A 72,089-nucleotide genomic window follows, 5' to 3' on the forward strand; every position below is an offset into this window, starting at 1 on the left:
CATGTTCTGAATTCTGTCCCTGTACATTTCAAAAGTGCTGAACAAATAGTTATATTGACTACGTCCGTCGTCGCTTGCTCATTAATGTCTTAACCTGTCTAGGATGAGGGTGCCGCTAGCGGCACTCCCCCCCCCACCCCCACTGAAAAGGCAGAGCCGCGAAATTCAAAAAAAAATTTTTTTTTAAATATTTAACTTTCACACATTAAAGTCCAATACAGCTAATGAAAGACACAGATCTTGTGAATCCAGCCAACATGTCCGATTTTTAAAATGTTTTACAGGGAAGACACAATATGTAAATCTATTAGCTAAAAACACATTAGCATAATCCACCATCTTTTATTTGTCCACCAACACCAGTAGCTATCACCAATTCGGCTAAACTAAGATATTTATAGCCCCTAACCAAGAAAAAAACTCATCAGATGACAGTCTGATAACATATTTATGGTATGGGATAGGTTTTGTTAGAAAAATGTGCATATTTCAGGTAGATGGCATAGGTTACAATTGCACCCACCGTCACAAATGGACTAGAATAACTACATAGAGCAACGTGTTTACCTACTTACTAATCATCAAACATTTCGTAAAAATACACAGCATACACTAATCGAAAGACACAGATCCTGTGAATACAGACAATATTTCAGATTTTCTAAGTGTCTTACAGCGAAAACACAATAAATCGTTATATTAGCATAGCACATAGCACATAGCAGCCCAGCATTGATTCTAGCCAAAGTGAGCGATAACGTCAACATCGCCAAAATATATTAATTTTTTCACTAACCTTCTCAGAATTCTTCAGATGACACTCCTGTAACATATTACACAATCCATATAGAGTTTGATCGAAAATGTGCATATTTAGCCACCAAAATCATGGTTAGACAATGTGAAATGTAGCCCAGCTGGTGAGAAAATGTCCGTGCGCCATATTAGACAGTGATCTACTCTTATACATAAATACTCATAAACGTGACTAAAAAATATAGGGTGGACAGGGATTGATAGACAATTTAATTCTTAATACAATCGCGGAATTACATTTTTAAAATTATCCTTACTTTTCAATACAGTTTGCGCCAAGCGAAGCTACGTCAAAAAACATGGCGTCCTAAGCCACTAACATTTTTCGACAGAAACACGATTTATCATAATAAAAATGTCCTACTTTGAGCTGTTCTTCCATCAGTATCTTGGGCAAAGGATCCTTTCTTGGGTCTAATCGTCTTTTGGTGGAAAGCTGTCCTCTTGCCATGTGGAAATGCCAACTGCGTTCGGGATGAACTGGAAACGTGCCCAGCGATTCACAGCGTTTCAGAAATAAATGTCCCAAAATCGCACTAAACGGATATAAATTCCTATAAAACGCTTTAAATTAACTACCTTATGATGTTTTTAACTCCTATAACGAGTAGAAACATGACCAGAGTAATATTACTCCCTCAACTAATGCTTGGAACAGGTGCGGGTCGGTGTTCTCCACGCGCATAACGCAGCAAGAAAAGAGTTCCTAGCTACAGGGTTTTTTAATTTGTAGTGCCTGTGAACGCGCAATCGACCCCATTCAAATCGTCATCACGTAAAGGCATCCAGGGGAAGACGTAAGCAGTGTCCGTATACTCATAGCAATAACTGTGGCCTTTTAAACTGACTCCAGATCAGGGGCCAACATTTCTGAAATCTGACTCCATGTCAGGGAAATTGCTGTAGAATGGGTTCTGTTCCACTTAGAGACAAAATTTCAACTCCTATAGAAACTATAGACTGTTTTCTATCCAATAATAATAATAATATGCATATTGTACGATCAAGAATTTTGTGGGAAGCCGTTTCAAAAATTACACGATTAGCATAAATAGTGACAACAGCGCCCCCAGCCTCAACAGGTTAATCGAAATTACGGATTGCCTCTTATCCACTTGTCGTCCCTTTATGCCATAGTTTGTCAGCCATATCAGCTATGTTTTTTATAAGGCAGTAAATGAGGCTGAATGAACTGTTTCGCTGCCAGACAAGGCTCCGCTGATAGCCAGGTGTAGCACTGGTAAGGTGTTGGGACTGCTGTTGGGTCTTTGCTGTTGGGACAGCTTTATGTAGGCCCTAACAGTTTGTGGGCACCGTTTGTCACCGTTATAGTGCAATTAATGTATTGTTTAGTGTTGTGCAGTGGCTTTGCTCGCATGCATCACACTTTTTTTTGCACCACCAAGATTTACATGCTAAAATCGCCACTGCTTGCCATAGACTTTCAAGTAGATTTAAGTCAAAACTGTAACTCGGCCACTCAGGAACATTCACTCTTCTTGGTAAGCAACTCCAGTGTAGATTTGGCTTCATGTTTTAGGTTATTGTCCTGCTGAAAGGTGAATTCATCTCCCAGTGTCTTGTGGAAATCAGACTGATTCCTCTAGGAGTTTGCCTGTGCTATCTTTTTTTTATCCTGAAAAATATTCCTCAGCCCTTTAAAAAAAAAAAATTTAAGGAGTGGATCAGCTTAATATTGCAGAAAGATTGTTGCTTCCATCAATGTAATTGTCTGCATCATTTCCAATCCCCCATATATATTTTGGTAAATATATCCATATACATACACGTATGCATACATTTACACATATATACATACACATACCTACATAGACATACATACTTTTTAAGAATATACCTTTATTATTCCCCGCAAACCCTATCACCCTTCCCCCAATTGGAGTAAACTAATAAACACTTAGGCTTCTACCTTCAGTTTATACATCTTATACACATTTTACAGACATAATCTATTTTACAATAGTTATATTTTGTTTGTTTTTAGTCCTTCCTCTATTTCTGATGTCCATCCAGTTTGATTTATATTTGTAACTGTGCTATTTCGCGAAGATTCTGAAACTATATACATTTTACAGACCCCGTATGTTTTACATTGGTTATCTTGTTATTAGTCCCACCCTTCAGCTCCATTCAACTCCTCCCATCTATCTCTCAACATCATCCATTTTGGATTTCTGTTTGCCATATATTTTTCAACTGTGCTGTGATGCTTCACAAAAGTACTGAACCTTTCTATTCTCATAGCTTCTACAGATTGTAAATAAAAAATAAACATTTTTGCTAAAATAATAATTATATTATTGATTGATTGACTATGGCTTTTTAAATCACACAGTATTGCTATCTGCAGCGTTAGTTCTAGGCAGATGTTGCAATTCTTCAGCCATTCCTGGACCTGTGACCAAAAACGAGCTACATATGGACAATACCAAAAGAAATGATCTAATGACTCTGCCTCCTCACAGCAAAATCTGCAGACCTGGGAAGATTGTATCCTCCATATATACAACATTCTATTGGTTGCAAGAATTTTGAATAGCAATTTAAATTGAAAAATGGGAAGTTTTGAATCCGGCGTTGTTTTGCGTATCAATTCATAAACCATGTACCATGGAATGGGTACATCGAAAATCTCTTCCCAACTATTTTGCAATTTATATGGCACAGCTGTCAGTTTTTTGGTCCTTAAATGAAATTGGTATATGTTTTTATTTATCACACTTTTCTTTAACCATTTATGTTTTTTAATACAGGGCCGACATACAAGTTCCTTACTTTTTTCCCCCTTCTACTTGCCTCTTCCATTTTTGTGGTAATGCTGCAATTAATTGGTTGTAATTTTGGGTAGAGCAGACATTTCCATATGTCTGTGTTAGCTGCATGTGTGACATAACTCCACCAGTCCTATTTATCATATCATTCACTAAAATGATAACTTGTTTTCTTTTTTTTCCGAAAAATATGTTTTTTTTTAATCAATTAGTATATTTGAGTACAATATTTGTTGTATTATTTGTTCTGTCTTTTCAGGTGGATTAAACTGAAATTGCAACCAACTTTCTAAGCCTTGTTTTAAAAAATAACGATATTTTGGAGATGATTTCCTTTTCAAAACCGAAAGTGAGCAGGTGTAAAGATAAAATAAAGGGGAAAAGGCCATTCTTGAACATAGGATGAGACATTCCTACCAATTTACTAGAGAACCAGTTTGGATTTAAGTATAACTTTTGTATGACTGATGCCTTTAGTGAGAGGTCTAATGCTTTAATATTTAATCATTTCTGCCCTCCAAATTCATATTCGTTATATAAATAGGCCCTTTTAATTTTGTCTGGCTTGCCATTCCAAATAAAATTGAATATTTTTTGTTCACATAATTTAAAAAGCAGGTCACTAGGTGTAGGCAAAACCATAAGCAAATAGGTAAACTGTGATATGACTAAAGAGTTAATCAGGGAGATTTTTCCACAAATAGACAGGTATTTTCCCTTCCATGGTAGCAAGATCTTATCTATTTTTGCTAACTTTCTATAAAAATGTATTTCTTTCTTTTGAGATTTGTATACCGAGTATGTCCACATCTCCGTCAGACCATTAAATTGGTAAACTACACGGTAATGTAAAATTAGCACTTTTTTGTGATCCAATACGTAATATAGTACACTATCATAATTTGGTTTTAGTCCAGAGAGGATAGCAAAAGTATCTAGATCCTCTATGAGGCCGTGGAGAGATTCTAATTGTGGTTTTAAAAGAAAACATGAATCATCAGCGTACAATGACACGTTTTTAAGCCACGGATTCAGTGCTCCCCCATAGCCTAAAAATCAGTTTTTAAGCCACGGATTTCTAATCCCTTAATATTATTGTTTGATCTAATTTTAACAGCTAACATTCCGATGGCAATAATAAATAGATTTGCCAATAGTGGACAACCTTGTTTTACTCCTCTAGATAGTTTAACACTTTCTAAGATATAGCCATTATTTACTATTTTACAGCTAGGATTACAATACATAACTTTAACCCATTTTATAAGAGAGTCCCCAAAATTGAAATATTCTTGGCATTTATACATAAACTCCAGTCGTACTTTCTCAAAAGCCTTTTCAAAATCAGCTATGAAAACCAGGACTGGTGTCCCTGATATTTCATAGTTTTCTATTCTTTCCAGTACTTGTCTTATATTATCTCCAATGTAAGGATGAACAATATCTGACAATGCTTTTTAAATTCTATGCGCCAAGCATTTTGCTAGGATTTTTGCATCACAACACTGAAGTGTAAGAGGTCTCCAATTTTTTATGGACTGGATCTTTATATATACACCACTTGGGTCCTGTTTCAGTAATAATGATATCAGACCTGCTTGTTGCGTGTCTGATAATCTACCATTTAAATAGGAGTGGTTAAAACATGCTAATAATGGTCCTCTGAGTACATCAAACAAAGTATACTGTATACTTTTGTATACTTCCACTGGTATGCCATCCAGCCCTGGAGTTTTCCCAGCCTTATTAAAGGCCCCAATTGCATCAAGAAGGTCCTCCTCTGTAATTTGACCTTCACATGAGTCTTTCTGTACAGCTGTTTATTTTACATTATTATTAGTAAATAAATCCATACAATTAGTTTCAGTTAGTGGAGATGGAGGAGACTGAAATGAAAACATATTCTTAAAGTACTTTACTTCCTCTTTCAAAATTTATTTCGGCGAATCATGCGTGACTCCATCATTAGAAACAAGTTTCAATATTTATTTTTTGTAGCATTTCTATATTGAAGATTGAAAAAGAATTTGGTGCATTTCCCCCCATATTCCATTCAGTTTGCTTTATTTTTTTTATAATATATTACACTGGATCTTTCTTGAATTAAGTTCCTCCATTTCTTTTTGTTTTTCCTCAAACTTATTCTGTGCCTCTATTGTACAGTTTTTATTGCTATCTAACTGTACTGTTAGTTCTTCAATTTCCTTTGTTAATATGGACTCCTGATCTAAATTGCTTTTGTTTTATAGATGAGTACTGAATTGCATGGTCTCTAAAGGCACATTTAAAAGTGTCCCGTACAATAAGGGGATCTGTTATAAATTCTTCTGTCCTAGTTCTAAACAATTTATCATCTAGTAGGCTTTGATTACATTTCCAAAATCCTCACCCACGTAGAAATTCTGTAAGAGTAATATATATGCCAATTATGTGATGATCCGACCACATTCTGTCCCCTATCAACACTTTTTAAACTTTTGGTTCCAGAGAGAATGGCATAAGAAAGTAGTCAAGACGACTAGCTTGATTAAGCCTCCGCCATGTACGTATATTTCACTAGGTCAAAGTATTTAAATCTCCATATATCCACTAATTCCAATATATCCATGACATTCATGATTTCCTTAAGTGCCTGAGGGTGATAGTTTGTAGTGCGATTTCCTTTCCAGTCCATAGAGGTATTTAAGACCATATTAAAATCTCCCACCATAATAATACAGTCTAGTGTTGCTTGTAGATTTGATAAATTCTTATATTTTCAAAGAAAATCCTCAGTCCTTAATGATTACAAGCATACTCATAACATGAAGCAGCCACCTTGACAATATGGAGAGTGGTACTCAGTAATGTGTTGTATTGAATTTTCCCCAAACATAACACTTTGTATTAAGGACAAAAAGTGAATTGCTTTGACACCTTTTTTTTGCAGTATTACTTTAGTCCCTTGTTGCAAACAGGATGAATGTTTTGGAATATTTGTATTCTGATCAGACTTCCTTATTTTCACTCTTTCAATTAGGTTAGTATTGTGGAGTAACTACAATGTTGTTGATCCATCCTCAGTTTGTTGAAATCCCTAAGTGGTTTTTATCTTCTCCAGCATCTGAGTTAGGAAGGACGCCTGTATCTTTGTAGTGACTGGGTGTATTGATACAGTACACCATCCAAAGTGTAATAAATAACTTACCATGCTCAAAGGGATATTCAATGTCTGCTTTTTTGTTTTTACAAATCTACCAATAGGTGCCCTTCTTTGCGAGGCATTAGAATAACTTCCTGGTCTTTATGGTTATATCTGTGTTTGTAATTCACTGTTCGACGGAGGGACCTTACAGATAATTGTATGTGTGGGGTACAGAGATGAGGTAGTCATTCAAAAATCATGTTAAACACTATTATTGCAAACAGAATGAGTCTATGCAACTTATTGTGACTTGTGACTTGCACATTTTTACTCCTGAACTTATTTAGGCTTGCCGTAACAAAGGGGTTGAAAACTTCAGCTTTAAAAAAAAAAGTATTTGTAAGAATTGAACATTATGGGGTATTGTGTGTAGGCCAGTGACTATTTTTCCCTCAATTTAATCAATTTTAAATTCAGGCTGTAACACAATTTTGGGGGAAAAGTCAAGGGGTGTGAATACTTTCTGAAGGCACTGTACCTTGTAAAGTACACAAATATTTTTGAAGACACCATCTGCTTTCAATTTCTTAAGCTGTATTTACACATTCTGATCTTTTGCCCAATTAATGGCAAAAGAGCTAATCTGATTGGCTAAAAGACCAATTAGTGGAAGAATAATAAAGTTAATTAATTATCAACCGTTGAGCTATTGATTTTTAAGTTAATTTCTATTCAGTAATTATTGATTAACGATCATGAAGAAACCTTACAAATACCTAGAACCATTGCTGTTTTCTTAATCAGTAGTTTCACTTGAGAGATGATATCTATTAAGGATACGCCCCTTTTTTTCAATTTCACCTGAAATGACATACCCAAATCTAACTGCCTGTACATCAGGCCCTAAAGCAAGGGTATACATATTCTTGGTACCATTTGAAAGGAAACACATTGAACTTTGTGGAAATGTGAAAGGAATGTAGGAGAATAAAACAGAATATATCTGGTAAAAGATAATACAAAGTTCAAAACAACCGTTCTTTTGTATTTTTTTTGTACCATCTTTGAAATGCAAGCGAAAGGCCATACTGTATTATTCCAGCCCAGGTGCAATTTAGATTGATTTTGTCCACTAGATGGCAGCAGTGTAATTGCAATGTTTTAGACTGATCCAATGAACCATTGCGTTTTTTTTTTTTTATGAATCAAGACTTCCCAAATGTGCCTAATGTGACTTTTGTTAAGGTGGTTGTATTCCGTGTAGTCAACAGATCGCACACACCATGCAGATGCCCTGTCCTGGCACCTTTTAACCACCCGTCTTCAACCACCTCTTGGGCTGGTACAGGTGTGTTTGGGATTGGCATCGAAGCATGTCAATATTTCCCTTTGCCCAATAGTTTCAAATTGGCTTCAACCTCGGTAGACTGAGGGAGCTAGCTCAACTTAGCTCCCCCATGGTTTAGCTAGCTAATCTTGTAGTAAATGTGATATACGGTTGCAGAACCAATGGCATCGTGTTGTTAAAATTGTAAAGGGATGGAGTGTAATCTAATTATACCTGAATACCTATGCATATTCTAGTCTAAAGCAAGTTAACAAAGGATCTTTTAAAGGAGCAATCCACTTCCCAGGAATGAAAGCGTATCTTTGACTGCTGGTCTTATCACATGTGTTTATACGTGCGTGGCGTGAGCATATGTTGTATGTGTACGTGCGCACCTGTGTGTGTGAAGTGGTAAAGTGTGTGACGAACACAGATGGTCTGTGACGCACTCAGGCAAAACACACGGTACCAATCAAAAGTTTGGACACTCATTCCAGGGTTTTCCTTAATTTTTACTATATTCTACATTGTGGAATAATAGTGATGGCATCAAAACTATGAAATAACACATATGGAATCATGTAGTAACCAAAAAAGTGTTAAACAAATCAAATATATTTTATATTTGAGATTCTTCAAATTAGCCACCATTTGCATTGATGACAGCTTTGTACACTCTTGGCATTCTCTCAACCAGCTTCATGAGGTAATCACCTGGAATGCATTTCAATTCCCAGTTGTGCCTTGTTAAAAGTTAATTTGTGGAGTTTCTTTCCTTCTTAATGTGTTAATGTGCCAATCAGTTGTGTTGTGACAAGGTAGGGGTGGTATTGAGAAGATAGCCCTATTTTGTAAAAGTCCATATTATGGCAAGAACAGCTCAAATAAGCAAAGAAAAACGAAAGTCCATCATTACTTTAAGACACGAAGGTCAGTCAAATTTCAAGTGCATTCGCAAAAACCATCAAGCGCTATGATGAAACATCTCAACATCAACTGTTCAGAGGAGACTGCGTGAATCAGGCCTTCATGGTCAAATTGCTGCAAAGAAACCACTACTAAAGGACACCAATAATAAGTAGAGACTTGCTTGCGCCAAGAAAGACGATCAATATACATTAGACCGGTAGAAATCTGTCCTTTAGTCTGATGAGTCCAAATTTGAGATTTTGGTTCCAACCGCCGTGTCTTTGTGAGACGCAGAGTAGGTGAACGTATGATCTCCGCATGTGTGGTTCCCACCGTGTAGCATGGAGGAGGAGGTGCCATGGTTTGGGGGTGCTTTGCTGGTGACACTGTCAGTGATTTATTTAGAATTCAAGGCACACTTAACCAGCATGGCTACCAAAGCATTCTGCAGCAATACGCCATCTCATCTGGTTTGCACTTAATGGGACTGTCATTTCTTTTGCAAGAGGACAATGACCCAAAACCCACCTCCAGGCTGTGTAAGGGCTATTTGACCAAGGAGAGTGATGGACTGCTGCAACAGATGACCTGGCCTCCACAATCACCTGACCTCAACCCCATTGAGATGGTTTGGGATGAGTTGGACGCCAGAGCACTCCTTCAAGACTGCTGGAAAAGCATTCCTCATGAAGCTGGTTGATAGAATGCCAAGAGTGTGCAAAGCTGTCATCAAGGCAAAGGGTGGCTGCATTGAAGAATCTAAAATATATTTTGTTTAACACTTTTTTGGTAACTACATGATTCCAAATGTGTTATTTCATAGTTTTGATGTCTTCACTGTTATTCTACAATGTAGAAAAAATCTTGAATGAGTAGGTGTGTCCAAACTTTTGACTGGTACTGTAGCTCTCTGAGTGCAACTACGTGGCTACACACACGCACGCACGCTCGCACGCACGCACGCACGCACGCACGCACGCACGCACGCACACACACACACACACACACACACACACACACATACACACACACACACACACTCTCATATCAAGGGAGCTCTGTGTGTTTTGATATATACCTTGAGATGCTTCAGTGGTTTTGGGGCCCATCAATAATGGAACTATTTTGGTAGCGAGGGATTCCCTCGCGACTACTGACAGTTATTTGATTAACATGAATTATATAAATGTTAAATCTATAGCCCTCTTCCTCATCATCATTGTCTTTCTCTTTAGATACACCTGATCTACAGTTCAGATCATTGTTAGTCTGGTGGGTTGTTTCAATGCTGCTGGAATAGATGGAGCTGTTCTACTGTGGATACTCTACAATGGAGGAATCTCGAATATCCTAACTTCTCCTTCGCTATAGCCAGGCTCATACTATCTAGCATGTTCTTATTACCTGTTGTGAACACCCCCCCCCCCCCCCCCCCCCACCCCCCGCGTCACACCACCTCGGCACTTCCTTCGCTGAATTATTAAGGAGGCCAGTGCCAAAAGTGAATCCCACCCCTCATTTCTCTCCTCACCAGGTTTAATGAAACAGCTTATTTTTGTCTTTCCTTTTCTCCACCTCCCACCCCCCAGCAACAAGCCAAAAGCACAGATGATCTGCCTCATCATTGAAGGTGGACTGTGTATGTGTGCGTGTCGGTGTGTTTGTTTGTGTCAACAACACCCGACCTTAATTGGTCTTTATGTACTTCCTGTCTTTCCCTCAAAATATGTCCTGAATTCATCCGCTGAAGTAATTCATTATTGAGTCTGAGCAAACAGTCACTGATCAAGTATTTTCTCTCGCCAACACAGATGAACAGAATGGACAGAACACTCACCCCACACATCTGGCCTGTGTTTGCTGTGTAGCGAAAGAAGGAGAGAAATCTATCTATTCATCTGTCAAGTCCGTGTTAGTCATCGCTTGTTGGAGAGAGTGTCTTTGATTTGGAAAATCAATACATATATTGTGGAGGCTTCTCTCTGTGGGCACTCTGTGCGTTGAAAAGGAACTCAGTATCCGACAAGTAAATGCCTCTTAGTCATCATGCCACTCCTATTTCCTAACTACATTGTTCAATAGTTTTCAATGCAGGGTTTTCGCTTAAGCAGACCTTGTAAGGTAAAAGGATAACGCTTGATTGAAGTTTCTTTTAAAACCATTTTATTCTGTCTGAGCACCCTTCTCAGCTATTCAATGTCGATACCAAGTCTTTTTTTATCATCCTTGCAATGCAAGGTGAGTACATCAAAAAGTGAAAAGCTGTATGGTTCATGCTCACCTCTTGACTATGAAAGGCCTCTCTCTCTATATATATATATATACACTGCTCAAAAAAATAAAGAGAACACAACAACACAATGTAACTCCAAGTCAATCACACTTCTGTGAAATCAAACTGTCCACTTAGGAAGCAACATTGATTGACAATAAATTTCACATGCTGTTGTGCAAATGGAATAGACAAAAGGTGGAAATTATAGGCAATTAGCAAGACACCCCCAATAATGGAATGGTTCTGCAGGTGGTGACCACAGACCACTTCTCAGTTCCTGTGCTTCCTGGCTGATGTTTTGGTCACTGTTGAATGCTGGCGGTGCTTTCACTCTAGTGTTAGAATGAGACAGAGTCTACAACCCACACAAGTGGCTCAGGTAGTGCAGTTCATCCAGGATGGCACATCAATGCGAGCTGTGGCAAAAAGGTTTGCTGTGTCTGTCAACGTAGTGTCCAGAGCATGGAGGCGCTACCAGGAGACAGGCCAGTACATCAGGAGACGTGGAGGAGGCCGTAGGCGGGCAACAACCCAGCAGCAGGACCGCTACCTCCGCCTTTGTGCAAGGAGGTGCACTGCCAGAGCCCTGCAAAATGACCTCCAGCAGGCCACAAATGTGCATGTGTCAGCATATGGTCTCACAAGGGGTCTGAGGATCTCATCTCGGTACCTAATGGCAGTCAGGCTACCTCTGGCGAGCACATGGAGGGCTGTGCGGCCCCACAAAGAAATGCCACCCCACACCATGACTGACTCACCGCCAAACCGGTCATGCTGGAGGATGTTGCAGGCAGCAGAACGTTCTCCACGGCATCTCCAGACTCTGTCACGTCTGTCACATGTGCTCATGTGCTCAGTGTGAACCTGCTTTCATCTGTGAAGAGCACAGGTCGCCAGTGGTGAATTTGCCAATCTTGGTGTTCTCTGGCAAATGTCAAACGTCCTGCATGGTGTTGGGCTGTAAGCACAACCCCCACCTGTGGACGTCAGGCCCTCATACCCCCCACATGGAGTCTGTTTCTGACCGTTTGAGCAGACACATGCACATTTGTGGCGTGCTGGAGGTCATTTTGCAGGGCTCTGGCAGTGCACCTCCTTGCACAAAGGCGGAGGTAGCGGTCCTGCTGCTGGGTTGTTGCCCTCCTACGGCCTCCTCCACGTCTCCTGATGTACTGGCCTGTCTCCTGGTAGCGCCTCCATGCTCTGGACACTACACTGACAGACACAGGAAACCTTTTTGCCACAGCTCGCATTGATGTGCTATCCTGGATGAACTGCACTACCTGAGCCACTTGTGTAGGTTGTAGACTCCGTCTCATGCTACCACTAGAGTGAAAGCACCGCCAGCATTCAAAAGTGACCAAAACATCAGCCAGGAAGCACAGGAACTGAGAAGTGGTCTGTGGTCACCACCTGCAGAACCATTCCTTTATTGGGGGTGTCTTGCTAATTGCCTATAATTTCCACCTTTTGTCTATTCCATTTGCACAACAGCATGTGAAATGTATTGTCAATCAGTGTTGCTTCCTAAGTGGACAGTTTGATTTCACAGAAGTGTGATTGACTTGGAGTTACATTGTGTTGTTTAAGTGTTCCCTTTATTTTTTTGAGCAGTGTATATATATATATATATATGCCCATCTTTGCCAATGAGCTGAAACTACAGTATGCCAGCATATGGAATGTGTAGAATGGAGTCAGGGGAGCATTTGGTCCAAAATATATGAGGCTTTATCTGTCTAAGGGGGGAGTTGAGATGCTGCATAGGGACAGCTAGGGCTAGAGGTGGGACCATGTCAGGTGAGAAAGAGGGAGGAATGAAAGGGGGAGGAAGATGAAGATATATCATTCAGGATAGAAGGTAAGAGAGGATAAAGAGGATATAGTATTTCTGGAGGTGAAAGCAAACGGATGGACTGTGGACAGAATTTGGACGTTAGAACTCAAGGGTAACATGCTGACTACACAAGACACGCGAGTGCGTGCACCATCGTCCACATGTTTATTTTGTCTATCCCACCAGACGCGATCATGACACACAGGTTAAAAAGACAAAATCAGCTGAGATAGAGTGAGTGTGAGCAGAGAGGGAAAGAGAGTGTGAGCAGAGAAAGAGAGGAGAGAAAGGAGAGAGAGGAGAGAGAGATATTAGAGGCGGCGGGGAGGAGGAGGATAGAGAGAGAGGTAATGAAAGAGAGAGTGGGGAGCCACACTTGGCTTGAGGATTCCATGGGAACGAGGAGAGACTTTGAGATGGTGAGTTAAGGGACAGAACAGAAGGGCTTGTGGTAATTCATATTCATGTATACTAGCCAGCTGGTCACTGAGAGGAGAAACATGCAAATGGAGAAGCAGCATGTCCTTCACGAAGACTCCAAGACTGATTTGAGCTCTACTCTGTCTCCAACCAAAGACTGTAGGAGATCTTAACCATCTATCTACTACCTTTCTGTTTTGTTGGCGACTTGACGGGTTGGACAAGCCATCCCACATCCAGCTGGTAGAACATTTATGCAAGTTGATGAAAGGGGATTTGACACCATTTGAAAAGACCGAAGCGCACCAAATATAGGAGAGAGTTGACTACTGGAAACTGCCCATTGGCGTAGGCACTATGAATCTTTCCAGGTGCTTGCGCGTGTTGGGCGCACTTTTCTTCGTGCATCCTTCTCAAGGTAAAGTCTTGTGAAATTCGACCTTCTTAAATTGACGTTGTCTCTGTGAGTTTCAGTTTATAGGCTGATCATTGACATGCTTGTTGGACTTGACTTTACAGTTTCCTATAGATTGTAAATGGTTTAGATTATGTAATGATAAAACATGAATTGTATGTTACAGATGTGCATATTTGCAATGCGATCCATAACAAATGTAATATCAAATATTCTCCAATATATACACCCCCACACAATATCAGTTGTTTATCACAATGATTTGCAATGACACATTTTCATGATAGATCATGTTGATTTGAAGCCTGCTTTTGCGAGACGGATTCCCTGTTGTGCTTGTTGTTTGGATTGAGTTGTTGTGAGGGAGTTTTAATATGGTGTGCATCACAGTAGGTTGGTGGCACCTTAATTGGGGAGGATGGGCTTGTGGTAACGGCTGGTTTCCATGTGTTTGATACCATTCCATTAGCTCCGTTCCAGACATTATTATGAGCCGTCCTCCCCTCAGCAGCCTCCTGTGCTGTGCATACACTATTGACTAATGAAAACATATTCATCATAAGGAGGACAGATTTAGGTACACTTAATATTCATACAAGCCAAAGGAAACCACTTACCTTATATGTCACATGAACAGCACAAATGTATTTTACAGGAGAGACCCATACCAGTCTTTACCAGTCACATTCAGATATACATAAGCTTTTCATCTAGTTGTGTCAGTTAAAAGAAGTAATTGTTTTACAGTAAACAGATTTCATTCACAATTACACAGTGAGGATGATGGTAATCGTTTAAGAGAAATTATAAACTGGGTGGTTCAAGCCGTGAATGCTGATTGGCTGACAGCCGTGGTATATCAGACCGTATACCACAGGTTTGACAAAACATTTATTTTTACTGCTCTAATTATGTTGGTAACCAGTTTATAATAGCAATAAGGCACCTCAGGGGTGGGGGGGGGGGGGGGTGATCCCATTGCAAAGGACAGTCTATCAAGAGCCAAAATAAGACTGATATAGACACCTACCCTCAGTGTTGAAAATAAACTTGTATCTATTGAGAAGCCATGCAGGATGCATATCTCTTGTTTTGTCTGCGACAAAGCTTGTAAGTCAAAATCCAACGATAGGGTCAAACATACCTGTCCCTCCCAGCAGTTATTGGAATGAAAGGTTTCCCTGGATCGTGTCAAGGTTGTCCAGCGTCTGGACATGTCAAACAGATCCAGGTGTAAAACAGAGAAAAGAAAAAGGAAGTATATCTATTTAATACGTTATTGATCCTGAGCCTTTAAAAATAGAAGAGGATGCCAGATTTCAGGCAACTGAAGGACGGCCCATCAACTTTGATTGAGTGGAGATGAGGACCTGAGTGTAAGGGCAGCATACTAAGATGCACGGTGTCACCGACTCACCATTGTTAATGTTCATACTTAGATATCTTTGCAGAAGTCTGTTTGACTTGGCAATTAACATCATATAGGGCTGTGTATGTACAGTACTCAATACATGTGCAATGGCAGAGAAATAATGAATAAAGAAAAGACTGGGCTTAAACATCCCCCAGACTTTGCTTTCACTCCTCTCCTAATTGTTCTCAGACATCGTTAGGTCATCCTCCCTGCTATGTGAGCCGATTCTAAAAAGGAGGGATGTAATTGAGTTCACTCATCTGAGCCGAATGGGAGGGAGAGAGAGGGGGAGGGACAGAGAAAGAGAGAGTTAGGGGAAAGAGAGGGGGGCAAGAGAGAGAGGAAGAGATGGTGAGAGAGAGAGCGACTGAGACGAGGGAGAGAGAGCGGGGAAGAAAGAAAAGAGAGAAAGAGAGGGGAAGAAAGAAGAGAGAGAGAGAAAGCGAGGGATGAGAGGCGTTTCGTCTGATCGCGCCATCAGCATGTATAAGCGTGAGAGAAACAACGTACTCCAACTGCCTTCAGCCTTCATTCCTTTTTTTTGATCCTCTTCTGCTTCCTTCTCTCTCTCGATCTGATACTGTCTTATGTTACCATATGCCAACTGTCAAGCCCTGGCCATAGAGAGGGTTTTTAGTCTCTATTTTGGTTAGGCCAGGGTGTGATTAGGGTGGGTATTCTATGTGTTATATTTCTATGTTTTGGCCGGGTATGGTTCTCAATCAGGGACAGCTGTATATCGTTGTCTCTGATTGGGAATCATACTTAGGCAGCCTTTTTTCCTTTTGGGATTGTGAGTAGTTATCTTTGTTAGTGGCACTATGCCCTGTCAGCTTCACGGTTATGTCTTTGTTTCTTGTTTTGTTGGCGACATTTACTAAAATAAAATAAAATGAACGCTCACCACGCTGCACCTTGGTCTCCTTCCGACGACGGCCGTGACACCAACACTCAGCAGAGGTCTCCCTTCTTCAGATTACACCTCCTATCCAAATGCAAAGACCCGTTTTTATGATGGCTGTCTGCTTGAGAGAAACTCATTATAAGATATGAGCTTTTGGTGGGGGGAGGGGTGTTGCATATGTGTGACCTCTCAATTTCTGCGTCTAATAGATCTCTCTTTTTAGATGACACACAGGATTGTACTCTGTGTTTAAATGTAGGGGAGTTAAAGGTCCAATGCAAAAGTATGTGTAAAGGTTAAAAGAATCCAAGAATCTAAAAAGGATAATAGACATGGGAATGGGCTCTCCAGAAGGAGTTTAATGATGGGTATGAGCTCTCCAGAAGGAGTTAACTCCTTCTGGAGAGCTCATTCCCATCATTAACTCCTTCTGGAGAGCTCATTCCCATCATTAACTCCTTCTGGAGAGCTCATTCCCATCATTAACTCCTTCTGGAGAGCTCATTCCCATCATTAACTCCTTCTGGAGAGCTCATTCCCATCATTAACTCCTTCTGGAGAGCTCATTCCCATCATTAACTCCTTCTGGAGAGCTCATTCCCATCATTAACTCCTTCTGGAGAGCTCATTCCCATCATTAACTCCTTCTGGAGAGCTCATACCATCATTAACTCCTTCTGGAGAGCTCATTCCCATCATTAACTCATTCTGGAGAGCTCATTCCCATCATTAACTCTTTCTGGAGAGCTCATTCCCATCATTAATGATGGTAATGTCAAATCAAAGTAGCAAAATAGTTGGTAGGTACTAGCCAAGCATCAGGAGTGAGATACTAGACGATTGTTGTCTGACTTGTATGAAAAGACAACAATTTACTTCCTGATTGCACATGGGTATATGTTTTCATTACATAATATTAATACCCTGAAACAAAAAATACCATTAGAAAAGTGACGACAGTAGGTTATTGAGTTAATGATAAATGAATATCACAGAGGGTATTTCACAGAGGGTCAGCCTAAACATTGACTTGTCCACTGTATGTAGCCCAAGTAAGCAGTGGCCTAGGATCTATTTTCAAACACTTTCATTTGATACTGTACCAAAATGCAGTAGCTTGTTGTTCTCCGAAGCTGTGTGTGGAGCTGGACACCCTGACTATTGTCTTTCTTCCTCCCCCCAGTGTGTCCTCTTGGTGGACCCCGGGTCCATGCTTTCCATGCTGCCCATGCCGCTGAGGAGAGGCTTCTCAAGAACCTGTTTGCCCACTACAACAAGCTGTCCCGGCCTGTGGCCAACACCTCCGACGTGGTGCTGGTCCACTTTGGCCTCTCCATCGCCCAGCTCATCGACGTGGTTAGCAAACTCAAACAGCTCCTATAGTTATTCACATAATTTTGTTGTGATTGACAGATGCACTGGGGTGAAATCTTTAACTTAAACTTCAGTCAAATTTACACGTGTCAAAAGGAAACTAGTGATTTCGGTAGAAGTTAGGATTCACTGTGTCAAACATGACTTGATCTGTTTTTAGTCTTATTGATAGGCTGAAACATGGTTGAAGACTGGTTGTGAAACCATATGAGTCTATAGCCATGTCTCAAGGGCAAGACCTATGCCAGGACCCTTCATTTCAAGATTTGTTAAAGCGCTTGGACCCCCCCCCCTTTGAGACTCCAGAGACTTTAATAAACCTATACTGCGAGTTGGATTTTAAAAGGCAAATACAATCATTGGTCTTCACAGCCTTTAACTCATTAATTAAAAGCTTTAGATTAAACTTGTGTACCATGTTTCCTAAGGGGATGGTCCTCACAATGTTGACACACAATTAAAAGGCTTACTCTCTCCACTTGCCTGCTTTGCAGCCTCTAAACGAGTCATTTCTGGCTAGAATTACCGGCCAAAGATTACCCAAGGGCATCCTCATAGTCCTGTCTCAGTCCTCTCAGGCAGCAGAGTGGTGTATGGGGACTGTGAATTGGGAAAAAGATACCTGTGAGAAGAAGTGACAGCTCAGCTCTGGAGACCATGTGTGGGACTTGTGAGCAGAGAACACAGGCAGATTTTTTTTCTCCGAAAGGAATGTTACATTGTGTTGTATTCACACATTTGTCTAATGTTTATTTTGTAGCCATATGCTTTCTTGGGACAAATATGACATAGGCGTGCGTTTAGGGACCAAAAAGCTGCTCATTAGAAATTCAACAAGCACTTGTGGGTAGCATATTGTTTGGGTTTTCAAAATGCTTTACAGGACTGTATTATCATACATTATTCACCACTATGCATACTTTAACCCAAATATTCATCTAGGAACATCTTGATAAGAATTTTGAAAGGAGGAAAAGGGGATACCTCGTCAGTTGCACAACTGAATGCATTCAACCGAAATGTGTCTTCCGCATTTAAAGGTTCAATATGCAGAAATCGCTCCACCATTTCCTGGTTGCAAAAATTCTAATAGTTTGCCTAATTTCAGTTTATCATTGTACCATCTAAACCACTGTGAAGTATATTTTTAATAACCCACAATAATGTATTTTCAGCTCATTTGAAGCCGATGTACAAAACCTAAAGTAAAAGACGCAAAAATTATTGTTCTACCGCTTCTTAGACATGCTTTCAATGAAAATAACAGATCTATAACGCAGATTTCAATATGAATTTGGTTGGGACGCCCACTAAATGACATATTTCAGTTTTAACACAAAGAGAGGTGCAGGGGGCTGCATTAATCAAGGTCCACATCATTGACTCCCAGGGAGCAGTTGTTGTGGGGACTAACTGCCTTGCTCAAGGGCAGAACAGCAGATTTTTCATACTTTTGGTTACTGTCCTAACGCTCTAACCGCTACGCTACCTCCCACACCAAAGTTGACATTAGTAGGTCATTTGAGGCAAAGCAGCGCAATCTCCCTGAATATTTGTGTGACCTTATGTTTCTATAGAGTAAGAATGTTTTTGGAAGAAAAAAATGATATAGATATATATATATATATACAAATACACACAGTGCCTTAGTAAAGTATTCAGACCTCTTGACCTTTCTACATTTTGTTAAGTTAGCCTTATTCTAAAATTGATTGAATAGTTTTTTTTCCTCATCAATGTACACACAATACCCCTAATATGACAAAGCAACAACAGGTTTTTAGACATTTTTGCCAATTTATAAAAAATAAATAAAAAATATCACATTTACATAAGTATTCTGACCTTTTACTCAGTACTTTCTTGAAGCACCTTTGGCAGCGATTACAGTATTGAGCCTTCATAGGTATGACGCTACAAGCTTGGCACACCTGTATTTGGGGAGTTTCTCCCATTCTTCTCTACAGTTCCTCTCAAGCTCTGTCAGGTTGGATGGGGAGCATTGCTGCACAGCTATTTTCAAGTCTCTCTAGAGATGTTCGATTGGATTCATGTCAGGGCTCCTACTGGGCCACTCAAGGACATTCAGAGACTTGTCCCGAAGACACTCCTGCGTTGTCTTGGCTGTGTGCTTAGGGTCGTTGTCCTGTTGGAAGGTGAACCTTCCACCCAGTCGGAGGTCCTGATCGCTCTGGAGCAGATTTTCATCAAGGATCTCTCAATACTTTGCTCCGTTCATCTTTGCCTTCGATCCTGACTAATCCTTACTGCTGAAAAACATCCCCACACATAATGCTGCCACCACCATGCTTCACCGTAGGGATGGTGCCAGGTTTCCTCCAGACGTGACGCTTGGCATTCAGGCCATAGAGTTCAATCTTGGTTTCATCAGACCAAAGAATCTTGTTGCTCATGGTCTGAGAGACTTTAGGTGCCTTTTGGCAAACTGCAAGCGGGCTGTTATGTGGCTTTTACTGAAGAGTGGCTTCTGTTTGGCCACTCTACCATAAAGGCCTGATTGGTGGAGTGCTGCAGAGAGAGTTGTCCTTCTGGAAGGTTCTCCCATCTCCACAGAGGAACTCTAGAGCTTTGTCAGAGTTACCATAGGGTTTTTGGTCACCTCCCTGACCAAGGCCCTTCTCCCCCGATTGCTCAGTTTGGCTGGGCGGCCAGCTCTTGGAAGAGTCTTGGTGGTTCCAAACTTCTTCCATTTAAGAATGATGGAGGCCACTGTGTTCTTGGGGACCTTTAATGCTGCAGACATTTTTTGGTACCCTTCCCCAGATCTGTGCCTCGACACAATCCTGTCTCGGAGCTCTACGCACAATTCCTTCATGGTTTGTTTTTTGCTCTGACATGCACTGTCAACTGTGGGACCTTATATAGACAGGTGGGTGCCTTTCCAAATCATGTCCAATCAATACAATTTTACCACAGGTGGACTCCAATCAAGTCGTAGAAACATCTCAAGGATGATCAATCGAAACAGGATGCACCTGAGCTCAATTTAGAGTCTAATAGCAAAGGGTCTGATTACTAATGTAAATGGAAGTTTTAGTTAATTGTTAATAAATGTGCAACTTTTCTAAAAACCTGTTTATGCTTTGTCATTTTGGGGTATTGTGTGTAGATTGCTGATGATTTTTTTTTACTTAATCCATTTTAGAATAAGGCTGTAATGTAACAACATTTGGAAAAGTCAAAGGGTCTGAATACCTTCCGAAGGCACAGTATATATATTTTTATTTTTAACGGTACACCCTTCAACTCCATCCTTTTTTTTGTGCAAACAGGACGAGAAGAACCAGATGATGACGACCAACGTCTGGGTGAAACAAGTACGTTCCAATCAAATGCAGAGCTCCATTGTACATGAACTGTACCATAGAATTAAATAGTACACAAATAGCATATAATTGATCTCTATGAACTATAATTAAAAAATAATTATAATTAGGTGGGTGCTTATCTAAGTGTGTATTATATGCATGTGTGAAATGAAAATGTATATTTTACATATTCCAACACACCCTCGGAGAGTGCGGTCACGGCAAGAGCAATTGGCATGATAGTATTGCACATTTACCTTTGACATATATTATTTGTAATGTAACGTGCCTGCATGAATAGAACATTTCATCTTTATTCCCCGCAGGAGTGGAATGATTATAAACTCCGCTGGAACCCAGAGGAGTACGAGAATGTCACCTCCATCCGCATCCCCTCGGAAATCATCTGGAGGCCTGATATTGTGCTTTATAACAAGTAAAGTACTTGTTTTTGGGCAATCCTTCATTTCAAACAAGTTGCCTAAGGTGTACCGAAACTAACAGTCTAATAGTTTGACAGCTGGGCAGCAACTCTTTTTGAAAGACATCAATATTGACTGATGCATATTCGGATTTTCGATTCCGAATTCCGACTCGAAATTCCAATTCTCCTTTTTCGCTTAGTCTGTCCCTCAGTTCCACTCTGGGGAATCCCCCTTGGGACCTGCATGAGTCAGCTTCCCCATCTCAAGGGTCATTCCAATAGTGAACATATGGGGTGGATTTAGTAGTTATGCCCTCAGCCCCTCGCTTTTGCCCCCTAAAGTGTTCTCCAGAGTAGACTGACCATTACCATTTGTCACCGTTATAGAGTGGAACTGAATGCGTGGACTGAACGAAAAAGGAAAACCAGAACCGGCTTATGTATATTGTCTTATATAGACCGCTGTGTTGATGAGTAACGATTGCGGTTTGGGGAAATCCCTTCGCAACAAATGGGATGAGTTTAAGAACAGCTGGAAATATGTTTAAGCATCGAGCCAAATCTTTCGTCCTATGTCATTTCTTAATTTGGCTAAAATAGATCGGAGAGAAGTCAGTCAAAATGGGCCTGGTCATAAACAAAACGGATTTGATTTATTACATTGCACAATGCAATACACTAGGAGGGGAATAGGGGACAAAATGTGATTGGATGTGCTTTGGGAGGTCAAAGACAACATGCATCCCTTTGACTGATACTCACTGGTGGACACATTTTACATCCTGTAAAAGGACAGTAAGCTGATAAGGATAGCTAGATTGAATTTCTTACCTGCAGCTGGGTTTTCATAACTGGGCTGGTGGCTAGGTAAACCATACAGACATTTGTGAATGATTGGGTATCCCAAAGAAACATCATCACCTTTCGCAGTTCATTGCATCCAGACTTTTAGTTTCATGAAATCAGCAAATTAACTTGTGGTCTAATGTGAAAATAGTCCAAGCAAACATGGAAGCATGAGTTCAAAGCTCAGTCAATTATTAGTAGTACACAAATTACATTTACTGTTGGCAGCAGGCAGGCAAAAGGCATTTGGGAATTTTGCAAACTCAGTACATGAGTACATGCATTTTGTAGTTAAATGGCAGTTGTTCCTCAAAAATTGTGTTTGCTGGTGTGTTCCTTATTGTACCTGAACATGCAGTCAGTGATAATATAGTGTTGTATTGTGTAAAATTGTTCATGAATATACACTGTGTTTTGATCTGTTAAATTCTTCACAAATGCTTAGTGCTAATATAAGTCTGGAAACCAATGCTGACTTAAGAAATGCACGCAAAGTAAAAAAAAAATGTAAATGGTCCATATAGTATTTGTAGACTAAATCCTTAAAGTAACTGCCATATTTCCAATGATGATATTGCATGAATAACACAATCAAGGGGTTGCTACTTCTCTAATGTATTTCCTCTGTAGCGCTGATGGTGACTTCGCGGTGACCCACCTGACCAAGGCCCACCTGTTCTACGACGGACGCATCAAATGGATGCCGCCGGCCATCTACAAATCCTCCTGCAGCATTGACGTCACCTTCTTCCCCTTCGACCAGCAGAACTGCAAGATGAAGTTTGGCTCGTGGACTTACGACCGTGCCAAGATCGACTTGATCAGCATAGCCAGTGATGTGGACCAGATGGACTACTGGGAGAGCGGCGAGTGGGTGATCATCAACGCTGTGGGCAAGTACAACACCAAGAAGTACGAGTGCTGCACCGAGATCTACCCCGACATCACCTATTACTTCATCATCCGCAGGCTGCCGCTCTTTTACACCATCAACCTGATTATACCATGTCTGTTGATCTCCTGTCTGACTGTCTTGGTCTTCTATCTGCCCTCCCAGTGTGGCGAGAAGATCACCCTGTGTATCTCTGTGTTGCTGTCTCTCACCGTCTTCCTCTTGCTCATTACCGAGATCATCCCGTCCACCTCGCTGGTCATCCCGCTCATCGGCGAGTACCTCCTCTTCACAATGATCTTCGTGACACTCTCAATCATCATCACCGTCTTTGTGCTCAACGTGCACCACCGCTCGCCGCGCACACACGGCATGTCGCACTGGGTGCGCCGGGTCTTCCTGGACCTGGTGCCTCGTGTGCTTTTCATGAAGCGGCCACCGGCCACCGCCAAGCAGAACTGCCGGAAGCTGATTGAGATGATGCACCGGACCAGCTCCTCGACAGCAGCCAGTCAGTCGCAGTCTTTCTGGGCCGGGGTGGAAACGGGGCTAGGACAGCTAGGACAGCTAGGACAGCTGGGACAGCTGGGACACACACTGCCTGCCACCCCCTCTGACAGCTCCAACATCCTAGCCCTTTCCCCTTCACCATCTCCCTCTCCTACCCAGGGCCTGCCCTTGGAGGAGCACCCCCTCAAGGCCCCCCAGCTCTTCTGCCGCTCCCCTTCCAGCCAGTACTCCATCCTCCTGGAGGAGCCTGGCAAACTCGGGAACACTGCCTCCCCTTTGTCCTGCTCAACCCACTCCTCCACTCCGTCATCCTCCCCCCCGTCTCTGCCGCTGGGTCCCCTGGGTCCAGTTCACTCTCTTCCCCGGGACGAGCCACAAATACTGTCCCCCAACGGGCGGAGCCACAGTGTAGAGCATGTGTTTGACCACCAGAGGGAGCCTAACTGGGAGCCCCCCCAAAGGGTCGGGCACCGCTGCCGCTCCCACAGCTTCCAGTACTGCTGCCTGCACGAGGAAGGGGGTGGGGTTGCTGGTGGTGGCAAGGGCCGAGAGGCTGTAGGTGAAGGAAGGCTAAAGAGACAGGTTCTGCTAGACCAACTAGCTAGAGCCTCCTCCACAGAGCCCACTGTTGATCTAGTGATCCGGGAAACCATGGTCCCAAGAATATCCCCGTCGATGAGAAGGGCCATAGAGGGTGTGCAGTACATCGCTGACCACCTCAGGGCAGAGGACGCCGACTTCTCAGTGAGTTTGTTGACATTACCTTTTCTGTCAGAGTTCCTTAATTTCCTTATGAACCATAAATGTTTTTTATAACATTCTCTCAATGTTGAAAGTAGCATTGTCTTCTACGAAGATCTTGTTGCAAGGTTGCCCTATGACTTGATATACTGCAGGGGTCTCCAACAGGTCGATCGCAAGCTACTAGCACTGTAGCTTGCAGCCCACATATGAGTAGCTCGCCAAACAATTCTGAAAATACATGCAATTGTCACGCTTTCCATTGCAAACTGTCATAAACAAATCTCACAAGTATCAGACACCACAAGCTCCCAGCTACTATCAAATCAACAAAACATTGACATTCTCCCACCCCTGGTTTGCCACTATTGGCTTAAAAAGCCAAACCTAACACAATATCATCCAGTACATTTTCAGCAATATTGTGGTGCGTGCGTTTGTATATCACTACGTGTGTAGCCAGTTGATTTGATAACCGTCTTGTGGGTTGAAGGAATACTTTCCACAAAACCGTCTCAATTAAATGTTAACTACAAAGTACACTTACCTGGCAGAAGTATTTCATGAGTAAGTGCATCATTTGTATCTATTATTTGTTATTTGCAAACTTTGCCTTGAAATGAGCAGCAGCTGTACAGAACCATTGCTAGACCGGCACATTCCTCACACGCTTGATCAGTCAATCAAATGTATTTATGAAGCCCTTCTTACATCAGCTGATATCACAAAATGCTGTAGAGAAACCCAGCCTAAAACCAGCAGGGTCAAATAATAATAATCACAGTGGTTGTCGAGGGTGCAACAGGTCAGCACCTCAGGAGTAAATGTCAGTTGGCTTTTCATAGCCGATCATTCAGAGTATCTTTACTGCTCCTGCTGTCTCTAGAGAGTTGAAAACAGCATGTCTGGGACAGGTAGCACGTCCGGTGAACAGGTCAGGGTTCCCTAGCCGCAGGCAGAACAGTTGAAACTGGAGCAGCAGCACGACCAGGTGGACTGGGGACAGCAAGTAGTCATCAGGCCAGGTAGTCCTGAGGCATGGTCCTAGGGCTCAGGTCCTCTGAGAGAGAAAGAGAGAAAAGAAAGAAAGAGAGAAAGAAAGAAAGAGAGAGAGAAAAAGAGAAAAAGAGAGAGAATTAGAGGGAGCATCCTTAAATTCACACAGGACACCGGATAAGAAAGGAGAAATACTCCAGATATAACAGACTGACACTAGCCCCCCGACACATAAACTACTGCAGTGTAAATACTGGAGGCTGAGACAGGAGGGGTCGGGAGACACTGTGGCAGGATATAACAGGCAGGATATAACCCCACCCACTTTGCCAAAGCACAGCCCCCACACCACAAGAGGGATATCTTCAACCACTAACTTATCATCCTGAGACAAGGCCGAGTACAGCCCACGAAGATCTCCTCCACGGCACAACCCAAGGGGGGCGCCAAATCCGGACAGGAATATCACGTCACGGACTCAACCCACTCCTAGGGACGGCATGAAAGAGCACCAGTAAGCCAGTGACTCAGCCCCTGTAATAGGGTTAGATGCACAATTTAAGGGAAATTACACTCAAAATATATATTTGTTAGTTTTCAAAAAAATGTGTCTTATGTGATTTAAGCATTGACAAGGACTCAGAACCTCCAATTTCGTTGTTTCTCTAGGAACAATTGTAATTTTGAGAGTAAAAATAATAATAAAATAATAATAAAATTAAAGCGTAATTTGGGAAAATATAAAACAGATTTTTTTGGGACCCCCCCTTAGAGTTGTTTATTAACCATTATTTTACCAGGTCTATTGACAGAAAACATAGTGCACTACTTTATCTTGTACACCAAAGACCCGGGGAAGAGTTGCAGGGGTTAGGAGAAGAATGTACCTATTTGCAAGCTAGCAAAACCAAATAGCTCGCAACACGTTTAATTTTTTTTAAGTAATGCTAGAAAAGGTTGGAGACCCCTGATATACTGTATATTGTAGTCATGATCCACATGAAAAGGCTTTAGGTAAAAGTAAGGTTTAGCTCTGGGGTATTCAGAAAAAAATTACATTTGAGACTTTTCTCACTACCTTGCCAAATCCATTCCTTCATATTTAATGGATGGCCGCTCCCCTAAATTTGGCAATTCAAGCCTTTCCAGGTGTCCTTGAGACAAAGTTCCTGTGTTTTCTTTTGAAGCACACCAGGGTTGTGGTATTGCGAGCAGAAAACCAATAGGCAGCAAATCACTTTGAAGTCCTTGGTAAAGATATATCGATAGATGAGAGTCATAGGCAAACAGGTGTGACACAGACAAGCTTTGATTAGCAATCGAGGATTGTTTCTACTGTGAAGAGAAGCTGCTGAATAGACAGGCCAGGGCAATTCCCAGGCAAAGATTGGTGATCTCTGCAAAATATAGTAGCACAATGTAGCTAAAGTATATGGCCAGGAGCTCTAGCCAGTGTATACTTCTCTTTGAAACAAATAAGGCTTAACAATGTTGTCCTGAATATTTCATAAGCAAGCTGGGAATGACTGACATTGAAGGGATAGCTTCCCCTTGTAATGAAAAAAATCATCCATTCGCGAGGAATCAATCAAGGGCAGAAATTGACAGCCTGTAAAATGTATGTGCGGTGTGATGTGGATATTCGAAATGACCATCTCATCTCTTTTCTTCTTCTCCATTAGGTAAAGGAGGACTGGAAGTATGTGGCCATGGTCATTGACAGGATATTTCTCTGGATGTTTGTACTAGTGTGTATACTGGGAACACTGGGACTATTCCTTCCTCCTTGGCTGGCTGGAATGATCTAGAAACCTAGATTCCAGACACAATTAAACCGTGTGGAAGTCCGATTCCGAGATTAAAGACAAGAGACACGGAGTTACAATGCAAAGTTACCTGTGAGTCTCTCTAGGCCAATATATTTCTAGGTTTTCTAATAGTGGTTGATTTGTATTTTATGCCTTTTTTGTTGCTTTTTAGATTGAACCTGTAAGCCACTGTCTTTATTTGTGGTTGCCATTTTGCACAGGTTATCATGAGGTTATTCACTGAGACATGGAGGGGGTGTGTCTTTCATTGATTCCACAGAGCATATGAATTCTTTATGAGGCCAAAAGGCTGACAGTGAAAACATCCTTCAAAATTCTATTTTGACATTGAGCTGCGTAGCCCAAGTTCTCACCAATGTATAACGAATTACTCTAAGGATGGGCTGGCCTACGCGCCCGTGCGCGCACGCGCACGCACACACACACACACACACACACACACACACACACACACACACACACACACACACACACACACACACACACACACACACACACACACACACACACACACACACACACACACACACACACACACACACACACACACACACACACCTCAGTGTCAGAGGTGACATGGAAGGTTTCTGATTCATTAGCTTGAAATGCTGAAACTTAAATTAATCTGTTTCAATTAAATGGAGGTAATGTAAAAAAAATAACAGGAATTTGTGGTTCATCAGGAAAAATCACATCCTATCACAGTTTGTTTATCTGATATTTAATTTTGCCTGATGACATAAATTATATATACAAAGTATGTGGACACCCTTTCAAATTAGTAGATTCAGCTATTTCAGCTATTCCAGTTGCTGACAGGTGTATACAATTGAGCACACAGCCATGCAATCTCCATTGAAAAACATTGGCAGTAGAATGGCCTTACTGAAGAGCTCAGTGACTTTCAACGTGGCATCATCATAGGATGCCACCTTTCCAACAAGTCAGTTCGTCAAATCTCTGCCCTGCTAGAACTGCCCCGGTCAACTGTAAGTGCTGTTATTATGAAGTGGAAACTGCTGAAGCACATAAATATCATCTGTCCTCGGTTGCAACACTCACTACCGAGTTCCAAACTGCCTCTGGAAGCAATGGGATCTTCATGAAATGGGTTTCCATGGCCGAGCAGCCTCACTCAAGCCTAAGATCACCATGCGCAATGCCAAGCGTTGGCTGGAGTGGTGTGTTGTGACTTTACTTTCATTAATCTGATGACTGTTATTTATCTAATCAACTAACTATGTTTAATTGTTACCCTACTAAATGAATCATGTAACAATTAACTCATTAGGAATTTGGGGCACCACGAGAGTGGTTGTTGAAAGAGTTACCATCTCCAAATTTAAACTTTACCTATCACATCCATAAAACAGTCAACGTATTAATCATAACCTAGTACCATATCATCATTCTGAACAGTCGTAACCTCCTGCATCTGCAAAAAAAACAGCCTTACTTATTATTCAGTACTGCACAAATTGGTTTAATTATTTATTTACTAGCTAACTAAATGATAACACAGGATAAACATACACACTTAATACATTAGGAAAAGCAGACTGACACAACATATGGCTGCATCTTACACAACAACATGGAGAGGGAGAGAAAGAGACACTTATCGTTGATACATTTTAGGAACTACTCTCACAGTAACCATATACTTTGCACACGAACCGCCGGCAGTTTGGAGTAAGAAATCATGAATGTATTTACTTTTATATGCCTTCGTATGCTGTGGATCTCTGTCGGAACCAGCCCTCCTTAGGACGGGTGTTGGGCCTTTCAGCGGCACACTTGTAAGGCTCTGATTGTCCAAAAGGGGTCTCATCTCCCCCGTCTTCTACTGTTGTTCACTCCGGAAGATGCTCCTTGGAAGATGGGCTAGCCAGCCGTGTCGACGGTTCCCATTGGTGATGATGAGTAGAATAAGGTGATTTGAGAAGAGTAGTAGAATAGGATGGTTTGAAGAGTAGTAGAATGGTCCCACTTAAATTTGCTTTTCTAGATACTTTCTTAGGACAGCTATTCAGCTGTACCAGTGATTGTCTGAGGGGAGTTTTCTTCTCCACCTTGTGTTGGTATTCAGGGTTCAAACCATTTTACATGTTCCATCAGGCTGACACGCTCTCTGACCTCACTCGGGGTGTGGATACTTACTGTGCAAAGATTATAGGAGACAAATTATCGCATGGCTCCTAAATTCACATTCCTATCTTAACAAAAATACGTTCAGCATTTTTCATAGTTCATATACAACGTAAAGGATGGAGACTTTGTACATGTAGTGTATATACTTTTAAAGATACAATATTTCCTTTATAACACTTAATGACATCACAAAATAACAAACCATGTGAAATTATTATTCTTTAGCTCGCCTCTAGACTCCCCACGTTAGGAATATTTTTCCAGTATTCGCTTTAGAACATGTTAGAGTTTCGGCGGGAAAAGTCTCTGGAGACAAAGGTGTTAATTTGGAGAGGGATGTTCTCTGGATCTCCTCTCCTTTAATTTACGACAGGGTGTGAGCTGTCAACCCCCAACCAGCTCCCTCGTCCCTTCTGTGGGTGAGAGAGGGTCTGGTTACTGTCATCCATTGCCAAGCTGATCTGATCTGACCCATTCGGATCTTCACAGGACAGTAATACTCGCCGCCATTGAACTCTGGATCAGTGGTAATGCGCTCTCTGGAGTGATGAATCACGCTTCACCATCTGGCAGTCCAATAGACGAATCTGTGTTTGGCAGATGCCAGAAGAACACTACCTGCCCGAATGTATAGTGCCCACTGTAAAGTTTGGTGGAGGAAGAATAATGGTCTGGGGCTCTTTTCCATGGTTTGGGCTCGGCTCCTTAGTTCCAGTGAAGGGAAATCTTAATGCTACAGCATACAATGAATGACATTCTAGACAATTCTGTGCTTACAACTTTTTGGGAACAATTTGGGGAAGGACCTTTCCTGTTTCAGCATGACAATGCCTCCATGCATGAAGCGAGGTCCATACAGAAATGGTTTGTCAAGATCGGTGTGGAAGAACTTGACTGGCCTGAACAAAGCCTTGACCTCAACCCACATCGAACACCTTTGGGATGAATTGGAATGCCAACTGCGAGCCAGGCTTAATAGCCCAACATCAGTGCCCAACTTCACAAATGCTGCTGTGGCTGAATGGAAGCAAGTTCCCGCAGCAATGTTCCAACATCTAGTGGAAAGCCTTCCCAGAAAAGTGGAGGCTTTTATAGCAGCAAAGGGGGGACCAACTCCATATTAATGCCCATGATTTTGGAATGAAATGTTTGACGAGCAGGTGTCCACATACACTACATTACCAAAAGTATGTTCACCATTCTAAGACAATTATAATAATCAGCAATAGGGACTCACAGATCATAATAAAGTTCACAAATGTATTTTACAACCTGATGAATCGATACAATCTTGATTACCTGTGTTTGGGTGATGAGTGAAATTGATTCTCAATTTATTTCAGGAGCACGAATTTAATTAACCATATTTGCAGTCTCAGCTGTTAGATATTGATTTTGATGATGGAACAAAGGTAATTTGTCAATGAAAGAGCACAAAGTCTATTTTTTTAAACATGGACGATAGTTTTATCGTTCAAATCTTGGTTAAATGTTGTTCACTGTATGATTTTGTATCTCTCTTGTAACACTGCTATTCAAATGTATCTCTGTTGAATAACTTCTGAGTTGTTACATTCGGATTTGAAACCACTATGGATTTGATTAACACATTACTGGTTACCAGTAGCCTTATCAAAGACTGTGGGTCCATAGTTTTCTGTCAAACAAAGAGCAACAGTGATAGAAGTACTATATGATGTTGAAACACACAAGTCAATGTAATACAATGTGCCAGTGCAGTGACTGCATCTGTTCATGTAATATAGATGGTGTGAAATTTAAGACATATGCAAAAGAGTTCATTTTGGAGTTCAAATGTTAATCCACAAAACAACAAATTGCATAACTGGAGAGCATTTAGATTTTTATTCATCCATGTGCTTGTTTGATGTTTCCATTGATGGCTGATATGTCACATTATATTGTCTTCCTTATCATTCCAGAATGTAATTTCTATTCAACCCTTAACCAACGGGATTTATTAGACTTCTATTTCAAAAGAATAAAGTATTTGTTTGAAAGTTCCCAATGTATGTTCATTTCAGTCCAAGCAGTCCATAGATAGTACCAGTCAAAAGTTTAAGAACACCTACTCATTCAAGGATTTTATCTTTATTTTACTATTTTCGAAATTGTGGAATAAAAGTGATGACATCAAAACAATGAAATAACACATGTGAAATCATGTAAACTCAGCAAAAAAAGAAACTGAACTGGCTAAAAGCGGAGCCTTGTCTGGCAGCGAAACAGTTCATTCAGACTCATTTACTGAATTTTTAAAAACATACTCAGCAAAAAAAGAAACGTCACGTTTTCAGGACCCTGTCTTTCAAAGATAATTCGTAAAAATGATGAAACTGGCTCTCATGAGGACCGCCACAGGAAAGGAAGACCCAGAGTTACCTCTGCTGCAGAGGATAAGTTCATTAGAGTTACCAGCCTCCGATTGCAGCCCAAATAAATGCTTTAAAGAGTTCAAGCAACAGACACATCTCAACATCAACTGTTCAGAGGAGAATCAGGCCTTCATGATCAAATTGCTGCAAAGAAACCACTACTAAAGGACACCAATAATAAGAAGAGACTTGCTTGGGCCAAGAAATACGAGCAATGAACATTAGACCAGTGGAAATCTGTCCTTTGGTCTGATGAGTCCAAATATGAGATTTTTTGTTCCAAACGCTGTGTCTTTGTGAGACGCAGAGTAGGTGAACGGATGATATCCACATGTGTGGTTCCCACTGTGAAGTATGGAGGAGGAGGTGTGATGGTGTGGGGGTGTTTGCTGGTGACACTGTCAGTGATTTATTTAGAATTCAAGGCACACTTAACCAGCATGACTACCACAGCATTCTGCAGCTAAACGTCATCCCATCTGGTTTGCGCTCAGTGGGACTAGCATTTGTTAGTCCACAGGACAATGACCCAACACACCTCCAGGCTGTGTAAGGGCTATTTGAACAAGGAGAGTGATGGAGTGCTGCATCAGATGACCTGGCCTCCACAATCACCACCGACCTCAACTCAATTGAGATGGTTTGGGATGAGTTGGACCGCAGAGTGAAGGAAAAGCAGCCAACAAGTTCTCAGCATATGTGGTAAATCCTTCAATACTGCTGGAAAAGCATTCCAGGTGAAGCTGGTTGAGAAAATGCAAAGAGTGTGCAAAGCTGTCATCAAGTCAAGGCAAAGGGTGGCTACTTTGAAGAATCTAAAATATGACATATATTTGGGTTCGTTTAACACTTTTTTGGTTACTACATGATTCCATGTGTTATTTCATAGTCTGGTTGTCTTCACTATTATTATACAACGTAGAAAATAGTAAAAATAAAGAAAAACTTTTGACTGGTACTGTAGATCAGTAAGAAAAAACTTGCAGAAACATATGAAAAACTTAATAGAAACTTTCAGAATCTTGACTTTTGGATAAACCGCTCTTCCATTCCTAACCTTTGAGTGGTATAAGCTCACTGATCAACTCTTAAATACTGAAATTAATCTTGAGACACAATAATGGCAAATAAGTTATATTTTCTTTTTCTTCGGTCTCAGCTCAATGCTATTTAGCCTCAATGAAAGTATCTAATGTTATACATGAAGGCTCAGACAGATGTCCTCAGTCCTGACCTCAAGTCCAATGATTGTATTTCCACTGCCTCAGCACAGGAACTAGCATTGATCTGTGTATAGAAAAACACAGACAGAAAAAAAATTGCCATTAGGCACGATATGGAAGCACAGCACTTTTAAAAAGGTTAAATACTTGCAGTGTTCACTGACTTGAGCAAATGCAAAATAAAAGTTCACTTGGATTGTATGAATTCGAAAGTATGCCCTTTGCGTTACACTCTAGAGTAAGTCGAGAACACCACATTGTCCGAATCTTTCAGGGTACTTGTGCTCAATGAAATAATCAAATCAAAACGGAAATTAAGAAAACAAAAACAACATTTTAGTTTCCCGTTGATACACAATAGTGGGTGGAAAATTTGATTTCTTGATGGAAAAATGATGGTCTGGATAAGACACAAGACTTTTGAGTAAGACTATGGTCTGCATTATTGCAATGGCAAACGGACATACTGTACAAACTCAAGTAGTTAATGACATATTGTAATATACTAATATCAATCTTCTCTTCGTTGGTTTACACCATTTGCAATATTTAAATAGTTGGAGACAAAAGGCCATGGAACTAAATTAACTTAATAATTATCACAAAATATCAGGTTATTCAATTCATCTTTGAGAAAAGGACCTTTAATTATCTTAGTGATTTTTTCCCCAGCTTGATTTTCAAACCCTTTGATAACAGATTAAAAATTGAGAATATCAGTATAGTTTGAGTTTAATGAGTCAAATCTGATTAGGCAAACAGATACTGCAAATAGACACTGGGTACAAGAGTGAAACCAGTGCAGCAGTCAACCTTCAAATATCTGAAAATAAATCCATCCATTGCGCTATGTGGCAGTCAATGATCTGCTTGGTTTCTTACAGCCCTGTTCCCATGCATCACCTTCAACCTATTACATCCAGTTAAATCAGGTGTCACCAGATTCATATATAGACAATCTCTATATGGGGCTATGGCCGGGAGGGATGAGGAAGACAGGGTGAGAATGAAGAGATATGGTATGAGAAAGGACAGATAGATGGAAGGAATGAGGAAAGACAGAAGGGATGAGGAAGCACATTTATAAGGAAGGGATGAGTAGGGACAGAAAGAAGGGCTAAGGAAGGACCAACAGAAGAAAGTGACGAGTAAGGACAGAAAGAAGGAAGTGATGAGCAAGGACAGCAAGAAGGAAGGGATGAGGAAGGACAGAAATGAGGAAGGAAAGAAGGAAGGATGCGTTTTCCCTGTCTTTCAACAGGTCCACCTAAAATGATAATGCACTGCAGTGGGATATGAAAGTCATTGGTTTCTGATACCCATTTTCCAATTGATTAGCCAATAAATCTTTGAAATGCATAATTCTTAAAGGTTAATGGAATTGGTGGAAAATCAATTCCGTAGGAAAGTATTTATCGGATCCCTAAAAAAAAATGCTGCAACAATTAATGGCCGAAATTGGCATTGGATATCATTGTGTATGAATCAGAAGTAACAGATACACAAGGGGACAAGGAAGATACGATATGTTCTAGAGTTAAGATGAGCACCGCAGCGAGTACGCAGAGGCTCAGTCATTCCAATTAGCCTGTAGCCTAGCTGTCCTGTTGGTAGTGGAAAGGTTATATGCAATCCCTATGTAAAACATCTGTCAAAGAACTACCCAATCAATTCTACAATCACATCTCCTTAATCACATAAGCCTAGCTGGGATGAGTGCTATTTAGCAGGGAAGACCTCTTAAAAGGCTAATCAGTCGAAATACAAGCGAACAACATTGGAAACCCAACAGCTAATGAATCTAGAGCATGAGGCCCAAGAAATGTATGTGAAACACATACACACTCACGCATGCTCGCACACACAACATACATACACACACACACAAACACATCCTCTCTCTGGGTCACTGATGGACAAGCTGAGTATCTTGATGTGTGTACAAAATACAATTCATGTACAGTATAAATAAAATGACACTTAGGCCCTAATGCACACAGTAGAAACAGAAAAGGGTTGGGTTACAGAGTAGGCTACGAGTGGCGCATCTCCGAAAGGCGCAACGCATTTATCCAAATAGTCTCTGGACAGGGTTGATTTTTACGATGTTTACATACATTGTCTTTATAGTATTGTAATCTTTTAATAATTTGACATCGCTGTCTTGTGATATTGAAGTTGTCTCCACCTCTATTTTAACGCCTCACTAGCATGTGTCTTTATGAGACCCCCTGAAAAATCTGTGGAAAAAAAAATATTTATAAAAAAATATATATGTATTTATTTATTTAACCTTTATTTAACTAGGCAAGTCAGTTAAGACCAAATTCTTATTTACAATGACTGCCTACCAAAAGGCAAAAGGCCTCCTGCGGGGACGGGGGTTGCGATAAAAAAATAATAATCATTAAATATATAAATATAGGACAAAACACACATCACGGCAAGAGAGACAACACAACACTACATAAAGAGAGACCTAAGACAACAACATAGCTAGGAAGCAACACATGACACCATAGCATGGTAGCAACACAAAATGACAACATGGAAGCAACACAACATGGTAGCAGCACAAAACATGGTACAAACATTATTGTGCACAGACAACAGCACAAAGGGCAAGAAGCTAGAGACAACAATACATCACACAAAGCAGCCACAACTGTCAGTAAGTGTCCATCATTGAGATTGAGATGAAACTGTCCAGTTTGAGTGTTTGATGCAGCTCGTTCCAGTCGCTAGCTGCAGCGAACTGAAAAGAGGAGTGACCCAGGGATGTGTGTGCTTTGGGGACCTTTAACAGAATGTGACTGGCAGAACGGGTGTTGTATGTGGAGGATGAGGGCTGCAGTAGATATCTCAGATAGGGGGGAGTGAGGCCTAAGAGGGTTTTATAAATAAGCATCGACCAGTGGGTCTTGCGACGGGTATACAGAGATGATATACCCATATATATATATATATATATATATATAATATCATTTCACAAAAGTGGTGCACTGGGACTTTAATAGTCCTGTATTAGTGGACCAATACAGCTGTCTGCAGCACAGCGGAGACTTGTCCAGCCCCCCACCCGTTTTTATTCTAAACATTAGCATCCATTTTTATTCATAGGTCACCTTCAAATAGAAAGTGTTCATAGGCGATAGCAAAAGCATCTGTACCAAAGCAGCCATGAGTACACTCCTTTCTCAAAAGCATGAAGTCACCTTATATTCTGAATCACGATTTCAACCTTTTAATAAAATAATTGAAAGACCAAGAGTGAGATTGCTAAAAATGTCCGTCTGGATCAGTAGATTCAATCACCACACCCCCATCACACGGCTGCTTCAGACAATGTCTGTGTATGGGGAGAAAGAACTCATTCTCCAATTTCATTATTTAATAAAAAGAGACAATAGCAGTAGCTTCAAAGAGGCTGAGTATGAGGAAGGCGGGAGGCGGGGTGAAGGGAAGGGCTTCACTTCAAACCTCCCAAAAGGTCTCTGAACTCCCAAGGTTTCAATCCCCAAGTGAGTAAAAATCACATTTGAGGTGGGCGAGAGCCCATTAAAGCTGGCAGCCACATCTGGTCAAAACGATTCCAATTTCTTCTGTCAAAATCTGTCAAAGTTTTTGTAAGACAAACAAATATGAAAACAAAGCCTTTCTTCAGCAAAAAAAAGAATTTCCAGTACACTTTAATTTTTGTTGTGCACAAGGTTAATGTTTACAAAGAATGAAAAATGTACAATAATTTCTGAAAACATTGGCAAAATCTTGGCAAAAACATTGGCAAAATCAGTCAAACGTTTGGACACACCTACTCATTCAAGGGTTTTTCTTTATTTTTACTATTTCATACATCAAAACTATGAAATAACACATATGGAAACATGTAGAAACCAACAAAAGTGTTAAACAAATCAAAATATATTCTATATTTTAGATTCTTCAGAGTAGCCACCCTGCATTGATGACAGCTTTGCACACTCTTGGCATACTCTCAACCAGCTTCACCTGGAATGCTTTTGCAAAAGTCTTGAAGGAGTGCCCACACATGCTGAGCACGTGTTGGCTGCTTTTCCTTCACTCTGGGGTCCAACTCATCCCAAACCATCTCAATTGGGTTGAGGTCGGGTGATTGTGGAGGCCAGGTTATCTGATGCAGCACTCCATCACGCTCTTTCGTGGTCAAATACCCCTTACACAGCCTGGAGGTGTGTTGGGTCATTGTCCTGTTGGGGGAAAAATGATAGTCCCACTAAGCGCAAACCAGATGGGATGGCGGATCACTGTAGAATGCTGTGATAGCCATGCTGGTTAAGTGCGCCTTGAATTCTAAATAAATCACTGACAGTGTCACCAGCAAAGCACCGCCACACCATCACACCTCCTCCATACTTCACAGTGGGAACCACACATGTGGATATCATCCGTTCACCTACTCTGCGTCTCACAAAGACACCGCGGATGGAACCAAAATCTCACATTTGGACTCATCAGACCAAAGGACAGATTTCCACCGGTCTAATGTATAATGATCGTCTTTCTTGGCCCAAGCAAGTCTCTTCTTATTATTGGTGTCCTTTAGTAGCGGTTTCTTTGCAGCAATTCAACCACGAAAGCCTGATTCACACAGTCTCCTAAGAAACAGTTGATGTTGAGATGTGTCTGTTGCTTGAACTCTGTTAAGCATTTATTTGGGCTGCAATCTGAGGCTGGTAACTCTAATGAACTTATCCTCTGCAGCAGAGGTAACTCTGGGTCTTAATTTCCTGTGGCAGTACTCATGAGAGTTTCATCATAGCGCTTGATGGTTTTTGCTACTGCACTTTTTTTTTTACCGTTATTTTACCAGGTAAGTTGACTGAGAACATGTTCTCATTTGCAGCAACGACCTGGGGAATAGTTACAGGGGAGAGGAGGGGGATGAATGAGCCAATTGTAAACTGGGGATTATTAGGTGACCTTGATGGTTTTGAGGGCCAGATTGGGAATTTAGCCAGGACACCGGGGTTAACACCCCTACTCTTACGATAAGTGCCATGGGATCTTTAATGACCTCAGAGAGTCAGGACACCCGTTTAACGTCCCATCCGAAAGACGGCACCCTACACAGGGCAGTGTCCCCAATCACTGCCCTGGGGCATTGGGATATTTTTTTAGACCAGAGGAAAGAGTGCCTCCTACTGGCCCTCCAACACCACTTCCAGCAACATCTGGTCTCCCATCCAGGGACTGACCAGGACCAACCCTGCTTAGCTTCAGAAGCAAGCCAGCAGTGGTATGCAGGGTGGTATGCTGCTGCTGCTTCCCACTTGAAGAAACGTTAAAAGTTCTTTGAAATTTTGATGGTCTGTCACTGGACTACACACAATCTCTGAATGTCAAAGTGGAATTGTGTTAAGACATTTTTACAAATTAATACAAAATTAAAAGCTGAAATGTCTTGAGTCAATAAGTATTCAACCCCTTTGTTATGGCAAGCCTAAATAAGTTCCAGAGTACAAATGTGCTTAACAAGTCACATAATAAGTTGTATGGACTCACTCTGTGTGCAATAATAGTGTTTAATATAATTTTTCAAGTTATTATTTACACTTTGGATGGTGTATTAATACACCCAGTCACTACAAAGTTACAGGCGTCCTTCCTAACTCAGTTGCCGGATAGGAAGGAAACCACTCAGGGATTTCTTCATGAGGCCAATGGTGACTTTAAAACAGTTTTTAAAATTGCTGTGATAGGAGAAAACTGATGGACATTGTAGTTACTACACAATACTAACCTAATTGACAGAGGGAAAAGGAAGCCTGTCCAGAATACAAATATTCTAAAACATGCACCCTGTTAGCAACAAGGCAATAAAGTAATACTGCAGAAAATGTGGGAAAGCGATTCACTTTTTGTTCTGAATACAAAGTGTTAAGTTTAGGGAAAATCCAATACATTACGGAGTACCTCTCTATATTTCAAAGCATAGTGGTGGCTGCATCATGTTATGGGTATGCTTGTAATCGTTAAGGACAAGGTCGTTTTTCAATATAAAAAATGTATGTAATAAAGCTAAACACAGGCAAAATCCTAGATTAAAACCTGCTTCAGTCTGCTTTCCACCAGACACTGGGGGGTGAATTCACCTTTCAGCAGGACAATAACCTAAAACATGAAGCCAAATCTACACTGGAGTTGCTTAACAAGAAGACAGTGAATGTTCCTGAGTTGCCGAGTTCCAGTTTTGACTTAAATCTACTTGAAAGTCAATGGCAAGACCTGAAAATGGTTGTCTAGCAATGATCAACAACCAATTTGACAGAGCTTGAATAATTTTGAAAATAATAAAATGGGCAAATATAGGATAATCCAGGTGTGGAAAGCTCTTAGAGACTTACCCCAAAAGAGACTCACAGATGTTATTGCTGCAAAGGTGCATCTACAAAGTATTGTCTCAGGGGTGTAAATACGTATGTAAATTAGATATTTCTGTTTTCACTTTGTCATTATGGGGTATTGTGTGTAGATGGGTGAGAGAAAAAAATCTATTTAATACATTTTGAATTCAGGCTGAAACAAAATGTGAAATAAGTCAAGGGGTATGAATACTTTCTGAAGGCAATGTATGTGACATGCTGCAAATTCGAAGCCCATCTCTAGCCAGCAAAGATCCATCTAGCATTGACATGAGTGTAGGCTAAATTGTTTAGAAACAATACCGTCATTCAAATCTGATTGCTGGTAAAGTGCTTCAGTATGGGTGTTGGGCATCCATCTTAAGACATGACGTCAGCGAGGCGAGTGCCACAGTATTTTCCTTCCTTAACTCCTAGTCCATCGGCTCAGGGACTCAGTGAGCCTCTAGATCTCCAACGCCTAGAACAGCTTTACGCTTAGGCTCCTCTTGGTCTCCTCCCTCCTTGTAAGCCACCAATAACCCCTGCCTTAGGGTTGACTTCCCCACTCCCCAGCTTGCGGTTCAGAAAGTCAAAGACAGTGTGCCACCCCCAGGGTTGCATGATCGGGCATTTCTGGTTCTCTTCTTGTGGCACGACTGCTGCCCATCTTTGTTTTTGGGTCTTCCTCCCGGTGAGCTTGGCACACTGGTCCAGGGATTTACCTTTAGGCAGAACCACCGCCAGCACTGGCTCCACCCGACCCTTCAATGTTTTTCCCAGACCTGTTGGGCACAGACGCATCTATGAGCTTGCTAAGAACAGCAAATTGTAGCTTGTATCTTGAAAAACTGTTAAACTGAAAGCCTACAACAATGGCCATTTGTGCAATGTGTTACTGTGGACTTCAGGGTGCCATAACTTTACATTACCACAGTAAAATTGCTTTAGACTCAGTGTATGAGTCATATGGGAGATGGCCTTAACGAATCTGTGATTGTGTTACCATGTAGTATCCTAACTTTAATTTTTCATTAGATTGTACAACAGGAATAGACTGATGAGTTTCAGAAAAAAGGTCTTTGTTTCTGGCCATTTTGAGCCTGTAATCGAACCCACAAATGCTGATGCTCCAGATACTGCACTATGTAAGGGTTGCGGAACTGGTGGCAGTGAAGTCAGACGCAGGAGAGCAGAGATAGGTAATAGCCGGAGCAGTTTAATACAAACCCCACGGCAATACAAAAATAACCTATATGGGTACAAAACCCGACGCGCACCGGTAACATAGCGTACAAGCACTTACAAACAAACAATTCCACACAAAGACATGGTGGGAACAGAGGGTTTAAATACTCAACGATTAATGATGGGAATGGAAACCAGGTGTGTAAGAAAACAAGACAAAACAAATGTAAAATGAAAAGTGGATCGACGATGGCTAGAAGACCGGTGACGCCGACCGCCGAACACCGCTCGAACAAGGAGAGGAAACGACTTCGGTGGAAGTCGTGACACACTAGTCTAAAGAAAGCCAGTTTTATTGCTTATTTAATCAGAACAACAGTTTGCAGCTGTGCTAACATCATTGCGAAGGGTTTTCTAATGATCAATTAGCCTTTTAAAATGATAAACTTGGATTAGCTAACATAACGTGCCATTGGAACACAGGAGGGATGTTTGCTGATAATGGGCCTCTGTACGCCTATGTAGATATTCCACTAAAAATCTGTCGTTTCTAGCTACAATAGTCATTTACAACATTAACAATGTCTACACTGTATTTCTGATCAATTTGATGTTATTTTAATGGACAAATGTCCATTATTTTATTGGACTTTTCTTTCAAAAACAAGGACATTTCTAAGTGACCCCAAACTTTTGAACGGTAGTGTACGTGAAAGTGGATTCTCAGCCCTCACTAGCATGAACACTAAATACAAGCACAGACTGTGTGGAAAATGATTTACAACGGAGACTCTCTCCAATACAACCCAACATTGAAGAGTTATGTACATCCTTTCAAGCACATCCTTCTCATTAACCTGTGGTGAGTTATTCACAATTTTCGATGAACAAATAAGGTTTTATATGTAAGACGGTTAAATAAAGAGCAAAATTATTGATTATTATTATACCCTGCTCATAATAAAAGGAACACTTAAACAACACAATGTAACTCCGAGTCAATCACACTTCTGTGAAATCAAACTGTCCACTTAGGAAGCAACACTGATTGACAATACATTTCACATGCTGTTGTGCAAATGGAATAGACAAAAGGTGGAAATTATAGGCAATTAGCAAGACACCCCCAATAAAGGAATGGTTCTGCAGGTGGTGACCACAGACCACTTCTCAGTTCCTATGCTTCCTGGCTGATGTTTTGGTCACTTTTGAATGCTGGCGGTGCTTTCACTCTAGTGGTAGCATGAGACGGAGTCTACAACCCACACAAGTGGCTCAGGTAGTGCAGCTCATCCAGGATGGCACATCAATGCGAGCTGTGGCAAAAAAGGTTTGCTGTGTCTGTCAGCGTAATGTCCAGAACATGGAGGCGCTACCAGGAGACAGGCCAGTACATCAGGAGACGTGGAGGAGGCCGTAGGAGGGCAACAACCCAGCAGCAGGACCGCTACCTCCGCCTTTGAGCAGGAGGAGCACTGCCAGAGCCCTGCAAAATGACCTCCAGCAGGCCACAAATGTGCATGTGTCAGCATATGGTCCATTTTCATCCATTTTCATGAAGATGAAGGCTGTATGTTAAACAGTCTTGACTTCTTCCAACATAATGGAAAAGTGTAACTAATGTGTGTGATCATCAACCATGAGAAAATGGTTTACTGTAAGAAAAAGGACTAAAAAGTAGTGCATCTCAGACTGTGTGATGCTTTGTTTGTCTCACTAGATGGAGACATAGAGTAGAGTTTCTATGATTTGTCTGAATAATAAATGGTTCAGTCAGAGATTGGCTTTCCAACTGTCGCTCACGTGATGGGGAAGTATATTTCACCAACTTCAACTTCAACTTCAACTAAATGCTTAATATGCTTCAGATGCTGAATACACGTGGCCAGACATATTATGCCACTGAATGTGGACGCATTATCTGATTACAGGATGCAGGTGTGGTGGACATTGGACAGAGTCACACATGTTGGACATTACTGTTATTTATCATATCTATATTTAATATACAGTGTATGAAACAAGAAAACGGACCACTGTAAAAGGGAATGTCTATAGAATGGCTGCATAGATATCTCTAGCTCCCTGTCTGTGTCTGCCCTCTAGTGTCAAGACTATGTTGTACCATTACACAGAAACAAATGACTTCCTTTATCATGTCAAATAAAAATAGTTTCAGTTTTGGCCTTCATGAAAACATTAGGAAAGGAGTCTTCGCCAAAGGTAACCTACTACTTAGCTGTCATTAATCAATAGTCTCATGGTTTTCCCCCCGTGCAGGACATTTTTGCCTATGGAATTAGAAGAGACTTGTCAATGTCTGTCCACAATAGAATACATGATAAAGAAGTTTGGAAGTTGACATTCCCTATCCCTAGAATGACTTGACATTCCCTATCCCTATGATAGGCAATGGCATTGCGAGAGAGATGGGGTTGTTTGGGGGGGAGTTTAGCTCATCTGTGGTTCGTCCTGTTATCCCACCTTGGTTTCTCCTTCAGCCGGTCATTGAGCTAGGGTTGCCTGAGAGGGTATGAGATGTTGAGGAAGGAGTAGATTCAGTTGTAAGTGAACATTTAAGAACACAACACGAATTTGAATATTGAAACAATGTTGCAAATGTCGGAGAGACAGACAGGTAAGGTTTATACAAATCTCCACTGTTGAAAACTAAAGGCTAGTCTAAAAGAAATGTGAGATGTCTAATTGCTTTTTATAGTGGAGATCAAGTTCATAAATTGCCTGGCTGGGCTGATTAGACAGTCAGATGGAACAGAGTAAATAGGCATTTCAACATCAAAGCTTTAGCCGGTGGTAACTTATGGAATAGACACCGGCTGGAATGAGGTTTTAACCAATCAGCATTCAGGATTAGACCCGCCCGTTGTATAAACCAGCATAGATAACTGTATAAAGATTATAGAAGGGTTGGTTGTTTAGCAACACTGATGCGTGCGCAACTACAGTTGAAGTCGGAAGTTTACATACACTTAGGTTGGAGTCATTAAAACTCGTTTTTCAACCACTCACAAATTCCTTGTTCACAAACTATAGTTTTGGCAAGTCGGTAAGACATCTACTTTGTGCATGATACAAGACATTTTTCCAACAATTGTTTACAGACAGATTATTTCACTTATAATTCACTGTATCACAATTACAGTAGGTCAGAAGTTTACATACACTAAGTTGACTGTGCCTTTAAGCAGCTTGGAAAATTCCAGAAAATGATCTCAAGGATTTAGAAGCTTCTGATAGGCTAATTGACATCATTTGAGTCAATTGGAGGTGTACCTGTGGATGTATTTCAAGGCCTACATTCAAACTCAGTGCCTCTTTGCTTGACATCATGGGAAAATCAAAAGAAATCAGCCAAGACCTCAGAAAAGAATGTGTAGACCTCCACAAGTCTGGTTCATTCTTGGGAGCAATTTCCAAACGCCTAAAGGTACCACGTTCATCGGTATAAACAATAATACTCAAGTATAAACACCATGGGACCACGCAGCCGTCATACCGCTCAGGAAGGAGACGCGTTCTGTCTCTTAGAGATGAACGTACTTTGGTGCGAAAAGTGCAAATCAATCCCAGAACAACAGCAAAGGACCTTGTGAAGATGCTGGAGGAAATCGGTACAAAAGTATCTATATCCACAGTATAACGAGTCCTATATCGACATAACCTGAAAGGCGCTCAGGAAGGAAGAAGTCACTGCTCCAAAACCGCCATAAAAAAGCCAGACTACGGTTTGAAACTGCACATGGGGACAAAGATTGTACTTTTTGATGAAATATCCTCTGGTCTGATGAAAGAAAGATAGAACTGTTTGGCCATAATGACCATCGTTATGTTTGGAGGGAAAATGGGGAACCTTGCAGGCCGAAGAACACCATCCCAACCGTGAATCACGGGGGTGGCAGCATCATGTTGTGGGGGAGCTTTGCTGCAGGAGGGACAGGTGCACTTCACAAAATAGATGGCATCATGATGTGGATATATTGAAGCAACATCTCAAGACATCAGTCAATAAGTTTGGTCACAAATGTTCTTCCAAATGGACAATGACCCCAAGCATACTTCCAAAGTTGTGGCAAAATGGCTTAAGGACAACAAAATCAAGGTATTGGAGTGGCCATCACAAAGCCATGACCTCAATCCTATAGGAAATTTGTAGGCAGAACTGAAAAAGCGTGTGCGAGCAAGGAGGCCTACAAACCTGACTCAGTTACACCAGCTCTGTCGGGAGGAATGGGCCAAAATTCACCCAACTTATTGTGGGGAGCAGTGGAAGGCTACCCGAAACGTTTGACCCAATTTAAACAATTTAAAGTCAATGCTACCAAATACTAATTGAGTGTATGTAAACTTCTGACCCACTGGGAATGTGATGAAAGAAATAAAGACTGAAATAAATAATTCTGACATTTCACATTCTTAAAATTAAGTGGTGATCCTAACCGACCTAAGACAGGGAATTTTTACTAGGATTAAATGTCAGGAATTGTGAAAAACTGAGTTCAAATGTATTTGGCTAAGGTGTATGTAAACTTCCGACTTCAACTGTATGGGGCTAAACGGATGGGGTTGGCTTAGATTGTTGACAACATGTAAACTTTATTTAGTTTCCAATGTTTATTGAAAACAAATACATTTGCAAAATGAGCACTGTTGTCTCAAATATATTGCTACTGTTGGTTAATTAGCTATCGGATTTTTGCAATGTTAGCATAGACGCCTCAAAACAAGACATGATATCAAGAACAATGATTTTCCACATGGTAGCTTCTTGTCATTGTTGCTAGCGATATGGCCATCCAAAATCACAACAACACACAGCCTTCTGCCCCACTGAAGTGTGCGTATTGTTTTCGTAAGGTTGTCAGCTAACCCATCTATGTGTATTATGTATTTTTGGCTTAAAATTAGATGAGAGTAGGCCTCCCGAGTGGTGCAGTGGTCTAAGGCACTGCATCGCAGTGCTAGCTGTGCCACTAGAGATCCTGGTTCGAGTCCAGGCTCTGTTGCAGCCGTCCGCGATCAGGAGATGCACAATTGACCCAGCGTTGTCCGGGTAAGGGGAGGGTTTGGCCGGCAGAGATGTTCTTGTCCCATTGCGCACTAGTGACTCTTGTGGTGGGCCGGGTTCAATGCATGCTGACACGGTCGCCGGGTGTTTGGTGTTTTCTCCGACATATTGGTGCGGCTGGCTTAAGCAGGCATTGTGTCAAGAAGCAGTGTGGCTTGGCTGGGTTGTGTTTCAGAGGACGCACAGCTCTTGACCTTCGCCTCTCCCGAGTTTGTACGGGTGTCGCAGCGATTGGACAAGACAGTAACTACCAATTGGATACCACGGAATTGGGGAGAAAAAGGGTCCAGAGATCAATTCCATCCAATAGGAGTACAATAAGCCTTCTTATAGGCCACTAAAAATACATTGTAATTTGTACAGTATTTGTATTTATTAAGGATCCCCATTAGCTGCTGAAGTCCTTATGTAAAGAGAGCACAAGCATTTGTTTTCATAACTTTGCTCTTTGAGAACCAAAACTGTGACTAACAATGAAACAAATCAACATAAACTCAGCAAAAAAAGAACCCTGGACCCTGTCTTTCAAAGATAATTCGTAAAAATCCAAATAACTTCCGATCTTCATTGTAAAGGGTTTAATTATTATGCCTGGGATCCCGTTAATGGGATCGATATGACAACAGCCAGTGAAAGTGCAGGGTGCCAAATTCAAAACAACAGAAATCTCATAATTAAAATTCCTCAAACATAGAAGTATTTTACACCATTTTAAAGATAAACTTGTTGTTAATCCAGCCACAGTGTCCGATTTCAAAAAGGCTTTACGACGAAAGCACACCAAATGATTATGTTAGGTCAGCACCTAGTCACAGAAAAACACCGCCATTTTTCCAGCCAAAGAGAGGAGTCACAAAAAGCAGAAATAGAGATAAAAGTAATCACTAACCTTTGATGATCTTCATCAGATGGCACTCATAGGACTTCATGTTACACAATACATGTATGTTTTGTTCGATAAAGTTCATATTTATATACAAAAATCTGAGTTTACATTGGCGCGTTACGTTCAGTAGTTCCAAAACATCCGGTGATTTTGCAGAGAGCCACATCAATTTACAGAAATACTCATAATTAACATTGATAAAAGATATAACTATTATGCATGGAATTATAGATACACTTCTCCTTAAAACTTATTGTCAATACGGGGGCGCTGTTTTCACTTTGGAAAAAATCATGCCCAAATGAAACGGCCTCGTACTCTGTTCTAGATCATACAATATGCATATTATTAGTACTATTGGATAGAAAACACTCTCAAGTTTCTAAAACTGTTTGAATTATATCTGTGAGTAAAACAGAACTCATTTGGCAGCAAACTTCCACACAGGAAGTGAAAAATCTGAAAACGAGGCTCTGTTTCAGGGCCTGCCTATTCAACTGGCTTTTATTTATCGATATGTATGCACTTCATACGCCTTCCACTAGATGTCAACAGGCAGTGGAAGGTGGAATGGGGTGTTTAGCTTGATCTGAGGCCGAACAAGAGCTTTTGGAGTGACAGGTCCGGTATTTTCTTTGTCTTTGACGGCGCGCGAGGGACCTCGACATTGTCTTCTGAAAAGCGTTCGGTATACACGGCGAATATCTCCGGCTCTGATTTTATTTGATACATATGATAATAACATCATAAAGTAGGTTTTTTCAACCGAGTTTTCTCAGTTTATTCAACGTTTATTGGGACTTTTGGAGTTTTCCGTTCTTTGCGCCAAGAGAGGATGGGAATGTTAGCAACCAGTTTTAGAAACTTGAGTGTTTTCTATACAATAGTAATAATAATATGCATATTGTATGATCTAGAACAGAGTACGAGGCCGTTTCATTTGGGCACGATTTTTTGCAAAGTAATATTAGCTAAACACAATAGCCAAACACAGAACCGCATATTTTCATCATGTTTCCACCGCATAGGTAGCTTTCACAAAACCGACAAAATAGAGATAAAATTAGTCACTAACAAAGAAACAACTTCATCAGATGACAGTCTTATAACATGTTATACAATACATTTATGTTTTGTTCGAAAATGTGCATATTTGAGGTATAAATCATAGTTTTACATTGCAGCCACCATCAAAAATAGCACCAAAGCAGCCAGAATAATTACAGAGAGCAACAGGAAATACCTCATCATAAACCATTTATGAAAAATACATGGTGTACAGCAAATGAAAGATAAACATCTTGTGAATCCAGCCAATATTTCCAATTTTTTAAGTGTTTTACAGCAAAAACACAATATAGAATTATATTAGCTTACCACAATAGCCAAACACACAAACGCATTTATTCACCGCAAAGGTAGCTTTCGCAAAAACCACCAATTGATGTAAAATTAATCACTAACCTTTGGACAACTTCATCAGATGACAGTCTTATAACATCATGTTATACAATACATTTATGTTTTATTTGAAAATGTGCATATTTAGAGCTGCAAATCGTGGTTATACATTGTGAATACGTAGCAACATTTCCTCAGAATGTCCAGAGATATTTTGGACACTCACCTAATCTGACCAAAGAACTCATCATAAACTTTACATAAAAATACTTGTTGTATGGCAAATGAAAGATACACTGGTTCTTAATGCAACCGCTGTGTCAGATTTCAAAAAAGCTTTACCGAAAAAGCACACCATGCAATAATCTGAGTACAGCGCTCAGACAACAAATCAAGCCATACAGATATCCGCCATGTTGTGGAGTCAACAAAGTCAGAAATAGTATTATAAATATTCACTTACCTTTGATGATCTTCATCAGAATGCACTCCCAGGAATCCCAGTGTCACGATCGTCATAATAAGTGGGTGAGAGAGAGGACCAAGGTGCAGCGGGAAATGAAGACATCTTCTTTTATTAAAGATGACGAAACATGAAACAAACACTATACACAAACTAACAAAACAACAAACGACCGTGAAGCTAAATAACGTAAGTGCACAGACAAGCAACAAACGTTCAACATAGACAATTACCCACAAACAGCTAAAGCCTATGGCTGCCTTAAATATGGCTCCCAATCAGAGACAACAATAACCAGCTGTCTCTGATTGAGAACCAATTCAGGCAACCATAGACTTTCCTAGACACCTACACTGAACACTAACCCATCTACTCTACTTAACCTCCTAAACCATACAACCACCCTAGACAATACAAAAAACACATACCTTCCCCATGTCACACCCTGACCTAACTAAAATAATAAATGAAACAAAGAATACTAAGGCCAGGGCGTGACAGTACCCCCCCCCCCCCCCCCCCCAAAGATGCGGACTCCGGCCGCAGAACCTGAAACAGAAGGGGAGGGTCCGGGGTGGCCCCCCATCATGGCGGCGGCTCGGGCGCGGGACGAGACCCCCACTCCACCATTGTCAATACCCGCTTTGGTGGCGCCTCTGGAGCGGCGGCACTTGTAGAAAGTCCTGGACTGAAGACCATCCCAGAGGGCGCCACCGGACGGATGGGTAGCTCCGGACTGAGAGGTAGCTCCGGACTGAGGGAGGGTAGCTCCGGACTGAGGGACTGCAGCTCCGGACTGAGGGACTGCAGCTCCGGACTGAGGGACTGCAGCTCCGGACTGAGGGACTGCAGCTCCGGACTGAGGGACTGCAGCTCCGGACTGAGGGACGGCAGCTCCGGACTGAGGGACTGCAGCTCATGGCTGGCTGACGGATCTGGCTGCTCATGGCTGGCTGACGGATCTGGCTGCTCATGGCTGGCTGACGGATCTGGCTGCTCATGGCTGGCTGACGGATCTGGCTGCTCATGGCTGGCTGACGGATCTGGCTGGTCATGGCTGGCTGACGGTTCTGGCTGGTCATGGCTGGCTGACGGTTCTGGCTGGTCATGGCTGGATGACGGCTCTGGCTGGTCATGGCTGGATGACGGCTCTGGCTGGTCATGGCTGGATGACGGCTCTGGCTGGTCATGGCTGGATGACGGCTCTGGCTGGTCATGGCTGGATGACGGCTCTGGCTGGTCATGGCTGGATGACGGCTCTGGCTGGTCATGGCTGGATGACGGCTCTGGCTGGTCATGGCTGGATGACGGCTCTGGCTGGTCATGGCTCGCTGACGGCTCTGGCTGGTCATGGCTCGCTGACGGCTCTGGCTGGTCATGGCTCGCTGACGGCTCTGGCTGGTCATGGCTCGCTGACGGCTCTGGCTGGTCATGGCTCGCTGACGGCTCTGGCTGTTCATGGCTCGCTGACGGCTCTGGCTGATCCTTTCTGGCGGCAGGCTCTGGCTGATCCTGTCTGGCGGAAGGCTCTGGCTGATCCTGTCTGGCGGAAGGCTCTGGCTGATCCTGTCTGGCGGAAGGCTCTGGCTGATTCTGTCTGGCGGAAGGCTCTGGCTGATTCTGTCTGGCGGAAGGCTCTGGCTGATCCTGTCTGGCGGACGGCTCTGGCTGATCCTGTCTGGCGGACGGCTCTGGCTGATCCTGTCTGGCGGACGGCTCTGGCTGATCCTGTCTGGCGGAAGGCTCTGGCGGGCTCCTGTCTGGCGGAAGGCTCTGGCGGCTCCTGTCTGGCGGACGGCTCTGAAGGCTCAGTACAGACGGGCGGCTCTGAAGGCTCAGTACAGACGGGCGGCTTTGAAAGCTCAGTACAGACGGGCAGTTCATGCGGCGCTTGGCAGACGGACAGTTCAGACGGCGTTGGGCAGACGGGCAGTTCAGGCGCCGTTGGGCAGACAGGCAGTTCAAGCACCGTTGGGCAGACGGGCAGTTCAAGCGCCGTTGGGCAGACGGGCAGTTCAAGCGCCGTTGGGCAGACGGGCAGTTCAAGCGCCGTTGGGCAGACGGGCAGTTCAGGCGCCGTTGGGCAGATGGGCAGTTCAGGTGCCGTTGGGCAGACGGCAGACTCTGGCCGGCTGAGGCGCACTGTAGGCCTGGTGCGTGGTGCCGGAACTGGAGGTACCGGACTGGGGACACGCATCTCAGGGCTAGTGCGGGGAGCAGCAACAGGACGCACAGGACTCTGGAGACGCACAGGAGGCTTGGTGCGTGGTGCCAGTACTGGTGGTAATGGGCTGGAGACACGCACCATAGAGCTAGTGCGTGGAGGAGGAACAGGGCTCTGGAGACGCACAGGAGGCTTGGTGCGTGGTGCCGGTACTGGTGGTAATGGACTGGAGACACGCACCATAGGGCTAGCGCGTGGAGGAGGAACAGTGCGTACAGGGCTCTGAAGACGCATATTAGACCTAGTGCGTGGTACCGGAACTGGTGGTACCGGGCTGGGGACACGCATCTCAGGATGAGTGCAAGAAGCAGGAACAGGACACACCGGGTTGTAAAGATGTACTGGAGACCTGGTGTGTATGGCCGCCATCAAATCTTCCGGAACTTTAACACAAGTTTCAGGCTGAGTACGAGGAACTGACACAGGTGGCATCGGACAGCTAACACGCTCCTCAGGGAGAATGCCATATATACTCTGCCAAATCAACAGCTCTCTCTCTTCACTCTCCTCCAATTTCGTCAACAACTCCTCGAATGTCTCATAATCTCCCCTTCGTTCACTCTCCTCCAATCTGTCCAATAAATCCTCGACAATCTCAGACTCACCCCTCAACTTCGCCGACTGCTCCAAATGTCCCCCGCCCCATAAATTTTTTGGGGATGTCTCTTGGGCTTCCTACCGTTTCGCCGTGCTGCCTCCATTCGCCGGTATCCCTCCTCGCACTGCGCCAGAGAATCCCAGGCGGGCTCCGGCACTTTCTTAGGGTCGATCGCCCATCTGTCGATCTCTTCCCACGTAGTGTAGCCCAGATCCTTCTCCTGTTTCCGTGCTGCCTCCTCTCGGCTTTAGCTGCCTCCAGCTCTTCACGAGGGCGGCGATATTCTTCACGTTGAGCCCATGGCCCTTTACCGTCCAGTATTTCCTCCCATGTCCAGAAATCCTGTGTAGGCGGGTCCTGTTGTTTTCTCCCGTTACACCGCTGCTTGATCCTTTGTTGGTGGGTAATTCTGTCACAATCGTCATAATAAATGGGTGAGAGAGAGGACCAAGGCGCAGCGGGAAATGAAGACATCTTCTTTTATTAAAGATGACGAAACAAACACTATACACAAACTAACAAAACAACAAACGACCGTGAAGCTAAATAACGTAAGTGCACAGACAAGCAACAAACGTTCAACATAGACAATTACCCACAAACAGCAAAAGCCTATGGCTGCCTTAAATATGGCTCCCAATCAGAGACAACAATAACCAGCTGTCTCTGATTGAGAACCAATTCAGGCAACCATAGACTTTCCTAGACACCTACACTGAACACTAACCCATCTACTCTACTTAACCCCATAAACCATACAACCACCCTAGACAATACAAAAAACACATACCTTCGCCATGTCACACCCTGACCTAACTAAAATAATAAATGAAACAAAGAATACTAAGGCCAGGGCGTGACACCCAGTTCCACAATAAATGTTTGATTTGTTCGATAAAGTCCATCATTTATGTCCAAATACCTCCTTTTTGTTCGCGTGTTTAGCCCAGTAATCAAAATTCATGAGGCGCGATCACTAGGTGCAGACGAAAAGTCAAAAACATGTCAAACGATGTATAGAATCAATCTTTAGGATGTTTTTATCATAAATCTTCAATAATGTTCCAACCGGAGAATTCCTTTGTCTTCAGAAATGCAATGGAATGCAAGCTAACTCTCACGTGAATGCGCATGGTCAGCTCATGGCACTCTGCCAGACCCCTGACTAAAAGAGCCCGCATTCCCCCCTCCTTCACAGTAGAAGCATCAAACAAGGTTCTAAAGTATCCCACTGTATATTAGTTAGGCGATGAGTTGAAAAACTACAAACCTCAGATTTCCCACTTCCTGGTTGGATTTTTTTATCAGGTTTTTAACTGCCATATAAGTTATACTCACAGACATCATTTAAACAGTTTTAGAAACTTCAGAGTGTTTTCTATCCAAATATACTAATAATATGCATATCTTAGCTTCTGGGACTGAGTGCAGGCAGTTTCTTCTGGGCACCTTATTCATCCAAGCTACTCAATACTGCCCCCAGCCATAAGAAGTTAAACACTGTTTCCCGTGCTTGTTCAATGAACCATAAACAATTAATGAATAATGCACATGTGGAACGGTCGTTAAGACACTAACAGCTTACAGACGGTAGGCAATTAAAGTCACAGTTATGAAAACTTAGGACACTAAAGAGGCCTTTCTACTGACTCTGAAAAACGTCAAAAGAAAGATGCCCTGCGTCCCTGCTCATCTGCGTGAACATGCCTTAGGCATGCTGCAAGGAGGCATGAGGACTGCAGATGTGGCCAGGGCAATAAATTGCAATGTCTGTACTGTGAGACGCCTAAGACAGCGCTGCAGGGAGACAGGATGGACAGCTGATCGTCCTCGCAGTGGCAGACCACATGTAACAACACCTGCACAGGATCAGTCCATGCGAACATCACACCTGCGGGACAGGTACAGGATGGCAACAACAACTGCCAGAGTTACACCAGGAATACACAATCCCTCCATCAGTGCTCAGACTGTCCGCAATAGGCTGAGAGAGACTGGACTGAGGGCTTGTGGGCCTGTTGTAAGACATCACCGGCAACAATGTCGCCTATGGGCACAAACCCACTGTCGCTGGACCGGACAGGACTGGCAAAAAGTGCTCTTCACTGACGAGTCACGGTTTTATCTCACCAGGGGTGATGGTCGGATTTGCGTTAATCGTCGAAGGAATGACCGTTACATCGAAGCCTGTACTCTGGAGCGGGATCGATTTGGAGGTGGAGGGTTCGTCGTGGTCTGGGGTGGTGTGTCACAGCATCATCGTACTGAGCTTGTTGTCATTGCAGGCAATCTCAATGCTGTGCGTTACAGGGAAGACATCCTCCTCCCTCATGTGGCTCATCCTGACATGACCCTCCAGCATGACAATGCCACTGCTCGTTTTGTGCGTGATTTCCTGCAAGACAGGAATGTCAGTGTTCTGCCATGGCCAGCGAAGAGCCCGGATCTCAATCCCATTGAGCACGTCTGGGACCTGTTGGATCGGAGGGTGAGGGCTAGGGCCATTCCCCCAAGAAATGTCTGGGAACTTGCAGGTGCCTTGGTGGAAGAGTTGGGTAACATCTCACAGCAAGAACTGGCAAATCTGGTGCAGTTCATGAGGAGGAGATGCACTGCAGTACTTAATGAGGCTGGTGGCCACACCAGATATTGACTGTTACTTTTTATTTTGACCCCCCCTTTGTTCAGGGACATATTATTCGATATCTGTTAGTCACATGACTGTGGAACTTGTTCAGTTTATGTCTCAGTTGTTGAATCTTATGTTCATACAAATATTTACACATGTTAAGTTTGCTGAAAATAAATGCAGTTGACAGTGAGAGGACATTTCTTTTTTTGCTGAGTTTAGCAGGCAGATTATGAAGATAATTATAAGGGCACAAGGCAAGACCCAGATGCAGACACAGGATGCAGATGTTTTGAGTCTTTGATATTTATTAATCAATCCAAAAGGCGTAGGCAAGAGAATTGCCTGTCCACGACCAAAGGTCAAAACTAGTTCATAGTCCAGAAGGTACATAGTGGCAGGCAGGCTCGAGGTCAGGGCACGCAGAATGGTCAGGCAGGCGGGTACGGAGTCAAAAAACAGGCAAGGGTCAAAACCGGGAGGACTAGCAAAATGAGAATAGAAGCAGGAGTACGGGAAAACACGCTGGTTGACTTGAAAGACATACAAGACGAACTGGCACAGAGAGACAGGAAACACAGGGGAAATAAGCGACACCTGGAGGGGGTGGAGACAATCACAAGGACAGGTGAAACAGATCAGGGTGTGACAACAATCAAATATCTGTATCAGTACAGAAAGGACTTTTCCATGTTGTCATGGGAAAATAAGCTAAAATAATACACACGACCCACATGATGGAGACAATACTGTATGACAGAGAACTTCTTAAGGCTAGGCGTCCCGCTAGCGGGACACCTGTCGACAACATCCGGTGAAATTGGAGGGTGCGCAATTCAAATAAATAATCGTAATATTAAATATTTATGAACATACAAGTATCTTATATCGGTTAAAATCTTAAATGATTTTTAATCTAACTGCATTGTCCGATTTACAATAGGCTTTACAGCGAAAGCATACCATGCGATTGTTTGAGGACGGGGCCCCACATCAACATATTTTTCAAACAGCACAAGCTTCATAAAATCACAAATAGTGATTAAATAAATCACTTACTTTTGAAAATCTTCCTCTGTTTTCAATCCAAAGGGTCCCAGCTACAACATGAACGGTGTCGTGGCAGAATCAGATTTAGCTAAGTAACATAGATCGATAAGATGTTATTTTCATCATATGCTTGTGAGATACTTGTCATTAGAATCTTCTGAGCTAGGGATTGGTAACTTGGGGCCAAAGAGGGGAGAGGTCAGGCTTGTCTTAATAAGTCAATGTATCTGTTAAACCATGTGGTACTAAGTAGAATATCAGAAGGGGGGGAGGACAGAGTGGAACGTTGGTTTCTTATGGGAACGTTGTTTGTAACTATTCCTAAACCATGGGATGGAGTTATTAATTGGGGAACCAGTTAGTTATCTCATACAATGTCTGTACGCCAGTCACTCCCTACTTTTCTCATAGGGGGAAGGAGTTTGGCCGTGTTTGGAACCATTGTATGTCCCCTCTGAGGTTGCCCTTATCTTGACCTAGTATTTGACCTAAGAGGCTCACTGTCTGATTTTGAGTTTGTCCAGGTTTGGGAGTATCTAGAAATGACAATTGATATATGCCATTGGATGAGGTAATGTTTTGGTAGACAGTGAAGTATCAAGCGTGAGATTTAAACCTTGTCTTGGGAGATCAAACTGAACGATGATTTATAGCTGATGCTGTCTAGCGATAGGATACTCCTTTTTCGGGTAAAGGATTCTTTGTAAGTTGAGAGGGGTGTATCTTGGCTATAAATGAAACTAAGAATTGTTTCATAAGGACTCTCAGAGAATTCATTTATAGACACTGAATTGATCTGAGAGTCATTAAAGGGCTTTGGTGAAGCTTGTATATATATATTAAAGATGGAATATATAATTTAACTCTGACTTGTGTGTGGTTGGCTCTCTCTCTATCTTTATTGAGTAATACAGGAAATTTCCACGACAACGGTCGTTTTGTTATAGAAAATCCTTCTTTATAATCGCAAAAAGTCTGTTTAGTTGGCGCCATTGATTTCAGTAATCCACTCGTTCAACATGCAGACAAAGGAATCCAAAAAGCTACCGCTAGACTTTGTTCAACTAAGTCAAACTACGTTTACATTTAATCCTCAGGTACCTTAAAATGTAAATAAACTATAATGTTTCATACGGAAAGAAGTATGTTCAATAGAAAACTAAAATTAGCAGGCGAGTCCTTTTCGTTGCACACCGACAGTCTGATTGTACACTGTGACTCTGTACCAAAACTCCAAATTCTTCCTCATTTTGTAAGAAACAAGCCTGTTACCTTGAACAAAGACTGTTGACATCTAGTATAAGCCATAGGAATTGCAAAGTCAAGGCTGCTTGCCAATGAGCATATCCCCATATTCTGCATTTACTCATCATCATTTATGAAAAGGATGAAGGTCCGCCACAGAAGAATTATAGTAGACGGCATGTGTCCAAAAGTGATTATTTAATGACCTATTTTATGTGTCACGTGGTTATGCCCATTTATGTACATCCTGTCCGGATGTCCTCACGCTGTGTGCCTCCTGTCTCGAATGTTCTCCTACTACCGAGTGAGTGCTTATGTAACCTGATAGTGCAGCTGTTTTGGGTAAAGCATTTGCAATAAAGCTGTCCTGGTGATTGATGTGTAGTGACCTTGTTGAACTGAAGGAAGATGTGAAACCGTTGGGAAATTTGGGAATTTATATAGTGAATTGGGGAGGCCTGAGTTTGACAATTTTAAACAGATGGGAATTTATATAGTGAATTGGGGAGGCCTGAGTTTGACAATTTTAAACAGATGGGAATTTATATAGTGAATTGGGGAGGCCTGAGTTTGACAATTTTAAACAGATGGGAATTTATATAGTGAATTGGGGAGGCCTGAGTTTGACAATTTTAAACAGATGGGAATTTATATAGTGAATTGGGGGGCCTGAGTTTGACAATTTTAAACAGATGGGAATTTATATAGTGAATTGGGGAGGCCTGAGTTTGACAATTTTAAACAGATGGGAATTTATATAGTGAATTGGGGAGGCCTGAGTTTGACAATTTTAAACAGATGGGAATTTATATAGTGAATTGGGGAGGCCTGAGTTTGAACATTTGAAACAGTTGCCAAAGCAGCAGCTACTCTTCCTGGGGTCCAGCAAAATGAAGGCAGTTTATAAAATGTAAAAACATTACAATACATTCACAACACACTGCATGGCCTCAGGCCCCTACCACATTTCTACAGTACTAAAACCAGACAGAACCATGGGAACGAGACAGTCCACTATGTATCTGTTCCACTGGATGTCATAAGGTGAATGCACCAATTTGTAAGTCGCTCTGGATAAGAGCGTCTGCTAAATGACTTAAATGTAATGTAAATCCATGTGTATGTATAGTGCGTGCGTGCGTGCGTGCGTGTATGTTTGTGTTGTTTCACAGTTCCTGCTGTTCCATAAGGTGTTTTGTTATCTGTTTTTTAAATCAAATTTCACTGCTTGCATCAGTTACTTGTTTTGGAATAGAGTTCCATGTAGTCATGGCTCTATGTAATGTGTGCCTCCCATAGTCTGTTCTGGACTTGGGGACTGTGAAGAGACCTCTTGTGGTATGTCTTGTGGGGTATACATGGGTGCCCGAGCTGTGTGCCAGTAGTTTAGACAGACAGCTCAGTGCCTTCAACATGTCAATACCTCTCATAAATAAAAGTAGTGATGAAGTAAATTTCTCCTCCACTTTCAGCCAGGAGAGATTGACATGCTTATTATTAATATTAGCTCTCTGTGTACATCCAAGGGCCAGCCGTGCTGCCCTGTTCTGAGCCAATTGCAATTTTCCTAAGTACTTTTTTGTGGTACCTGACCACACGACTGAACAGTAGTCAAGATGCGACAAATCTAGGGCCTGTAGGACCTGCCTTGTTGATAATGTTGTTAAGAAGGCAGAGCATCACTTTATTATAGATTATCTTAGCTACTACTGCATAAATATGTTTTGACCAGAGGTGGGACCAAGTCATTGTTTTACAAGTCACAAGTAAGTCTTAGCACTCAAGTCCCAAGTCAAGACAGGCATGTCCAAGTCAAGTCTCAAGTCAAGACCGTCAAGTATCAAGTCAAGTCTCAAGTCCTAAACTTTGAGTTTCGAGTCCTAAACAAGTCATAATGTGCTCTTCACCAAATGTAATTCCATTTCATATTTTTAACAAGAGTAATAGTATATTACATTTACGCAAATCATGAATGCTTTTAAAAATATCTATATATTTATTACTTTCCAAATAAACGTTATATTTCCATGGATATAGATGGGTAGCCATGAGAAAGACCCCCCCCCCCACCCCCCAATAGTGATCGACTATCGAGGATCACTATGGGGCGCAATCGGCGATGTAGGCTTGTACACAATCGCCCAACCTTAACACACACACTCTCTCTCTGTGTGGTTACAGTAGGCTAACATACGCCAATGGCTTAAGGAACAGCAGTAACATCAGGCAGGATTTAGGCTACCAACTGCCTAGCCAGTTGTAGCTCAATCTTGGGTGCAATGATCACGTTCCCGCACTGACTGACTGTGTGGAGGCTCATTGATTTAACGCCGGCTATATTAGCCACGACTTACCGTTCGTTGTGCAGCTTCAAATGTCGAACAAAGTTGGAAATTGTTGCACCTCCGTCTGTAATTTTCTTCCCGCATGTTTTGCAAGTTGCAATCCGTTTTTTGTTGATACAGCGTCGTCTTTATATCCAAAAATAATAATTTTGGGTATCATCTTTCCAAGGGCTCCATCTGAATTCACCCGCCGAAGTTCCTCTGCACTGCCACGCACAACTTTTTCTCAGCTGGCACAATTTGATTGGTTGCTGTCCGATTCAAACTGTAATCCGTTAAATGAAGAGTTGATGCGCTGCACACTTTTTTTAATAGCATAATTTTTATATATTTGGGCTTGGGGAGGGTATCAAGTCAGGCTGAGTTATAAGGCTCAAGTCAAAGTCAAGTCACGAGTCATTGGTGTTAAAGTCAAAGTTGAGTTGCACGTCTTCATATTTGTGACTCGAGTACACACCTCTGGTTTTGACAATTTACAATCTAGTGTTACTCCAAGCAGTTTAGTCATCACAACTTGCTCAATATCCACATGATTTATTACACGATTTAGTTGAGGTTTAGGGTTTAGTGAGTGTCCTATGACAAGTCTAACAGATAAACCGATAAACCACAGAAAACATGTCTCCTAGACCAATTCTAGGTGTATTGTGATTTACCTTCAATGAATTAAATCTCTCTCTCTCTCTCTCTCTCTCTCTACTGCAGTGGGCTAAATCTGGGGCACACAGAATGTTTCTTGGTAGTCTTAAACAAATGTACTGTGAAACAAAAGTGTACACCTCACACACATGGTTATGGACTTAAAAAAGAAGACACCAGTAACATGTCAGATTTAGTTTAAATGTATTCATTTTTGAGTTTGCAACCCAATATACCACTTTAAATACATCACAGAAGACTGAAATGTAACAAAATGCCTATTGAGCTGTACACATGTCAATATGTGCCCCAAAAATAGAGCAGATATCGTATACCAATCTATCTTTATATACATTTGTCCTTAACAAGGCCTAGGAGGCCCCTACAGTGTCCAAAAATCTCTCCAAAATGTCAAATGTTTTAAGCATCTTTATATTATTTAAGAATGATGTGTCTTAATTGTTTTAATTGACATGTATGTTTTTAAAAATGAAGGCTATTTATCCATTGAACAGTAGCCATTGTTTTTATTCATACTGTTTGTAAACAATAGCTTCTGCCCTCATAGGGTGTATTTGACCTTATTATATCAAACCTCTCAGACTGGAAACTATGATTAGAAACGATAATTAGAAACTATGAACAACTATGAAGCCATGTCTGTGTGTGATGATCTATTATTTAATTGTGTAATATTACTCTCTCTCCCTCTCTCTACGACATCTCTCAATGTATACCAACAGTTCTAACAGGTCTGAAAGACAATGACATCCAATTTTTATGTGTGGAGGAAAGTGGAGGAGAGATTGACTTCATCACTACTTTTATTTATTAGAGGTTGAATGCACCGAGCTGTCTGTCTAAACTACTGGCACACAGCTCAGACACCCATGCATACCCCGCAAGACATGCCACAAGAGGTCTCTTCACAGTCTCCAAGTCCAGAACAGACTATGGGAGGCACACAGTACATAGAGCCATGACTACATGGAACTCTATTCCACATCAAGTAACTGATGCAAGCAGTAAAGTTTGATTTAAGAAACAGATAACAAAACACCATATGGAACAGCGGGGACTGTGAAACAACACATACATTGGCACAGACACATGCATACACACACACACGCACAATAACATACGCACTATACATACACATGGATTTAGTACTGTATATATGTGGTAGGGGCCTGAGGTCACACAGTGCGTTGTGAAATCTGTGAATGTATTGTAATGTTTTAAAATTGTATAAACTGCCTTCATTTTGCTGGACCCTAGGAAGAGAAGATGCTGCTTTGGCAGCAGCTAATGGGGATCCATAATCACTACAAATAGGACAAGTCTAACAGTTACTTATACTCAGGCAGACCTACCTGGAAAATAGTTTTTCATTTCACCAGCTCCCTAAACAGTAGCTCCCTAAGTTCACTACAAAAATTCCCAACTGTTTCAAATGTTGAAACTCAGGCCTCCCCAATTCACCATATAAATTCCCATCTGTTTAAAATTGTCAAACTCAGGCCTCCCCAATCACTACATAAATTCCCAAATTTCCCAACGGTTTCACATCTTCTTTCAGTTCAACAAGGTCACTACACATCAGTCACCAGGACAGCCTTATTGGAAACACATGCTTTACCCAAAACAGCTGCACTATCAGGTTACATAAGCACTCACTCGATAGTAGGAGAACATTCGAGACAGGAGGTACATAGCGTGAGGACATCCGGACAGGATGCACATAAATGGGCATAACCACGTGACACATAAAATAGGTCATCAATCACTTTCAGACACATGGCGTCTACTGTATTCTCTCGCGCCACTCTTAGAATACATTCATGATTCATCACAGAGCACGAGAGCAGGGATTAATCCCCCTTGATGAGGGATGCATCAATATATTTATTTACATGATCTTCAATGATTAATCAAGATACTTATTAACAGTTGGTTATTTACAGTGTGTGAATCACTCTTACAATCACTCTGGCATATTAATAGATTATATATATTGTGAGAACTCTCAGGTGTGGATGAATAGAGTTTGTGCTTTTATGAGGTTTACGGTTTATGGGTTTATGAGTCTGTTGAAAGCGTAATCGATGTAGGTGTCACTGTGTGGGTTAAGACTATTGTGTATTGTGAGGGTTATCTTGTGTTATGAAATCAGGTAGGCATATCATAACACAGAAAGGGCAGCAGTATCGGCTGTCAGTGACGTAAGAATAGTTTTTGTGTGGGCATACAAAGCACGGAGAATGGTGAAGCGTAGGCCTATGTGAATAGCATAGGAAACTACTAGTGATCCAAATTCCATTTTTGTCCCAACCCTAGCAACAGTTTCAATACTATCAATCTGACCCTGAGTACACATTCAAAATAACTTCCATTATTATCCAGATTCACCATTAACATAACAAACCAGTGGTCATCAACCGGTAAAATTTAAAAAAATGTCCCGAACAACAATGCATTGGCAGGTCAATTCAATCAAAGCCAGTATGTGGTGATAATGTATTGAGCCTGTAGCTTACTGCACAAACCTTGTTGCAACAGTACTGTTTTTAATTGGTTATTGTCGCATAGGCTTACATTTTTTAAGTCATGGTAATAAAAAAAATCAGAGCGGTAGATCTCAGCATGCATTTTGACTCAGAAAGTGATCTTGACTCAGAAAAGGTTAGTGACCACTGTAATAAACCATAAACTTACAAATAAAGCACTTTAATATTAAAAGAAACATGCTGGATTTCTGGGAAAGAATGTACACCATTTACCAGAATAGCAAGACACTGCTGAGAAAACACCATAAATTATTGAAAATGTCATCCCACTGGGCACAGATGTCAGTTCAACATCTAGTTTTGATTTACATTTGGTTGAGTTGTCAACTAACGGGAATTCAACGTGAAATCAACAAAACATTTCACCATGTCATTGGATTCAGGTTAAAAGTTGGTTGAAAAAAAGATGAAATTCCCTTACATTCACGACTTTTTGCAAATCCAATCAGTTTTCCACGTTGATTCCAAGTCATCGCATTGATTTTTGGGGGGCTGTTGCCCAGTGGGATCATAATACTGGTTCTGTGAATACAATAAGTGGTCCTTCTATTTTCCACAACCCTGGAAAAACTCATAGTAGCTGTTTCCTTGGATGTTCCTTATGGTTTCAACAATTTTGAGTCATGTATGAAACATTACCATCTTGTGTAAAAAAAAATAAAATCTTGGAAAATTACAATCTTGCTTTAGTATAATGACATAATAATGGAAAGATCATGAAAAGGCCATCCATTCACTGAGCAACCAGCGTAGGAGTTGGGCATACCAATCTTGTTAAGAACACACTGCTTGAATATTGAGTAACAAATACCATAGGGACCAAGTTTTTGCTAGGTGAGTCAGTTTCAACACAGTTGTGTAAATACCAACAGTTACTAGACCAGTCAGTGCATGCCACTGGGAAAAGATTATCTCTAGATTTGGCAGGCACCCATAATGTGGATTGAAATAGTTGAATAATTTGAGTTGGAGGCTGCGGTGCATTTGTCCTACTGCTTATAGGTCTACTGTTGATTCTTAGCAGTGGCTATTGGATGTTATTTTAACACGTTTTTAGACGTTTGGCAGTCAAGCATGTGGATAGAAATTGATAGAAATTTGTGTTGGAGGCACCAATGCATTTGACCTACTACTTATAGCCTTGTGTGGCTAACCTAATGCATAGAGACCATGTTGATGAAAGTGCTGTAATTAATTTCAATGCCAGGTGGCAAGGTCCTAGATATGAGTACCTGGGGCATCATTTATAAAATGCTATTCCTATATCAAATTTCCACATTCAATTTTGCTTTATATAATGTCTTCATCCATGAATAAAGTTGTGTTAGTCACAAATAGGGTTGCAAAGCAGGGCTATATTAATGTGAACTGAGATTTTTGGCTTTCTAGTGGCCTTTGTGGAAACTTCAGATTATCACAGGTTAAGAGGTTTTAAGAGATTAAGATAACTTTATTGGTCAATTACACACAAGGTCCAACAGAAATGTTTAATCTGCTTATAACCTAACCCTTCTGAAAGACACACATACAGTGGCAAGAAAAAGTATGTGAACCCTTTAGAATTACCTGGATTTCTACATAAATGGGTTATAACATTTTATCTAATCTTCATCTAAGTCACAGCAATAGACAAATACAGTGTGTTTGAACTAATAACACAGAAATTGTTGTATTTTTTGTCTATATTGAATACAGCATTTAAAAATTCACAGTGTAGGTTGGAAAAAGTATGTGAACTCCTAGGCTAATCACTTCTCCATAAACTCATTGGAGTCAGGAGTCAGCTAACCTGGAGTCCAATCATTGAGACGAGATTGGAGATGTTGGTTAGAGCTGCTCTGCGCTATAAAAAATATATATACATGTATTTGAGTTTGCTATTCACATTGCCTTGCCTGATGTGAACCATGCCTCGAAACAAAAGAGATCTCAGAAGACCTAAGATTAAGAATTGTTGACTTGCATAAAGCTGGAAAGGGTTACAAAAGTATCTCTAAAAGTATTGATGTTCATCAGTCCACAGTAAGACAAATTGTCTATAACTGGAGAAAGTTCAGCACTGTTGCTACTCTCCCTAGGAGTGGCCGTTCTGTAAAGATGACTGCAAGAGCACAGCGCAGAATGCTCAATGAGGTTAAGAAGAATCCTAGAGTGTCAGCTAAAGACATACAGAAATCTCTAGAACATTCTAACATCTCTGTTGACGAGTCTACGATGAGTAAAACACTAAATATGATGGTGTTTGTGGGAGGACACCACAGAGGAAGTCACTGATGTCCAAAAAAAACATTGTTGCACATCTGAAGTTTGCAAAAGAGCACCTGGATGTTCCACAGTGCTACTGGCAAAATATTCCGTGGACAGATGAAACTAAAGTTGAGTTGTTTGGAAGGAACACACAACACTATGTTAAAAAAGGCACAGTAGACCAACATCAAAACCTCATCCCAGCTGTAAAGTATGGTGGAGGGAGCATCATGGTGTTGGCTGTTTTGTTGCCTCAGGGCCTGGACAACTTGCTATCATCAACGGAAAAATGAATTCCCAAGTTTATCACGACATTTTGCAGGAGTATGTAAGGCTCTGTCCGCCAATTGAATCTCAACAGAAGTTGGGTGATGCAACAAGACAACGACCCAAAATACAGAAGTAAATCAACAACAGAATGGCTTCAACAGATGAAAATACGCCTTCTGGAGTGGCCCAGTCAGAGACCTGACCTCAACCTGATTGAGATGCTGTGGCATGACCTCAAGAGAGCAGTACACACCAGACGTCCCAAGAATATTGCTGAACTGAAACAGTTTTGTCAAAAAGGAATGGTTCAAAATTCCTCCTGACCGTTGTGCAGGTCTGATCCACAACTACAGAAAATGTTTGGATGAGGTTATTGCTGCCAAAGAAGGGTCAACCAGTTATTAAATCCAAGGGTTCACATACTTTTTCCACCCTGCACTGTGAATGTTTACACAGTGTGTTCAACAAAGACATGAAAATGTATAATTATTTATGTGTTATTAATTTAGGCAGACTGTGTTTGTCTATTGTTGTGACCTAGATGAAGATCAAATGTTATGACCAATTTATGAAGAAATCCAGGTAATTCCAAAGTGTTCACAGACTTTTCTTGCCACTGTACATATACAGGTTTTGGAGAGGTGCAGGGGGCTGCCACACTGGGTGCCCAGAGAGCTGTTGTTGTGGGGGGTTAATTACCTTGCTCAAAGGCACACAGCAGGCAATGGCATCTAAGATTTGATACCAGCAACCCTCCGTTGCCAGCTCACTTCCCACCAGATTTTTCCCGTTGGACCCAGAATTCAAACGGGCAAACCTCAGGGTGCTGGCTCTCCTACCCAAGCGCTAGGCTACCAGCCATCCCAGGTGTCTGTAATTACCTCTGGCTCTCTGTGTGGTCTTATCACATGTAAAATATATAAAATAGTATAAAATATAAAATAAATATAAAAAATGTAATGACAAAGTTGTAAAACATAATCCCAAAAATAAACCATAAAAACTTAGTGAATACCATTGGTGTTTAAAATGAGGGTTTCAACATGAAATATACTTATTTTTTTACACACTTTTATTTTACTATGTCTTTGTTGTAAATATTTTGGTGCCAAACTGGTGGCAGTTGTGAAAAAAAGTAAATAGTTGCAAGAGTTAATTTAAAGTAATTGTTAATTAGATAATTTTTTCATTAATTAGACCATTTTCTCTATAACCATATGGCCTATCCACTAGAAACTCATGGAAAATATGGACAGATAAAAAAAACATACATATATATAGTTAATTCAGAAAGTATTCACAACCCTTGACTTTTTCCACATTTTGTTATATTATAATTTGGGATTCAAATATATTTTCTTGTTTTTAACGATCAAAATACTCTGTAATGTCAAAGTTGAATAAAAATTCCCCCCCAAAAATGTGATTAATGAAAAATAAAAGACTAATATATCTTGATTAGATAAGTATTCAACCCCCTGAGTCAATGCATGTTAGAATCACCTTTGGCAGCGATTACAGCTGTGAGTCTTTTTTTAAACTCTTCAAGTGCTGTCAAGTTGGTTGTTGATCATTGCTAACTAGGCCATTCAATGTCATCAATGTCATCTTGGTAAGCAACTCCAGTGTATTTTTGGCCTTGAGTTTTAGGTTACTGTCCTCCTTAAAGGTGAATTTGTCTCCCAGCTTCTGTTGGAAAGCAGACTGAGACAGATTTTCCTCTATGATTTTGCCTGTGCTTAGCTCTTTTTGGTTTCTTCTTATCCAAATGAAGGCATATCCATAGCATGATGCAGCCACCACCATGCTTGAAAATATGAAGAGTGGTACTCAGTGAGGTGTTGTGTTCATACCAAACATAGTGCTTTGTATTCAGTACAAAAGTTAATTTCTTTGCCACATTTTTGCAGTATTACTTTAGTGCCTTATTGCAAACAGGATGATGCATGTTTTGGAATATTTTTATTCTGTACAGACTTATTTTCATTCTGTCATTTAGGTTAGTATTGTGGAGTAACTACAATGTTATTGATCCATCCTCAGTTTTCTCTTATCACAGCCTTTAAAGTCAATGGTGACTTTAAAAAATGTAAAGTCACCATTGGCCTCATGGTGAAATCCCTGAGTTACCTTCCTCTCCGGCAACTGAGTTAGGAAGGATACCTCTATCTTTGTAGTGACCTGATGTACAGTTGAAGTCAGAAGTTTACATACACCTTACACCTAGTCTTTTTTTTTTTTTTTTTTTTTTTTTACAATTCCTGACATTTAATCCTAGTCAAAATTCCCTGTCTTAGGTCAGTTAGGATCACCACTTTATTTTAAGAATGTGAAATGTCAGAATAATAGCAGAGAGAATGATTTATTTCAGCTTTCATTTCTTTCATCACATTCCCAATGGGTCAGAAGTTTACACATTAGTATTTGGTAGCATTGCCTTTAAATTGTTTAACTTGGGTCAAATGTTTCCGGTAGCCTTCCACAAGCTTCCCACAATAAGTTGGGTGAATTTTGGCCCATTCCTCCTGACAGAGCTGGTGTAACAATCAGGTTTGTAGGCCTCTTTGATCGCACACGCTTTTTCAGTTCTGCCCACAAATTTTCTACAGGATTGAGGTCAGGGCTTTGTGATGGCCACTCCAATATCTTGACTTTGTTGTCCTTAAGCCATTTTGCCACAACTTTGGAAGTATGCTTGGGGTCATTGTCCATTTGGAAGACCCATTTGTGACCAAGATTTAACTTCTTGACTGATGTCTTGAGATGTTGCTTCAATATATCCACATCATTTCCCTACCTCATGATGCCATCTATTTTGTGAAGTGCACCAGTCCCTCCTGCAGTAAAGCACCCCCACAACATGATGCTGCCACCCCGTGCTTCACGGTTGGGATGATGTTCTTCGGGCTTGCAAGCATCCCCCTTTTTCCTCCAAACATAACTATGGTCATTATGGCCAAACAGTTCTATTTTTGTTTCATCAGACCAGAGGACATTTCTCCAAAAAGTACGATCTTTGTCCCCATGTGCAGTTGCAAACCATAGTCTGGCTTTTTTATGGCAGTTGTGGAGCAATGGCTTCTTCCTTGCTGAGCATTCTTTCAGGTTATGTCGATATAGGACTCGTTATACTGTGGATATAGATACTTTTGTAACCATTTCCTCCAGCATCTTCACAAGGTCCTTTGCTGTTGTTCCGGGATTGATTTGCACTTTTCGCACCAAAGTGCGTTCATCTCTAAGGGACAGAACGCGTCTCCTTCCTGAGCGGTATGACGGCTGTGTGGTCCCATGGTTTTTAAACAGTACTTGCGTACTATTGTTTATACAGACGAACGTGGTACCTTCAGGCGTTTGGAAATTGCTCCCTAGGATGAAACAGACTTGTGGAGGTCTACAATTTGTTTTCTGAGGTCTTGGCTAATTTCTTTTGATTTTCCCATGATGTCACGCAAAGAGGCACTGAGTTTGAAGGTAGGCCTTGAAATATATCCACAAGTATACCTCCAGTGGACTCAAATGATGTCATTAGCCTATCAGAAGCTTCTAAAGCCATGACATCATTTTCTGGAATTTTCCAAGCTGTTTAAAGGCACAGTCAACTTACTGTATGTACATTTCTGACCCACTAGAATTGTGATACAGTGAATTATAAGTGAAATAATCTGTCTGTAAACAATTGTTGGAAAAATTACTTGTGTCATGCAAAGTAGATGTCCTAACCAACTTGCAAAAACTATAGTTTGTTAACAAGACATTTGTGGAGTGGTTGAAAAACGAGTTTTAATGACTCCAACCTAAGTGTATGTAAACTTCCGACTTCAACTGTAATTGACACACCATCCAAAACATATTAACTTGCTCAAAGTGATATGCAGTGTCTGCTTTTTTTTTTTTACCCATCTACCAATAGTTTCCCTTCTTTGCGAGGCATTGGAATGCCTGATCTTTGTGGTTTAATCTGTGCTTGAAATACACTACTCGACTGAGGGACCTTTCAGATAATTGTATGTGTGGGGTACAGAGATGGGGTAATTAAAAAAACATGTTAAACACTATTATTGCACACAGAGTGAGTACATGTGTAACAGTATAACTTTACGTCGTCCCCTCGCTCCGACACGGGCGCGAACCAGGGACCCTCTGCACACATCAACAACGGTCGCCCACGAAGCATCGTTACCCATCGCTCCACAAAGGCCACGGCCCTTGCAGAGCAAGGGGCAACCCTACTTAATGTCTCAGAGCAAGTGACGTAACTGATTGAAATGCTACTAGCGCGCACCCGCTAACTAGCTAGCCATTTCACATCCGTTACACTCACCCCCCTTTCAACCTCCTCCTTTTCCGCAGCAACCAGTGATCCGGGTCAACAGCATCAATGTAACAGTATAACTTTACGTCGTCCCCTCGCCCCGACACGGGCGCGAACCAGGGAACCTCTGCACACATCAACAACGGTTGCCCACGAAGCAGAGCTACCCATCGCTCCACAAAGGCCGCGGCCCTTGCAGAGCAAGGGGCAACACTACTTAATGTCTCAGAGCAAGTGACGTAAATGATTGAAATGCTACTAGCGCGCACCCGCTAACTAGCTAGCCATTTCACATCCGTTACACATGCAACTTATTATGTGACTTGTTAAGCAGAATCTCACTCCTGAACGTATTTAGGCTTGCCATAAGAAAGGGATTGAATACTTATTGACTCAAGACATTTCAGCTTTTCATTTTTTATTCATTTGTAAAAATGTTGAAAAACAAAGTCCAACTTTGACATTGTGGTGTATTGTGTGTAGATCAGTGTCAGAAAATCTCAAGTTAATCCATTTTAAATTCAGGCTGTAACACAACAAAATGTGAAAAAGGGGTGTGCAGGCACTGTATATGAATACATATTCTAAAAGTTATTTAAGTGTAAATTACCAGAGTTACCATAGATTGCCATAAAGGGTTATTTTTGAAAGTATTAGTGACAAGCGTTGCCATTTGAAGTGCAGCATGACCTTCAGACGTAACACCAACAGAGTTCAATCTGACACCAACAGGCTCTTAAACCGTTTCTAACCCCAAGCAATACCAGTGATGAATAGATAACAGAATAGCTACATGGACCGAGTTTACCTTGTATCTTTATTGATCACAGGGCCCTACACACTCATACACACTGTCACTCCAACACACACACTCACTCCATGATTTGCTCACTCACACATAATATGCACAAACATTCATACTGACTCGCCTAATACCTTTTTTCCATTATTGGTTAGAGCCTGTAAGTAAGCATTTCACTGTAAGGTCTACACCTGTTGTATTCGGTGCACGTGACAAATGAACTTTTATTTGATTGATTTGATTCTACACACCAGCACACTCAATTACATGCAAGCTGCTGCTACTGTGTTCATCTTATATCCTGTTGCCTAGTCACTTTACCTCTATACATATCTACCTCCATCACTCCAGTATCCCTGCACATGTTAATATGGTATTGGAACTGACATTTTAAATATTTCCTGTATATAGTATGCTTTACATACTTACTTTATTGTGTATTTCATATTTCCTATTGTTATTTTTTTTGGCAACATAGTGATGTATTCTTAAATACTGCACAATGAGGAATTCAACAACAAAACACTAGTCTTCTATTTTTTTAACCATTGCCCCCACCCACAAGGTGTATAAACAATAATAAATAAGAATAAAATAAGATAATGGATACAAAACAAAAACGTGAAGAACATAAACTGTTTACAATATGTGGTGATATATATTAGCCCTATAAATTCATATGAGGAAACCATTTGTTGACTTTAGTTCTTAAATGGAGCAGCCTGTCTGTGTTCAGGATATCACGCATTTGAATAGCAAAAGGTTTGCCAGGTTTGTTCTTAATAGTTTTGAGGAGGTCTAGTACAGTTGCATTTTTGGTTGTGGCTTTACCAGCACTCCTCCTGAGCACAGCCACCAGTCTTTTGTCCTTTCTTGGTGTGAGGATCTGTAGTGCCAGGAATTCCATCAACTCCCCATCACATATAGCTTCATCTGAGCGGTTGAGAGAGTGAGAGAGAATGAGAAAATGAGAGAAACCAAGACCATATTAATTGACTGCATTACAATAAATAATTCCACCTTTTGTGACGCACAATTAAGGCTTTTCATTTTCAGTTTTGGTAGATAAGAAAGCATTATACAATTAACATTAATAAATGTTTTTCCCTATGCCTACAAAAAAGACTAAACAGAATGGACAAAATATTCTCACCTTCATGTGTTCTTGAACCATTCGTACATGCTGAGCAGTAAACATCATTCATGTCATTGCCAGGTATAGTGGTGCGACTTGGGGCACACACAGAAAACTTCTGACATGTTTTCCTACTGGAGGACTCTGCAGAGAAGAAGCCCACTGGGCAAGGTTCACATTTCACATCAGTGTGTGCGGTTCCTGGAAAATAAGAATATTGATCATACAAAGTGTATTTAATCTGTAAACAGATTGCAGTGGTTTGCAGAGCCAACTGGAAACATAGCAGTGGAAAAGGCGTATTCATTACGAAGGGTAGCCAAACATATTATCACTTAACCTACCATCGGAGATGACCCCTTCCCCGGGTGGACACCTTCTGTGCCTTGAACATGACCCATGTCTCATGTAAAACCCGTCCTTGCACTCGCACTGTCGGTTGTGCAGTTGGGTGCACGGCACGCTTTCAATCTCATCAGCCGTGCAAAAACGATTGCAGTATTGACACCGCTCGATGTAGTTCCAGATCTCTGTGTAGTGGGACCTTGGACAAGGTCCGCAGTCGCTCTTGCGGTCCTTTGTGCAATGCTTCAGTAAGTAAGTTCCAGGAGCGCATAGGTCGCACGTAAGGGAATCCCCTGTCGCGTCATCTTTCCAAATATAAGTCGGTGTGTGAGCGCCTGACTCTGGCACGCTGCCACCACAGAGCGCAAATACCAGGAGAGGCAGAAAACAATTTGTCAGCTATTGGAAGAAAGAGTAATGTTATCATTTAGAATCAATCATAACTTTTGTGAGTCTACGTCTCTCAATATGACTGTCCAAATCCATCAAATTACTATTTGAGGCGTTCAGCTTCAAGAGTTAAATAGCCTAATATCCATTTATTTCCCATAGGCACTGAAGAGCCCGCTATATTTGAGCAGAAAAATAATACTCACCGGATGCATTTTTCTCTCTTGTCAGCTAGCAACTGATGTTAACATGTTCAACGTCTTTTGAATTTATAGGGCCAACATTATTGATGACTAATACTCGGGGAAGCCCTTCTGGGCAAGAGCAAAATTACCGCTTCCGCGGTAATTCAGTTTTGTCTTTGGTATTACATAAACTAGACGTAACATAAACATAAATCCGGGACACTCAAATTAATATATGTTACGTTTGATATCGTTAAATAAGACACGTTACTTAAGTCAAAAACGAAAGGAGGGGGATTGGTCGGGTGTATACAGCGAAAGTCTAGCAACCCAAAAGTTGTGTTCGAATCTCATCAGTGACAACCGTTGCAACCATTTACTAATTTTTAGCAACTTTTCAACTCCATAGCATGTTAGCGAACCCTACCCCCAGCTAGCTAACTTCAGCCACAATAAATTGGAAATCGGGCCATATGTTTCGCGAATTCGTAACATTGTACGTTTTGCAAATTCGTAACATAATGGATGATGGACATCCACAAATTAATATATACCATACGAAATGCAACATATGTTCAAGACCATAGGTTGTTTGCATACCAATCATTTCTCCCATTCTGATGTGCTCACGTGTGAACAAGTAGTGTAAACTTCAGGAGAAATTAGAGTATTATGTCTAACAGTTGATTTAACAGTTCACTACTGTCATATTTCAGTTGATGACAAAGCAGCTCTTAGCACCCATCAAAGCCTTT

At 41.4% G+C, this 72,089-nt stretch overlaps 2 protein-coding genes across 2 annotated transcripts; one reads left to right on the forward strand and one right to left on the reverse strand.

The window, feature by feature from the left end:
• The first annotated feature begins 13,253 nt into the window (after window positions 1-13,253).
• On the forward strand, window positions 13,254-31,349 carry chrna4b (cholinergic receptor, nicotinic, alpha 4b). Its single transcript, XM_055892560.1, has 6 exons — window positions 13,254-13,918; window positions 17,417-17,589; window positions 20,901-20,945; window positions 21,263-21,372; window positions 22,837-24,352; window positions 27,028-31,349. Exons 1-6 carry the CDS (start codon window positions 13,858-13,860, stop codon window positions 27,151-27,153), a joined length of 2,031 nt encoding a protein of 676 aa, XP_055748535.1. The 5' UTR covers window positions 13,254-13,857; the 3' UTR covers window positions 27,154-31,349.
• Window positions 31,350-68,932: 37,583 nt separating this feature from the next.
• Window positions 68,933-71,364, reverse strand: LOC129829314 (tumor necrosis factor receptor superfamily member 6B-like). Its single transcript, XM_055890993.1, has 4 exons — window positions 71,356-71,364; window positions 70,759-71,158; window positions 70,433-70,615; window positions 68,933-70,212 (listed from the first exon to the last, which is right to left on the reverse strand). Exons 1-4 carry the CDS (start codon window positions 71,362-71,364, stop codon window positions 69,947-69,949), a joined length of 858 nt encoding a protein of 285 aa, XP_055746968.1. The 3' UTR covers window positions 68,933-69,946.
• Window positions 71,365-72,089: the final 725 nt, after the last annotated feature.

Source organism: Salvelinus fontinalis, chromosome 31, assembly GCF_029448725.1.
Source record: "Salvelinus fontinalis isolate EN_2023a chromosome 31, ASM2944872v1, whole genome shotgun sequence".
NCBI classification, from domain to species: Eukaryota; Metazoa; Chordata; class Actinopteri; order Salmoniformes; family Salmonidae; genus Salvelinus; species Salvelinus fontinalis.

Bases quoted from the DNA above. Each gene is read 5' to 3' on its own strand.
- chrna4b (XM_055892560.1), top strand. From the start codon at position 13,858: ATGAATCTTTCCAGGTGCTTGCGCGTGTTGGGCGCACTTTTCTTCGTG. The intron at 20,946-21,262 runs GTACGTTCCAAT...TATTCCCCGCAG, and splicing joins CCAACGTCTGGGTGAAACAA to GAGTGGAATGATTATAAACT. The intron at 24,353-27,027 runs GTGAGTTTGTTG...CTTCTCCATTAG, and splicing joins CAGAGGACGCCGACTTCTCA to GTAAAGGAGGACTGGAAGTA.
- LOC129829314 (XM_055890993.1), bottom strand. The intron at 70,616-70,758 runs GTAGGTTAAGTG...CTTATTTTCCAG, and splicing joins GGAAGGGGTCATCTCCGATG to GAACCGCACACACTGATGTG. The intron at 70,213-70,432 runs GTGAGAATATTT...TCAACCGCTCAG, and splicing joins TGGTTCAAGAACACATGAAG to ATGAAGCTATATGTGATGGG.